The 72,089-nt window shown below is 37.4% G+C and overlaps 1 protein-coding gene across 6 annotated transcripts; it reads left to right on the top strand.

The window, feature by feature from the left end:
* Positions 1-11,838: 11,838 nt before the first annotated feature.
* Positions 11,839-68,655, top strand: LOC131168119 (uncharacterized). Of its 6 annotated transcripts, none has more exons than XM_058127346.1 (20): positions 11,839-12,058; positions 12,473-12,691; positions 19,317-19,425; positions 19,638-20,015; positions 20,098-20,150; positions 24,258-24,507; positions 24,592-24,647; positions 24,820-25,084; positions 25,207-25,370; positions 25,506-25,648; positions 25,723-25,824; positions 26,219-26,357; positions 27,081-27,167; positions 27,246-27,407; positions 33,165-33,524; positions 34,688-34,866; positions 34,942-35,036; positions 36,148-36,482; positions 67,677-67,889; positions 68,184-68,655. In XM_058127346.1, the coding sequence occupies exons 1-20, from the start codon at positions 12,014-12,016 to the stop codon at positions 68,592-68,594; spliced, it is 3,765 nt and encodes a 1,254-aa protein (XP_057983329.1). In that variant the 5' UTR covers positions 11,839-12,013; the 3' UTR covers positions 68,595-68,655. The 6 variants fall into 6 exon arrangements, with proteins under 6 accessions (XP_057983329.1, XP_057983325.1, XP_057983328.1 ...); XM_058127342.1 differs by having other exon boundaries at positions 26,177-26,357; positions 27,081-27,171; positions 27,250-27,407; positions 34,939-35,036; XM_058127345.1 differs by having other exon boundaries at positions 11,877-12,058; positions 34,939-35,036.
* Positions 68,656-72,089: the final 3,434 nt, after the last annotated feature.

Below are 72,089 nucleotides of genomic sequence, written 5' to 3'. Positions count from 1 at the left end.
GAAGTTTCCTCAAAGAAGCCTGTTTCAAGAAAATGACTTCTCGCCAGAATTATCAAAAGCAGATAGACTACTTTACTCATTTGTCAAAAGATGCAGCCACTTTTTTCAAAAGTATTCTCTTGTTGTCCTCATTATTCAAAAGACTTTTGTGTCTGCCCACTATTTAGTGTTAGGATTGTATATTTTATTATCTGTTGGGTCTTTTAAGTTAAGGTGGTGGGTCTTACCCAAATGCAGTCGTCCATGTGCTGTCACATTTCCTTAAAGTCTTTTGTTTTTGCGTCGGCTCATCTGTTTTGTAAGATTTCCGTGTTGATTTAGTAGACAATGGGGCCTAAAGAGCACATGCACTATCTCACCCCGGATTTCAAAGTGTTTGAAGTCTGAGCCTTTAAGTCTATAAATAAGGAGTTCAATTTCATTAGGAACTCACACCAATTCAGGGATTCTTTAGGAAGAATCTAAGACACCTTGAGCTCCACCTGAATATAAATTCTCCCTCTCCTGTCTAATCTTTCGTCCTTAGGAATTTCTATCATGTAAATAAAGTTTATCAAGAAGTTTATCAAGTAAGCTTTTAAAGCTTTTTCAATTATTGTTTGTTTCAATTATTTCATAAGTATGCTCTGCAGTTGTGTCCAAAGGACGATCCTCTGCATCAGAAATCTTCGTTTATGATTTATGATAGTTTTCAAAATTGTTCTAGATCGATATTGGGTTGTCTAAGCCCTGGCTCGGCATAATACCACTTTCCCATCCTGCGGAAATATTAGTCATCCCAAAGATCAGAACAATATTATTTGATTTATGATTTATTGCTTGAATGATTTATCAATTGTTCTATATTGTCTTCTGAATTAAACTATCAGGGGAAAATAATAATAATAATAATAATAATAATAATAATAATAATAATAATAGTAATAATAATAATAACAATAATAATAATAATAATAATAGTAATAATAATAATATAATAATAATAATAATAATAGTAATAATAATAATAATAATAATAATAATAATAATAATAGTAATAATAATACTACTACTAATAATAATAATAATAATAATAATAATAATAATAATAATAATAGACTTTTTTATTTTCTCTTCCTTTTGTATATTATTTTTGTATTTTTATCGTCGAACCCTATCCTCTAAAAAGAGAGACTCGGCCGAATATTGAAACTTGATTTCCTGAAAATCGAAGGACCCGGACTCAATTTTTCCAAAAATGCCTAAAATTTGGTGAAAACGCACCAGGACCCAGCAAAGACATCAAAACTCACTGAAAATACCGGAACTCGATAAAAAACACGGAGACTCCCTGAAAACGAACCAGAATTCGGTACAGACATCAGGACTCGGTAAAAACAAGTTGGGACTCAATTGAAGCTCCGAGACTTATTGAGGACAAAACGGGACTTGGTAGACATACTGGGACTAAATTGAAACTCCAAGATTCTTAGAAGACAACACGGGACTCAGTAGACACACCGGGATTCAATGAAAACAAATTGGGATTCGGCAAAAACGACAAGACTCATTGAAAATGTTAGAATTGGTGTATTCCCAAGAGTGGGGTGAATTGGAATTTTAAAAATTATCTCCTAGGTTAAATGAAATACCCGTATGATACAACCTAGGGTCTTTCTATGCAATTCCAAATGTGCCAATAATATAATATGCAGAAATTTAAATCAAGTGCATCATTCACACCATAACATACATGTGCGATAAATGTAAAGTACAGAAATATAAACAAGGCACACGATAAGTTATTGGGGTTCAGCCAACTATGCCTACGTCCCCACCTCTAACTCGCAAGCCCGAGGATTCCACTAATGGCTCACTTAACGGGTGGAGCGGCACCAATTACAATCAGGTCAATTAGTACAGGGCTGACCTCAACCTTTACAACCAGGTCAATTAGCGGGGCTGACCTCAACCTACACCTAAATAGGATGGTGCACCTAACTTTCCTAACCGGGTCTAGGCTAATCCAGGACTATTTCAAAGGGCTAGTTTCCCTCTTCAGGCCCGTGCTTGGAAATACAACGATATGTTCACAATCAATGAAATTGGTACAGTGATTATGCTTCCATGTAAAGCAAATGTGTACCCAATTACGTGCAATCACATACACCACCAATAAGATATAATAAGTAAGCTTAATGTGGCTTAATGTATATCAACTCTCAAATATATTTGCTATCGATATAGTTGGTGCTTGAAAGTGCAAACCTATATGATCTTTGTATCACAATATGTATGCAATCTAACAGCTCATACAAAGATATCAATCAACTCTGAAATATTTCAATCAGCTAAATATCTCAATCATATAAATCTTAAGCAACGTATAGATTTGGTTTGCAAAAGGAAATTTAATCTTTGTATTCAGCAATAGATAAAGCTTAATGAATATTGGCACAAATATTTTGACTCACAAACAAATATCACTTCAAATAATTTTCAAGATAAAACACAATAGATATTTGTAAATGATTTTGAAAAGATTTTACAAGCAAAATAAAATATGAGCTTTTCAAGATGTTGCAATGAATATACAATCTCAGAAGATCGAACTAGGTCTTCTTAGGCAAAACTTATTAATGAAATCTCTTAAGAATACTCAAGGTTTTGCTCTCAAGAAAATGGAATCAATCAATCAAGGATGGGAGAGCAAACCTATTTAAAACAAACACTCAATCAACTTATAGAGGATTTAAGCAATCAAAGAGTGTAAGTATGAGTGATTGGAGTAAGAAAATGAGTAGTAGAAAATTTTGGCTTGAGAGAGAATTTTTAATTGGGTTTGCTAATCTTCTTTCTAATTTTCCCAAATGAAAGGGTATATATAGACACCCCATGAATTATAACTGTTGGGGACAAGGTTGAGATTATTACAAAAGTTTTAATAACATTTATATATTTTAACCTTGTTAAAAAATAGTTAACCACGAGAAAAATACAGGGCAACCCGAGAGCACCGGTCAACCAGAATACATTCGGTCAACCTAAGTTCATATAACTTGGTCGACCGGGCCAAAAATGAACTGCCTAGGTCAGTCGACCGGAAAGGTATGTCTAAGGTGATTTTTCCAAATTAGCGAGGTTTAGTCGACCAGGACTAGAATGAACTAGATTGGTCGGTCGACTAGACTGTTGGACTCCCACACGTGGGAACTCGGTCGACCAAGTTGGCGTAATACAAATTGTCTAGGTCGACCAGGAGGTCAAACTATTGACTTCAAGGGGGTTCGGTTGATCGGGGTCAAATGAGCTTTAGAAGCTCGGTCGACCGGACTGTGGTCATTGACCCAGACTGCATTCAGTCAACCAAGGGAAAAATGACCTGTATAGGTCGGTCAACCGAAGGTGCACATAATGTGCAATTCAGTCCTGTTTCATTACACAATCACCCTATTTAAGTGTCTAACACATATAAGTGCAATGGTGAGTGTCCTAAGGTCTTTTCTAGGTTCTATTCCAATTATATTTCAATATGAGCTTACCTATTAGACCATACATGTGGGGAGTGTGATTATTACAAGCAAAAGTCCTAATTACTATTATAGACCAATTACATGAATGAATTATATATTCATTACAACACATATATTGGGTATTCAACTTCAATCTCTTCTTTGTGCCATCATTATGATCTACCAATTTAAACTTGCACATGAACTAGATAGCCATTAAATGACTGAGTATTTGTTATAATCAAAACAGGTTATGACCCATAATGTCAACAGAAAACAAATCGGGACTCGGTAAAAACAACGAGACTCATTGAAAATAAACCAGGACTCGGCAAAAACACAGGGACTCGTTTGAAAATAAATTGAGACTCGATTGGGTCTCTCAGAAGGGTCCTCCAATTTCCGGGGCATGAAGTCAACTTTATGTGTCAGGTCTTCTCGGGTAGCCTGGTTAAAATTAGGGTGTCGACAAACGATTTCTAGAAGAACACTCGTCGACGAAGACAAGAAATTCGTCGACGAGGTCTTCTGTTCTCCCACTTTTAAATCTTCCTTTTTCCCTTATTCTTTATTTATCTATTCCACTTATTATCTTCCTAAAAATTTAATCATTATAATTTTTTGGGTCGTTACAAAAATGAACCGCCATAAGCTACAAGCACGTGGTGTATTTTATACTAGTGGATGCTCATGAGTTAGAAAATGTTTATGAAAAGTGAAAAGAAAAATGATCAGCCATGAGTTACAGACGTGTAATGTTTTTTATACTGGTGGATACTCATAAGCTAGATTATGAAAATGAGATATAATATGAGAAATGAACAGCCATGGGTTACAAAAGCGTTGTGCTTTATGCTAGTGGATACCCATGGGCTAGAATGTGATTATGAATATGAGAAATGAAAGAGTACGTACATGATATAAGAAATGAATGAGTATGTATATAATATGAGATATGAAAGTTTATGCATATGATTATGAAAATGATATGAAAGTTTATGATATTATGTTTTATATTTATGATTATGAGCACATATCGGTATATTTTCTCAGTTGTTATAATTATTTAAATGAATGTAATGATATATTAAAACTCATGTGCCACACACTGTCAATAATTTACTCCGTCTTACTGAGAGGTGTCTCATCCAAAATTTAAACATTTCAAGAAACCAAGATAGACCAGCAGAGAGAGCTCCGAGGTAGAGGAGACTATTGTACCTTTGGTTTTAGGGTAAGTGTTAAAGTTGGGGTATGCAGTGTAACCCCCAGAGTACCTATGAATTTTTGGGCATGTACATGTATATGTGTGTGGAGATTATAACACTCTAGTATTGTATCAAATTTTAGATGATATTGTATTTTGGACCCAGACACAGTATGTATTCTGCTGCGTGGATTGTAGATTTGATGGGCTGATTACCCGGTACCCACTACGGGTCGAGTTATGTATGATATATGGTATTAGAGTTATTTACAGATGATTGATTATCATTGTTGTTTATTGAAAAAAAAAATGGTAGAGAAATCAGGTCATCACAGCTACTGAGTTTGAAAATATGCAAACATAATAGGCACAGGCGACTAACCTATTGGGCATAGTCGGCTGACCCCATTCTGACTTTCAAAATGCGCTATTTTTAAAAGAGCACGAGCGACTGATCCCTCGAGTACAGTTGACTGATGCATATGTTTAAATAAATTACAATGCTGATCTTATTTTCATATCTTATTTGATTGGTTTTCAAATTGAGGGAAACTTTTTAAAACCCTAGTGCACTATTTAAACATCATATTCTCGCACATTAGGGTAACAAAAAATTCACAAAAAAGAGAACCGCACACATTTTTGAAAACGCTCTCTAATTATGCTACTGCTGTGTTCTTGCTAAATACTCACAGAAAACAGTTTTGATCTTTCAAAACTCACACTCTTGAATTGGTTCTAGTGAAATACTTTCGACCTGCAACTTTCATATTATTTATTTGAAGTATTTTTTATTCTAATGTGTACTAATCTGCTCATTTGATGAGCTTTCTCTTATATAAGCAATTGTTGATTTGGTTGTTTTATTTTCACGATTCAGGAATTTTGAATCGTTGCTTAGTGAGAGGGTTGTTCTCGTTAGAGAGGCGAACTCCACTTTGAACAAAGAGAGGTTGTAACTTCACTCGATAACAAAGTTGGGAAAAGAAATCCTCACTGTAGGTTACTTGAGGCAAGGACATATGCTGCGGCTGAACCTAATAAAAATACGGTGTTCAGCTTCTTCTTCCATACTCTTTTTAATTTCTGCAAGATAAAACGTGTGTGTTTGACAAAATTTTCATTATAAACTTGCTAAAAATTAAAGCTCGCTGAATATCTAATCTTGTTGAATATCGTATTGTGCTGAAAATCTAATCTTGCTGAGTATTGGATATTGTTGAACGCTAATTAATTGTGATTGAACATATATCAATTGTATGGTTGAGTTGTTAAAATAAAAAATTCAAAGGAACACATACTTCTGAATTAATGAGAGACTATGCTGAGTTAAAAATTATATAAATTAGCTTTCAGATTAAAACTTAACGTGCTAAACTAATACAAGTGATTTTACAAAAATCTATTTTAAAAGAAAATATTATTCATTATAGAAAATCTGATCTTAATGTTTATTATATCATTGAGGCATAAGTCGAATCACTAATTTATTTTTCTTGAATACATTGTTGTATATCTCATTGAATCTTACTGAAAATCATATTTTGAATAAGTGCTTAACTGAATGTATTAATTCTTAATTTCATATTGTAAATTCAGATTTTGTTTTGATCTTTATATTCATTTACATATTCGTGCTCATATCTACAACTCTCCCGATTGGTATAGCAAGTTCATTCAGTGAATAGATATATAGTTTGTGTAAATCATTGAAGTTTAAATAATCAAGGGTTAAAGTAAAAAGAAAATCGGAAAACAAAATTTAAATAACCCAATTCACCCCTCAATAACATTCTAATTTCAACATTTATAGAAATACATAAGGAAAAGAAACAAAAAGATCAAAACAAGAATTTAGAAACAGGAATATGAGAGAACAAGAATTCAAAAATAGTAATCTGTCAGAAAGACGGAATTAGGGGCATAACAGAATAGCAATGAGAGAGGAAGAAGAAGAAGCAAGAAGCAAGAAGCAAGAAGCAAAAGAAGCAGGAACCCATGGGGGAGAGAGAAATAGAGATGGGCAAACTGTAACAATCTCAATAAGAAAAAAAATTCCTTTCAATTCGGAGTAGTTGAGTAATAATACATGTAAAGAATGTGTTTTAAGTGTAAAGAACGTCAATTTATTTATGGTTTTTTAAATTAGACTAAAAAAAAATTATGCTTTGGGGTATTATGCATTAACGTTTTAAGTTGCCATTCAAAAAGATCAGAACTCAAGACTAGAGTTAGTTTGGATATTTTGTTCTTACACAAAATATAATTCATAGTGACAATTCACCAAAAATACTTTTTTTGATTTTTCCTCCTAAATGTTACAAAATTACGACAAAAAACAAAAAATATTATTCAATAGCTCTTCATAAAGAGAGTCAAATCACAAGATGCCCTACCAAACTACCACACGAGATTGGATGGAGTGGAATTGGCAATCAGAAGCACAGCCCATCAATTTTGGTTCTAATCCTGCAGTAATTTTTAAATATTTGAAAGTATAAATTATGTGAACTTTTGCAATAAAAACCAAATGATGTGTGCGGCTCTTCAATGCTCAAAAGCAACTGCAAATTTTTCACTTGACCAATTTACAAGAAGTCTTGATACCTATGTGCATATAATCCTGCGTGTATTTCTGAAATCGAAAAAGAAATGAAAAAAAAAAAAAGAATTGGAATAACTCAGTGAGTATTGAAATATAAATAATTTTCACAACAGGCTGCATTTGAAGTATATATTTACTTTTTGAAATTTTCTTTAATTCATTAATTGAAAAGCACCAGTAAGCTGAAGCAATATATAATTAATAAACAGATCTGATGAAGACATCTTGAAAGTTAAAACTCAACAATGAGATCAAACGCGCAGAGACAAGGACGGAGAGAGAGAGAAGGTGCTCAGAACTTGCGAAGAATGGATAGAGAGAGTATCCTCATATCGCTCTTCGTTGAGAAAGAGCCCTCGGATTGACGAGATTAAACTGCTTCATCATCACACCTTCTTCTTTCTCGGAGAGGGAGAGAGAGATTTGAATAGCAGAAGCGGCTTCGACACATGCTGAAGCTTGGATCTAGGGTTTGCGTGGGTTCGTTTATGTTTTATAGGGATAACGAGTCATTGAAATTACGAAGATGTCCCTCTCCTCGATTCCCAAATTCATTTGTTTTTTTTTTTCCCTCTAAAACCCACAAATGAAATTACGAAGATGTCCCTCTCCTCGATTCCCAAATTCATTTGTGTTTTTTTTCCCCTCTAAAACTAGGTCTGGCAAAACGGGTCATAACCCGTCGGGTCACCCGGACCCATTTATTTAAAACGGGTTTGGGTTTAATGAAGTCGATCCGTTTAATAATTGGGCGGGTCACGGGTTGACCCGTTTATAACCGGGTTCAACCGGGTTTGGGCGGGTCACCCGCCGGGTGACCCGTTAAACCCGTTAATTTGGTTCCTTTATGTCATATATATCACAGATTCACAGTTATCACTCACTGTCACTGTCCACCGACTCCAACCCTAACCAAAAATCCCGTAGCCTTCAGCCTTCTGCGCTTCACTCTCCTCTGGTTCTTCTCAGCCTCTCAGCTCTCACTCTCTCAGCCTCTCTCACTCTCTCTCAACCTCTCATCTCGGTCCTCTCCTCTCGGTTTCTAGGCATCTAGCAGCCAGCCATCGCCGTCACCCACACTGCACGCCATCGTCGTCACCTACGCCACACGCCGTTGCCGTTGCCGTTGCCGTTGCCCACACCGCACGTCGTCACTGTCACCTATGCCGCACGCCGTCACCCACGCCGCACGCTGTCTGCCTGAGTGCCTATACAGCCCGTCCCCCTCCCTCTCACGATCTCGACTCTCCCTCTCGCTCTCAGTTCGGCGTGACAGCATCAACAATCACTCTCCCTCTCTCGGTTCTCTCACTCAATCAGACCCCGATCTGGATCTTTCTTTTCCCACTTCATCTTTTTTTTTTTTTTTTTAAGATTCAATAAATAAAATAAGTATTTTTAAAAATAAAAAATAAATTTTAAAAATTAAAATATATAATTATTTATTAAACAGGTAACCCGTGACCCGCCCGTTTATTAAACGGGCGGGTTAGGGTTGAGATGTGTGTGACCCATTTAATGTTAACCCGTTTATGACCCGCCCGTTTATGACCCGGCCCGTTGACAACTCGCCCAAACCCGACCCGCCCGCCCGTTTTGCCAGGCCTATCTAAAACCCACCAATTTTTGCCTATTCTTATTGTTGGCCCGACCAATAAATTAAACCAACGGCCAATGACATTATTATAAAACTAGCACTCTCCAACTTTTAAATAATAATTATAATAAAACAAATTAAAAATAATTATTTAAAAAATAATAATAAATGTATATTTTTATAAAAATATTATTACTAAGTAGTTATGAATGATTATGAAGTATTTTTGGAATATTTAAAGATAATTGTAAAGGTATTTTTAAAATATTCATAAGCAGTTTTATAGACATCTTCAAACATATTTTAGGATATTAAAAATCAAATCAAGAAATAGAAAATTTGCTTTTTAATAGTGGAGGCATAACATAATTTTTTATATTATATATTATTTATTTATGTAAACATAATTCAAAAATATATACTAGATTTATATTAATCTAATAATTTTTTTAAAATTATGAATATAAATAAATGTCATGCAGTATTTAAATATATTGTATTTTTCTTTGTAACACAAGCAAAACCTTATTGATAACACAATTGAATGTTTACACCAGCAATTCATACTTGCTCCCATTTTTCAATTAATTTTTGCCTTGTAGTGATTTCACCATATGGTTAACTCTGCTAATCCAAAAAGTTTGGTCAATTTAGATCAAATGAAAATGAGTAAGTCGAGTAGATCTAAATTCAAGACCAATTAAGTTCCCATCTTGATTCGAACATGTCAGGGGCAGTGTGAATCATTGAACTTGAATCAACCAATTAGTCTGAGTTTCGGTTTAAAAATTAGAAACATTTTTATCACTTGTGCAATAGATAATATAATTTTATTTAAAAATATTGAGAGAGGAAATTGCATCATACTTTAATAGGCCAATCAAGTTACCAAATTTTAAGTAATTTTCAAAAGCAGGTTATATATTTGAGCTATATTATGCCTCAATTATTGAAATTCTATGGTTATAATTGATTGTTTAAAATATAAAATGTTTAGAGAGTATAGTCTAATAATGTATCGTAGAAATCATAACATATATATATATATATATATATGTATATATTCTTTTTTAAAATTTCAAAGTATATGCACTCTAATTGTTAAAGCTTGAGGCTTTCTTTGACATCTCAAGTTTGAATCCGGAATGATAAAAAAATATGACATCAAAAATGAGCTTACTCCTATTGTGAAAGGTATATACACAACATGGCTATTAGATAAAGACAACTCATGGTAGTGTGTGTAGGTATATGTGCTTAGGTTCATGGTATGCGTATGCATGCATGTAACGTGCAAGCGTAAATATGTGATCCTGATGATGATTGGAAATCTGTTCAAATAAATGCTACTGTAATAAACCTTCTATACTGTGCACTAGACGTTAACGAGTTTAATATGGTAATGGTCTGTAAAATTGCTAAAAAGATATGGAAAAAAATTAGAAGTAACATATGAAGACACTAAGGAAGTAAAAGATAGTAGAATAAATATGTTTACTAGTGAATATGAGACATTTAAAATGACTGCTGATGAGTCTATTCAATCAATGTACACTAAATTTACACATATCATGAATTCATTAAATGCTCTTAGTAAATCTTATCCTACTTATAAGTTGATCAGGAAAATCCTTAGGGGACTACCGTCAGTTTGGGAAGCTAAAACTACTGTTATAGCTGAAGGAAAGAATCTGAAATAGATGTCAGTTGATGAACTAATTGGTTCACTCATCACGTATGAGCTAGCAATAAATTAGAGGAAAAATGAGTAAAATAAAGCAAAGAGAGTTACAACTCTTAAGGCACCGTCTAGCAGCTCTGGTGAAGGAAGTGACTCAGAATAAAAAATGATATGGCCTTACTAATAAAGTTATATAAAATGCAGAAAATGGAACAGCTATAACTGAAGGACTGAGAAAGTTTAGTGAAAATTAAATATAACTTAAATCAATATGAATGTGAGAAAGGAAAATGTACATAATTAATTAAATTTAGCATTAATAGGGTTCATAAGTATATTAATTGTATCAATAAATAAGAAGAAGTCACACACTTTTTAAAAACTTGAAAGTTCAAATATATTCATAATATTAAGATTTTTTGGTCCATTAAAAAAGACCTAGGAGGTTTCATCGACAAAAGAGGTCTATTAGACTTAGGAGATTTTTCCTATTACAATATTTCTATTCTTTTTATTTAATGAAATAATTACCTTATATTATCTTTCAAGAAAGAAAGGAAGTGTGATTGACACTTAGAAAGATATTAATGATGCTTCAAATTTATGTTTTAACATATAAAATGACAATTTTACCCTTTAATTTTTATATTTATTTTTTAATTTTTACTTTACAAATGATAATACAAAAAAGAAGGAAAAATGTATCATGTGACAGATCATTATAAAGTAGAGTGATATTTTGTGAAGTACCAATAATGGTTTCATTTTAAAAAAAGTGTTTCTTATCGGTTCGTGACGATCATGTGCCAATGTGACAAACAAACAGAGAAACATATGAGTCCACTTGTGCTCCGCTTTTTTGCCACTTGACATCACGAATCAATAATTTATTAGAAAAGAAAATATATGCAAGGAATCTTTTTCAACTTAGAATTTAGGATCCATCACAAGATATTGTATTAATATTTGCATCGATCAATATATTAACCCATATCACTAGGACCTATACAATATCATATCTCTCACTTATGAAAGAAAACAACTTATATTACGATTGAGAACATGAATCTCGAGGCTTAGATTTGAATTTGGATAAATATGAATACAATTTAATATTAATTTATATTATATTATATTTAAAGTCATATAAATTTAAATTTGAAATATCTTGCTAATATAAAGTTGTTGGTGATGAGTCGGACATTCCAAAAATCAAAAACTCAAAAAAGCGTAACGCACGTCGTGTTTTGCTTTCATAGGCGCAAGTTTCCCCCGCCTCCCAAATGAGTAATGATCGCTGCTTTTTGAACAGCCCTTAACGGCTCCTTTTTGTTTTTCGTTTCTTCTCCTTTCGTTTTACACCCTCGTAGAACTTCAGAGTTGATCAGACAATCTCCATTCCTCTGCCTCCGGGATACTGTGTTTAGTCGAGATGAAGATCAGTCGCAAACCCAAGAAATCACGAACAGCTTCGAAGGTAAAGGCTTCTCAGGTTCTGGGCCCTCTCCGCATTCGAAACCCTAAAAATTTCATCTTCTTTTTTGAATACGGTTCTTTTTACATATCTTTTTGATCAGTGAATTGCATGAATGACTAGCTGCTCCTCCAAGTCCGTTTGGTTGCTCAGAGAACTGAGGACTAAGAAGAAAGAAAATAAAATTTTGAATGTTTTTTTTTTATATTTATTCTAAGAAGCGAAAAGCTCCTCGTCCAATGAGCCAAAGGGTTGGATTTAAGTTACTCGAGGAGATTGGTTTTATTTTTTTTCTTCGAGTATTTTGACATTCAAATTTTTAGTTTCTTTTTCCTTTTGTTGCAACTTCTCGGCAACCAAAGAGTACGACGCTATTTTTAAGTGATGTTTGATGCGTTCTCTGTTTTGAATTTGTAGCTGGTGTTGGAGGAAATCATTGGGTTGACAACAAAGAACGCCAATGGGTTTGCCTTGAACGTCTTGAATGCAAACTGCGTGTATCTGGCTGGATGTGTAGTGGTAGTTTATAATGTTGACTTGGGCACTCAGTCACACCTCATGGTGTCTCAAAGACTGCCGAAACCTTTGAGCTGTGTTGCCATCTCACAAGACGGACGTTTTGTTGCGGCTGGTGAGGTAGAACTTAATTCAATCATTATAAACATTGGAACGGGATTTTAATTGTTGAGGCATGTTTGTCTAGTTATTTTGAAATAATCTTCTTTATTTTGAGATTGAAAAAGCGCATTGATTTTAGTTCTTAAAAACAAGAAAACTTATTTTGTAGTGCTTATCATATATTACCGTAATAAGTCTGAGACTCTAATTCAAGTTTTTTACGACAGACACCCAATTTGCTCTTAAATGCATGATAAGTTATTTTACAGTGCTTATCAAGGAGTACCCTGATAAGCTGGAGATTTTAATTCAAGTAATTAAGAACAGAAGAGCAGTTAAGCCCCATCAGCCAATTGGCATGGAGAAAGTGCAGTCACAGCTTTGTAAGGGGGCTTTTAAATAAATCTTGATATTAATATGGTAACAACAACAACAACAATTATAATAAATTATTATTGTTGTTATTGTTATTATTTTGTTCTCTCTGACAAATCAATAACCAAAAATCTGCTTTACAGGATTCATGAAAGTGATCTGGATGGCAGGAAGATTAAAGCTGTGTTACTTATTATTATTATTTTTATATCGATGTAAAGACGGACTATTAGGCAACTGAAGTTATACATGTGTTCCAGGAATTCCAAAATTAGGTTTAATTGGATACTGATAGGACACACTTTCTACTCACATAATCAGATTCCTCTGGAGAGTTATTGTTCAAAATTCCAGAAAGGGATTACAGTTGAAATTGATCAAGACAAGTGAGACCAGACTGGTGTAGGGAATCAAATCCATTCTGCATGATTCTTTGAGTGTTATGTTGCATTGTTAGACTAACTTAGACATGTCAGAAGTTTATAATAGATGAGTTTAGTAACTTGTTTTGGCTATGAAAGTATATATTTCCAGTTTAACAGCCTGACCAGGGATGGATCATGATGGGGCTAGAATGAGTTTAGTAATTTTCATGCGGTGCATATGTTATAAACAAAGTAGTGGGGAATTTAAAATCTTAGAGGTTTTAGAGCTTCAGCTGCACTTGCACCCCTCTGTATTTGTCCTTGAGCTTGTGCCCTGCCTCTGATTTAGGTCATTCAAATAATCCAATTAATGGATATGGTTCTTAAGTCCGTATATCTTTCCCATTCTCTGATGCTCCTGTATGTTTTGTTTATGTAGCTAGTTCAAGTGTTCAACTATGTATTTTGTTAGGAATCTGTGAGCAATAAACACACGCTAGAAAAATAAGAGACACCAGAAATTACGTGGTTCGGTCTAGATTGACCTACGTCCACGGAGCACACCACAATCCACTATGAAATCGGGAGAAAATACAAAGTCTCTCTCTGCTGTCCCTGCACTCTTCCTCACGCTTTTTTTACACACATTTTTCACTCGCACACACCTCTCTATTTATAGATGGCTGGAGGATTTACATTAAATGGTGATGGAGGAATTACAATAAATCGGCAATCAACAGATGCGGACACAGCTCAACGCGGTTTGCACCAGCTTGCACGCGGCACCAGCTCACACATGGCACCACATCTCTGGCTCCAGCTACTCAACATATTGTGGTTTAAGTAAATCATACTGCTATCAAAATTTTCCTAAAATGATCAGCTTTTCATGAATACCAATAAGATAAAAAAATTAAGCCTTAATTAGGTACCTTACTAAATAAGCTATCTTGAAGCCTGATGATTGGCAGCCTATGATTCATGGAAAGGGATGTGGGGATATGGATATGGATATGGGAATATTTAGATATTCTTAGATTACTACTTTGCCTAAAAGCTTAAGTGGTTCGGTTGTGGACCAACATTGCATATCAATCCCCTGCATGTGCAGATTGGTTGCAGACGGAGAGAGGAAAAAACTCTGAATAACACCCATTATTGGGAACATGATAATCTTTTAACAGACTTACAGTAAAGGCAGGAATAAGACGAGAACCTGGGACCTCTTGGCCACCATGGCTTTGATAGATTACCACCTGACCTAAAAGTGTAATTTTTAGCTCATGGGCCAACAGAGTATCTAGCCCTAATAGATAAAAATTCTTAAAAACTTGATATAAGTGTTGGTGTTTGTAGCTCATGGGCCAACAGAGTATCTAGCCTTAATAGATAAAAATTCTTAAAAACTTGATATAAGTGTTGGTGTTTGTAGACAGTCTCTGCCCACTCAACCTATATGTGAGGTTGAATGATCCAAAGCTTGCACTTATCAAAGTGTAAGGCTGTTAATAAGGGTAGATTGTAGGTCCGGCAGTGCCTCAGCGAAGAGGATTTTACTGTATTTAACCAAGAATGCTAATTAAAAGTTAATAAGAGTGAATTTAAAATGCATATCACTTGCCACAGAATGGCAAACTCAAGCAGTGCCAATAATGATCCTGCCATTTAGGCTATCTTAGTAATTATGTGGTGTGAGTAGGGGTATTTTTGTCTTCCATGTTTTTTTATTCTTAATATATAAGAGAGTGGACCTGCAGCTGTGTATGCAAGGCTCCAGGAAAATGCCGTCAATTTTTTCTCTCCTCTTTCTCGTATTCTTTGTCTCTTCCTCTTCTTGTCTTTCTCTATCTCTAACTTTATAACAGTCATTTAGAAGACTAATAGTTTGTTCAAAGATATGGTATGTAATCTTTTTGAGTGGATCCAATCTCTGTCTTCCAAAGCATTATAAACTATAGGTGTATTTCACTATGGAAATGATGCATAATACTGCATATGAAGCATTTCTTGCCTGCTTTTTAACTCAATCAGGATTATCCCAAAGTCCTTGAAACAATTCCAGAGAAAGCGCGGACTGATATATCTGAAGGAAATATATCCAGGTTAGATTTGGATAGTCTCTTCAACATTAATCAGGGCAGCATATCAACTGCAACCCCATTTTTGACTCATACTTGATTAAGTGCCTTATCGTACACGGTGACTTTGGGCGACTTTGCTATATAATGGTCAAACATGTGGGTCATACCTCTCAAGAGTTTCTTAAAAGACTCAAATTTAAATGCATTTGAGGCCTGTGATGATAACCAGCTCCATGGTCTAGTTAGTTCAGAAATCACAGCTCCCTGGGTATTTTCTTGTGGCCCCTGGGTTGAATTTTATACTTCCTTGGCCTCAAACTCTGCATGAAGTACAAATACCATGTTGCAATCCAATTGTACTGCTGCGAGGCTGCCGAACTGAATAATTTGCTTAGGAATGGATTCCATCTCAATTTCATCCAGACCTGTTCAAATCCATCTAAACCATCCAAATCAGGTTTTATAGTCTGGGGAAATCCATATTGTCTCTTGTGACTTATATTTCCTTTGAAAAGTATCTGCCTTTCAGTTCTATAATGAAATACTCCATTCCATGATATTATTTCCTCAGCTGAATCTTACTTCCAATGGAATGTCAATGATCTTCTATTGTTAGATTCTTTATTGTTATGGAGAACTTCCCTTGGTGTTTGTGTCTTACTTGGTGTTCCTCTAATCCCCCCTTGTCAGGGTCTGCTGTTGTTTCACTTTTACTACTGTTTGAGGGGAAATAGTTACATCTGCTGCCTTTATGTCAAGGGATTCTTTCCTAGCTTTCAGAGCCACCTCTGTATATGTACTCTTGTTGCGTTTGCGTTTGGGATGTCAGGGTTGTAACTGTGTATGGGTTCAATTACTTGATCCCCTTACCTTTCTTTCCTCTTGGCGACAACCCACTGACCTTCATTGGGTCGAGGGGTTTTCACCAATTGGAGCTTTCGTTTCTCTTTCATTTGAAAAATAGATTCCATTGCTGGTGCTCTCGAACCTAGTCTCCTCTTTTTAAATGTTTGGACAACAGTACCTGACTCAATTGTCATGTTTTAAATTCATCTTCCTTATCAATCTTTGGGAGCTCATGCCTTTTTGGCCTTCTTCTTTCCAATTGGGCTTGCATTGCCTACATTTATTGCTCAGTTAGGTGGTACTTCCCTTGTGTTCTTTCTTGCTCCATTGTGACAAGTGAAGGATTTGATAGCAAATCAAAATTCATTATGAACGTATTGATTGCCATCAACATTTCTCCTACTTCTTGTTCAACATCCTCAAAATTATTCTGTGTAATTCAGGAAAATTATCTACATCTAATTGCATGATAGGTTCTTCCTTTTTGAAACTTGAATAGTTTCTTATCAATGTTATCTTGAATCACATTCCAGAATACAGCACTTTGTTTTTGGGATGTATCAAAAGGATTATGCCATTTACAGTGGTCTCCTAGATATCTCCTCAAGACTAGGGACTTTATTGTTTTCCACTAATTTGATTTGCTGGGGTTGCAGAAGCAAGTCAAATATTTGGTCAGACATTTTTATGTCAAAAGTATAGGTTCTGATCGAGGAAGTGGGCTTATTGAATTGTTTAATTTGCGTGTCCTTTTTAAGCAGCACTTGCATGTAAAGGCCGAATTAGCCACATCAAATCTTATTACTGGGGTTTTGATAATAACTTCTAGAGGTTGAATTCCTTCTTTGGTTCTCTTCCTTCAAGATGCTCTGGTATATACTGGATCTGTCAGAGAGTTTGGAGACTTAAAGTCATGCCGCCAAACTTCTTCCTCAGTTTGAAACTTAATCTATATTGGTCTGACTTTCATATTCAACCTCTAGGAGGTCCACTATGCAACTGGATATAGCTTTCTTAATCTTTTGATAATTTACTCGGTAGTCTCATTTGCAAGTTGCTTGAGCCTAGCTGAACTAGTCATTGACACACCTGTGCCAGTCCTAGCAAAACTTAGTTTGAAATTTATCCTCCATCTTCACCTAGGCATGAATTGAATTTAGGGCTAAGTTCGTATTGCAACTAATGCCTGTCCTGTCAAGGAAGTGGGGAAAAAACCGCAGTTCTAAAACTCGTCGTTTGATGCTATTTTCACTGTGTTGTGAAGTGGCTTATATATTCCATAACAGTGTTGTTATCTTCCCCGAAGAATGGGGAGAACTAAGGTATTTGAAGTCCCTTTGACACACTTACATTCTATCTATTCAAGGCCTAAGGGATATGGGTAAGGAGCAGAGTTGTTTGTCTGGTGATGATGGTGTTTAACAGTGAGCTTTTAGTGGAGGGAGTAATGGAGGGGAATTCTTAGGCAGAGCAGGAGGTGCATTCAGGTGGAGGCCAGAGCAGGGGAGTCATGGAAATGGCTCGCGTCAAGAGTTGACGAGCATTTCTGGGGAAACTGCGAAAGTAAGGTTAAAAATGTAAAAAGGATATGGATATGAAGGTATATAAGTGTTGATCAGTGAGGAAAGGGGGAAAGTTAAGAAAAGTTTGCTTGTTGACAATTGCATGTCACTCAAATATGCAGAGATGAAAATCTTTAAAAATATATGAAGCTGAAGAGTTATATATTGAGGAATCTCATAATTGCTTTTAGTCTGACTTAGATGGAGGAAATCAGCTTCACAAGGAAAAGCAAAAATGGAGGATATTTCAGAAAGGACAGGAAATATGATAGTGAGCTTGCTTGTGATAGTGGCCTTTTGTTGGATGAGATGCATGAAAAAATGGATTATGTTTCTGATTCTTTGCACTCTTGGGTATTCTCATCTCAAAGGTTTGGAGGATGTAGCTATCTCTGAGGAGGAGGGATTGGTGTGGACTCGACTGTGATTAATCAATGTAGGGTTGGGTTAGTACCTACTCCCGTGGATGAGGTTAGTGCGCAGGATTATGGTGCCCAAAATAATTCGGATAATATGGGATTGTGCATAAGCTCATTACTTGTGCTTATGCACAAGTTTGCTATTCGGATAATATGTTTTGTTCAGATTATGTACAGGATTATGCACAGGATTATGTGCTTATGCATATTCGGATAATACGTTTTGTTCAGGAGAAACTTGTGCATAAGCTCATTACTACCACTTATGTGAAGTCCAATATACAGCTTGCTAATTTGTTTACCAAAGCTTTGGGGGGTGCTCGTGTTAAATTTACTTGTAACAAGCTAGGAGCATATGATATCTATTCTACAGCTTGAGGGGGAGTGTTAATGGTTATTTTAGTCTTTTAGTATTATTATTAAGTGTGTGTTAGTATGTTAATTAGTGAGAAGTAAGGGTATTATGGTCATTAGAATGTATTTGATTTGTAATAATAAATAAAGGGACAGGCCTATCGTCGAGTTAGACCATTCATATAATCAAAATCTCAACAAAGTTATTGACCTGTCATTGATGTATTTTATGTACAATATTTTAGTAAAACTTACAATATTATGTTTATTAACAGTTTCTGAAGTTTCATGAAAAATTTCCAGCTGATTTCCATAATTTTTTAAAATCAATATTAAAATCTCCATTGAATCTTTTGAAGCCTTGGAATTTTAGTTGAAATTGGAATTTAAAATGTTGTTGAAGTTGTATTTTCTTACGAGTTTGCATTGTATTTATGGAAGTAGCATTTACTTGTCCCATTGAAAGTTTTGTTTTGTGTCTTTGCATTGTATAAAAAGTTTGAGAGATGATATTGCATTTTTAAAAAGATTTGAAAGATTGATATCTGACTAACTTACATTTTCTTTTGATCTCATGTTTATTGATACTGACCAACTTTTACTTTCTTCTCTTTGTATCTGCTGTTAATATGGTGTTGCAGTCTGGGCATCAACCTGCAGTGTTAGTCTGGGACTGCACAGCTTTGGCTTTTATATCTGAACTTAAAGGTCATCAATATGGGGTTGAATGCATTGCTTTCTCCTCTAATGGTAAGTTAAAATCCTTCAGATGTTCTATAGTTTATTGCCATACTATTTTTTAACTTCTCTCTGCTTCTTGTTCAGATAATTTAAAATTGAAATATTTTACTCTGTATTTATTTGTTTCTTTGTTTACTTCTTTATTATTATTATTATTATTATTATTATTATTATTATTATTATTATTATTATTATTATATTTTACTCTGAATTTATTATAGGGAAGCATATGGTGTCTGTTGGATTTCCTCATGATGGATACATGTGTCTGTGGGATTGGCGCAGTGGGGTGTTGGTTACAAAGCATAAAACAAGTTCATTTTGCTCATCCGTTTTATCTGTTAGCTTCTCATCAGACGGAAATTCCATTGTGACTGCTGGCAAGAAGCACTTGAAGCTCTGGGCAGTTTCATCTTGTACAAAACCTCGCTCAAATAATGGGGCAGGGCCATTGTTATTGTATGGAAAGCCTCTTAAACTTGGTCCTTGTAAAGGAAACACATTCATTTCTGTTTCAACCCCCTTCCAGTCTGATGGTAAACTTTTTGGTTCTGGGCATGCCGGTCAATTTTTCCCAATGTATGCACTCACTGATGGAGGTAGTATTTGCTTTACATTAGTTGTAAGATTTCAATGCTGTTGACTTCAAGTGATCAATCTTTTGTATTGTTTTTTTTTCAGGTGTTTTATGCCTTTTACAGTCTGGGATGTTAGTCAGATGGGTGGATTTAAAGGTTTGTGCAACTGTTCATCTTTTATTGTGTTTGACAGTTCTTGCAAGCCAATTCTCATCTTAGCTGACTAGGTTATGTGGCTACAAAGTCATAAAAGTAGCAGTTATTGTAGTACTTAAAGGAAAAAATGTTTGGTAAATTAGTGCTGATGTTAAAAGAATTAAATTATTATTTAACCGCAACCATTTTTTTTTTTGGCTGAATTGGCTAGAGCAGAGTGCTAATATTGACTACACCATGCACCTTAGTTAGAGGTATTGCATAATTTGACACTTTGGTCTGCACCATTTGCAATAAGAAAGGTCAATAGATTTTTCTAATGTATCTTTCTTGGATTCATTAGTGGTAGCCATACTTAGTTACATGATACCAGAATATTTTGCCTCAAAAATACATTTTTGTTATTTCTTTGCATCATTGGCCCTGCTTTTAGAATGTTGTTTCAAATTGAGCTCCGGAACTCACGTGACTAATGAATTTTGAGTGACTCAAGCATTCAGGTGTAACATTTTATGTGCACTAAATCAGTTATGAGGGCTTAGACCATCGTATTATGGCTGTACAGGAGCACCGTTTGTTAGGACCTATAATATCCTTATATACGAGTACATCCATGGTCCTCTTTTTTTTTTTTGTCTTTTGTGTGTATTTTTTATGTAATGGGGGTGTTTAAGGTTCAATTATTGTTACTGTTAAATCTTGATAAACATTGTTTTGGTCCAGACCTTACACTTAAGCTTTTTAGTATAGTGGTTGCTAACATGGACATGGTAGTATAGCCATAGTTACGAGGAGGTGCTGGGTTCTAGTCTTGTTGCATGCATTTATTGTGTGGTGGTTAAAAATTATATTATCCCCTGTAATGGGTGTTACGTATCGTTTGTTTATATCTCCATGTGCAATCGGGTTGCATGTGCGGGAGAGTGTTGAAGCTTGATACATATTGTTGGCCTACAACCCCTAACATCTTAAGCTTTTAGGTATGTGATAACTTAACAGTTACTCATGCGAAAAGGAAATGCACATGCATATATATATATATATATATATATATATATTATGTATGTATGTATGTATATGTATAGATACATATTAGGAGTTCTGTGGTTTTGGTTGTGGTTAGCAGTTTAGGCTTTTTGAAGGCATGTATTATGGCTTAAAATTTTTTAATGGTTGGGTCAGATTAATTTTGTTACATTTATGAGCAAAAATGTTTTTCAATCCATTCTGCAAGAGAGACATAATCAAGTTTGGATAGTTTTATGCGGAATTTGGATTCAGAAAAATATATTGTTCATATTTAATATGGGTGTAGGTTTTGGTTGATTGATTTTGAAAAGTAAACCTTAAATCATGGAAGTAGGAATCCCCTAAATGCTCCAGAACTTCTATGTAGAAATTCTAACCTAGAACATTGATAGAACCTAAATTCTGTGTCATGAGATACTCTAGGTCCCACTATGGTAAAACTTTGAAATGTTGTACCAGAAAATCAAGTTCTAATCTTTTACCTGTAATCTAAATTATCATGCACAGAAAAGAAAGATATAGATTATGTTATCTCATTTGAGTGAAGCACAGTACAGTGGTCACTAACCATCTGTCTCTGCATCCTGAGTGCTACCGGCTGTGGCTTAGGATTTAGGCTTTCATACAATGTTACATTTCATCATGGAGTGGAGAAGGAGGCAGAATGGGATATGGAAATTTCGATGTTGATGTCAATTTGGATTTCAATTTTTAAAAATCATGGAAATTGGCATCAAAGCATGTAATTCTGTTATGAGAAACTATTAAAAGACATAATAATTCAATATTTAGAATTAATATAAATCAAATACATCAATGGCAGGTGTGTGGTGTATAAGATGCAATAACTATAATATAGTAATTGTATGAAACATATTCAATTAGCATAAATGAAATTCATAAATCAATGTGTGTTTATTGTACATGGATAACTTAGATATAAATGGTCAAGTAAAATGTTGTAGTTATATCTAAGTTCAACTTTTTATATAATTTCCAGAGTCTGAAAACTATTCATTCATATCCTCTTGTACTATTTAGTTTCAATTAAAAAGAAGATAAATTAAGAGAGAAATTTCAATCTGGGTTTTGAATCTCAAACTTTAGTTTCATGAAATTTTCATTTTGTTTGTTAAAATTTTGACAAATTTCACTGAAGTTTCAAGATTTTGATAAATTTGAGGCGATTCATGGAATTTCGATGGAGATTTTGTAAAAAAAAATTACTTCAATTTCAAGATTGCTGGAAGCAGAAATTTTGATGGAAATTTCACCAAATTTATGGAAATTTAAGAACATAGCTATGGGACTAGCAGGAGTGCCTGCATCTTGCTGTGAACTAGAATCTCCTACTCCAAGACTCACATTTCTATATCACTCCATGCTTTATCCCCCATTCTTCTATTGTGCATCCTCTGTGAATGTGGTGCCTATACTGAGGAATGAGTCATCTGTGTCAAGGAGTCCAGATGTCCATGTGTGTCGCCACTCCCCGTGCCCCCCAAACAAAAAAAGAGAGGAGGAAAAGAAAATAAACTAGAGATGTTGGAGTGACAGGAATCACACTTTATCCACTGTTCTTCTCTTGAAGAAACTCATGGGCCCACCTTGAATTGAGATCTACCTCTGAAAGTAATTACCATACAAGAACAAGAGGAATTACATATTTTTCATACGGCGGCAATCTTCTATTCCCTCTCTGCTGGGCTTCCTGCACACACCAAGCCTATTTCCTGGGCTTTTGCATGCACACAGTCTCCAAGCCTCTCAACCTCCTAAGGCCAGGTTGCTCTTGATTCTTGTATATAAGGTTTAATTAATTTTTCGAAAAATATTCAGACCCTGTATATGCGGGAGCTTTGTGCACCGGGCTGCCCTTTTTTTCAATTATGTAATTATTGTCAGATCAGTATATTTTTTGGTGAATATTAGGTGAATCAGTTTGTAGCAATGTCTAACTCTAGAACAGGTTCTGCAAATGCTTGCAGAGACCTGTTGGAAACTCAGGTTTGGGTCCTTTTTCTGTAAGATTATTGTTGTTATACATGCTCATGATACTTTGTCATGATGCTGTTGAATTTCCAACTACAATTGACCTGAACTTGAAATTTTGTCAGCCAAAGTGTTTTTGGTCAATTTTTTGTTTATAAAATGTAGTTTTAGAAGTTAGTTCTTTTGCTGCCAAAATTTTTAAGTGCTAACATGTACTAGGTCTACTGCAGACATCCTAGTTACACAGCTTGTATGAAGTTGCCAATTGCGATTTGTAAAAAGTGCTCCACTTTTTGTGCTATTGTTATGAGCCTGGTTAAATAAACATAAAAAACTATGGGAGCCCGTGGTTAGGGCAATGGATCCAAAGTAACCAAAAGACTTTTTTGTCCTTCCGGAAAGCATATATGGTAGAACTTTTTAAGCCTTGTATTTGTTTAATTTTATTTATCTATAGTTCTAATTTCAAAACATGGAAGCAGTTAAATTATAGTACCATTCACAGCTATGAATTAGTTAGGGGCTGTTTTTGAATTTCAGGTTTTCTTTCTTATGTTTTTTATTGAAGACCGTGGTTAGTTGAGGTGTTTTGTTCAAATCAACTGCTGGGATAAATTGTTCTTAGGAGTTTACGAATCTTTAAATATGGTTTCATTCAGTGCTCTTGAAATAAATGAATATTTGTCGAAGAATCTGCAGCTTCTACTTTTCCATGATCACATAAGTTTGCGGAAAAGGATTCATGTAGCTGACCCCACCTTGTGGGACTTAAAGCTTGGTTTTGTTGTTGTTGTTGTAATCTGCTGCTTCTTCTTTGGTTTGGAGAGTGTGACAGTCCTTTTATCCTCCATGTGTTCCTGCCTGAAAACCTGATGTGCAATTGCATGGATTTCTTTCTTCCTTCTCCATTGCCTATTTTCTTGTTCTTCTTTCTTCTCCATGCTAAAAGCCACAATCTTATTCCTACAGCTGCCTGCTAGTAAACTATTTTAACCTAATTCATTGCAATGCATAATTTTGAAAAATCTTGCATCAATATTCCACTTTTTAAAAATTGTTCTTACAATTTTTAGGACCTGATTTCAGGTTACAAAGGCTTTTGCGCTATCTACTTCCAACAAGCTAATTGCCTGTGCATGCAGTAGTGGAGTTGTAAAACTGTTTTCCATTGAGTCGCTCAAATATTCTGGAACTTTAGAATACTTTGAGCCCAAACATGGACATAAGGCAAGCAATGTGGTGGTCTCCCATGTAAAAAAAACTGAAAAGGATTTTCAATTTACACCTCCGCTTCCTGATGCAATTGCTTGTCAATTCTCAAGCTTAGATAAGCTCAGTAAGTATTTAGTTCTGGAGACATGTCATTAAGGGCATTTTACCTTTACGTGCATCTCAAAATGACATATGTTTCTTTTTGCAGTCGTTATTTATGCAGATCACAGTCTCTTTATATGGGATATTCATGATGTAAACAAGGTGATTGCTTTGCAAAAAGAAACTGGAATTTATTTTTGGTTCATAATTTTTCATTTGTTTGACATAATTTCATTGACATATATTTTGTGGATTTATTTTTCCCAACTAGCTTTTATTTGAGCTCGGTGATTGGATTACAATTTAACACAGCATTACCTTGTCAATTTTTCAGCCTACCAGGTGTTGTGCTTTGGTTTCGCACAGTGCATGCATTTGGGATATTAAGAATCTCTCTTGTGATTATGCCCATGATCCATCTCTTGCATGTGTTGCTAGAGGCTGTTCTGGAGGAATTTCTTTTGCGACATGCTCATCAGACGGTACCATTAGGTTATGGGATCTTGCTTTGCAACCTGATATATTGGAGGTTGTCAGTTCAAAGCATACCAAGAACCATCATCCTTTGTACGCTGAAACAGTGGGCACTACGCATTTCGGTAACTGCCATATTTGCAATGCCGCACATGCCAAAATTACTTTCACACATACTTATTGTTTTTCAAAATTTATCAGATACTTTTCTTTTCTTGTTGATTGCCCCTTCCGGTTTTCTCTGCAGTGAGTGCTGGAATTTTTGAACGTGATTCTGTGGAATCAAGTGTTAGCACAGAAGGTTTTCGGTCTATGGCAGTCAGTTCAGATGGAAAGTACCTGGCTGCTGGTGATTGCAAGGGAAGCCTTCATATTTTTAACTTGCACACCTCTGAATTTGTATGCCTCCAGGTAAACATAAGAAAATACATGTAATTGTGAATATTTGTTAAAATAAAAGAATATATGCACCAAAATTTTATGTTTCTCGGAAGCTTTGTAATTTTGTGCTTCTTATTCTTGCATAAACATTGTTTATTCTGGCAGGGTGCTCACGATGCAGAGATTCTGTCATTGAGCTTCAGCCTGCCCAGCAATAAGGATTTTTTTCCTGGAAAATACAAAGAAAACCCTTACTTCCTTGCTTCAGGGGGACGAGATCGAAGCATCCATATATATGATGGCGAGAGGTTTGACCTCATAACTTTTTAGGTTTTATTGGCTTCTTGTCTGTATATTTTAATTACTTATATTTTTTCATCAGGAACTTTGATCTTATTGAAACTATTGATGATCATTCAGCTGCTGTGACTTCTGTGAAACTTGCCTGTGATGGCAGTAAGATTCTCAGTTGCAGTGCTGATAGGTAAGTTTTTACAAGTTTCTCTCATGCAACATGATGCTTTAAAAAATAAAGAAAAAAATTGTTCTTGGTAGTGTTTGGAGCAGAGGATGAAAAAATATTTATTCTAATATTGTATTTGAATGAACCTATGTTATTTTGCATCACATTAAAACATTCTGTTTGTTGCAGTTACACACTCATTTGCGAGCGTTCCATAGACATCTTGGATTCTAATTTTTATTCGTTTGTTTAATGATAATATCACTTTTCTTGTGTGTGTGTGTTTATTTATTTATTTTTATGTTTATAATGCCCATTTCATGGAGTTTCTTCAATTGCAATCAAAATTAAATGTGACAATTCCATTTTTCAGGTGTCATACATTTGATTGCCTAATGAATTGTTTGCCCTCTAGGTCTCTGGTGTTCCGTGATTTGGCTGTAATGGATGGTGGTTGCAAGCTTTTGCGTCGCCATCATCAATTGGCATCTCATGGAACTGTCTATGACATGGCTGTAGATCCAAGTATGGAGGTTGCTATCACGGTTGGGCAGGTAAATTCTCTTAATAGTTCTTGCATTTAAAAAAAAAGGCTATGCTTAACTTCTGAGAATTTGCTATTTTTGCTGGGATGTTGTTAAAGACATCCTGAGTGGTAGGATTAGGCTGCAAACAAGCCAAGCTGAGCTCGGCTAGAGATTAAAAATATTGGCTCGAGATCAGCTCATTTGCAGGCTCTGGTTCAGGCCCAGGCTCGGGCTTGGGCTGAAATTTTATAAATGACCTAATAATAACAATTTCATCTACTTATTTTTTTTGGGTTGGGATTTATGCCTTTCTCCTTGGGTAATTGGGTTAGTATTGGAATCTTGGGATTGGGCCAACTTAACGAGCTCCTTAACGAGCCTAATAAATGAGCCCACTCAAGCCAGTTATCGAGCCGCTCACAAGCTGAAATGAACTGAGCCCGGTTGTGCTCAGGCTTGGCTCGTTACATAAAAATTGGTCTTAGGACTCACTCATTTAGATAATAAACAAGCCTGAATGAGCCCTTACTGAGCCAAGCTCCTGAGCCGCTCGTAAGCGGCTTGGTTCGTTTGCAGCCCTAGGTAGGATTAACTCTGGGTTCAATTCTGTCCCTGGCCCAAAAGAAAAATGTCCATGTCTTTGCCATATAAATCATTTTTCAGTTGTTTAACTGTGTTGTAATATGAATTGCACATTTCTCAAGTTCCCAGCAATAAAAATAGCAAATTCATGATTCAGTTTGTTTGCAGGATAAAAAGATTAACACATTCAACATTACTGGTGGGAAGCTTCTTAAATCATTCAAGCAAAATGGAAATTGTGGAGACCCAATGAAGGTGAGTAATGTTAGTGGGTCAGAGCAAAGCGGCATCTTTATTGTTGTAGTCTAATGCTGAGAACAAAAATTTTTATAGGTAGCCATGGACCCAAGCTGCAGTTACTTGGTTTGCTCTTACTCTAACAAGTCTATATGCATGTATGACTTTATCAGTGGGGAGATGGTTGCACAAGCAGTTGGTCATGGTGAAGTTGTAACTGGTGTCATCTTCTTACCTGATTGCAGGCACATAATTTCTGTGAGTCACCACTTCTCTTGTTTTTCTGCGTGATGATGTGTTACATGATATCTTCCGTAGTTTAGTTAAGCAAAGTTGAGTACTATACTGTTGATTGCAAAACGTCACTGAATATGTTCTCTTGATTAAATTCGCTTTTAAAAAAAATTATGCAGCTTTGTACAAATTGAACCTACACTTCCTTGTCTCCCAAGTTCTTTGAATTCTTCACCTCATGTTTGAGAGAAAAAAAACTAACTGTTATTTTTTAAAGCCACCCTATGTCTTTTCATATGCACCATGCTTCCCTAGCTAGTGCTTCATAAAGCAAACATCACAATTTTCTTGTAGTTGCTTTTGTAACATATCCCTGAAAATAAAAGGGATGAAACAATCTTATTTGACATATATATATATGAGCTTAAGGGCATCAAGAGTTTCTAGTAATTGTCACAATATTTTGATATGATATTTTCTTGATTCATTAAGCTGTTCTATTGTTTGGTGAAGGGATTTGATAGATTGGATACTAATGGATGGTTCTACTTTCTACTAGGTTCTTTGTACTCCTAGGTTGGCCTTGTCAAATATTTTGTGAATGGCCGAATGAATTGGCCTTGAGTTCTGCATATTATATATAGACTTTACAAGAATGCTATACATGGAAAGTAAATAAGATCTAGCATGATTCTAGCCCCATACAAGTAAACTATAATCTGTCAAACCCTATACATGTGAACTAAATATATGCTAACTGTACAAAATAATGAATTGAAATATGAGGAAATAAATGTGGGCTGAAGTAAGGAAACTGTTTGTTGTTCCATTGACAGCCCCCCTCAAATTGATGCGGGTTGATCAACAAGCATCAATTTGCTACTTAGGAAGCAATGTCGATGACGAGTGAGAGGCTTGGTGAAGATATCTGCAGTTTGTAATTTAGTGGAAATGTGTGAAAGAGTGATAACACGAGCTTCAAATGTTTCATGAATAGAGTGACAATTGACTTCAATATGCTTTGTGCGCTCATGATAGACAGGATTTGCCGTGATTTGGATAGCACTCATATTATCGGCATGTAGAGGCGTGGGATCGGTCTCAAAAAAATCTAGCTCAACAAGCAAGCCTCGAAGCCAAATAATTTCAAAACAAGCAAGAGACATTGCCCGGTATTAAGATTCCGTTGATGACTTAGAAACTTTGTTTTACTTCTTACTCTTCCAAGAGATCAATGAATCACCTAAGAACACCCATCAACCAGTGATGGAGCGACGTGTATCTGCACAACCAGTCCAATCAGTATCGCTATAAGCAGCAAGGCGAGTAGAATTGCTGGCAGGGAAGAATAAACCACGGACAGAAGTGCCTTGAACATAGTGTATGATCCCATGGACAGCAGCCAAATGAAGATGACGAGGAGTCTAAAGAAACTGGCTGAATTTCGATACAACAAAAGAAATGTCTAGTCTAGTAATGGTGAGATAAACAAGACTACCCACCAACTTCTGGTATAAACTGGGATTAGCAAGTAAATCACCCTCCTCTTTGCGAAGCTTGACATTTAATTCCATGGGAGTATCACCAGATGTACCCTTCTAAAGGTCAGCTGTGGTCACCAAGTCACTAGCACACTTATGTTGATTGAGTGAAATACCTGAGGGACTACGATTCACCTCAAGACCAAGAAAATATGTGAGAGACCCAAGATCTTTCATATTATAGGACTCTAAGAGATGAGTCTTGAGTTGAGCAAGTAAAGCAGAATCGGAACCAATAATCACAATATCATCAACATAAACCAAAAGAACAACAATACCCATGTCTAATTTTTGAAGAAACAATGAAGTGTCATACTTGCTTTGCTTGAATGAAAATTGTAATAAAGTGGTGTGGAATTTATCAAACCAGGCCCTCGGAGCTTGTTTGAGACCATAAAGAGAACAATGAAGCTTACACACATGTGAAGTCAGAGAGGGAAACAAGCCCAAGGGTGGCTTCAAATAAATACACTCTTTAAGATCTGCATGAAGAAAAACATTCTTGACATCCATTTGATGTAGTGGCCACTCATTGGAAGCAGCAATAGCCAGAATCGTACGAACAATGGTCATCTTAGTCACAGGAGCAAAGGTCTCTTCATAATTGACACCATATTCCTAATTATTCCCAAGTGCAACAAGGCGAGCTTTGTAACGATCCAGACTTCCATCAGATCGGACCTTGACTGAGTAAACCCATTTACAATCCTGAGGAACAATGGTGGGGGGACAAGGCTCAATGTCCCAGGTGTGATTGACCTCAAGAGCGGCAATTTCATCCTACATAGCTTGTCGCCAACAATCATGCTTGGTAGTGTGTGAGTAGGAAGTGGGAATATCTAAATTCGACAATGCAACAATAAGAGCTAAAACAGAGTTACCAGAATTTGAAGAGGGAAACCCATACCTGTCCGGGGGTTCAGACACTCGAGAAGAGCGACGTTCCAAAGGCTCTGGAGGTGCTACAATTGACTAAATTTGGAGCGTGGTAGGATCAAATATCAGATGAGCTACTGGAAGAGACTGTGGGCGGGGGCGCTGCATATACACAATACTTGGTTTAAAACGAGAACTGACTGGATGAGGATCCAAGAATTGCTCCTCAAAGGAGGGGAGAATCACTGTAGGAGAGGAGGGTACAGAGGACATAAGAAAGAAATGTTGATTTTCAAAGAAAATAACATTCCTAGAAATGCGTGTATGATGTAATGTAGGATCATAGCAAACAAATCCCTTTTGACACACATTGTATCCAAAGAATGTACATTGAACAAATTGAGCGGATAATTTATGTCGCTCATGAAGAGGTAAATGAGCAAAATATACACAACCAAAGGTACGAAGGTTATCGTAACTAGGTTGCTTAGCGAATAAACAGAAATAGGGAGACTCCATGAGTTAGACTTGAGATGGTAAATGATTAATTAAGTTAGTAGCAGTTTTCAGAGCCTCAACCCAGAACAAGGATGGAACAGAGGATTCTAGGAAGAGAGTACGGACCACATCTAGGAGATAACGATTTTTCCGTTCGGCTACTCCATTCTGTTGGGGAGTAGCAGGATATGAATGTTGATGAATAATGCCTTTAGAAGCCAAAAATGCCTGAAACTCAGTAAGCACATATTCACCCCCAAAATTTGTGCATAATGTCTTAATAGAAGCAGAAAATTGATTGTCAACATACGCTAAAAACTTAGTGAAAGTACGAAAAATCTCAGATTTAGAGCGAAGAAAGTAGATCCAAGTAAATCTGCTATGATCATCAACGAAAGTCACATAGTGTTTAAATTTTTCATGTGAACTAACCGGGGAAGGTCCCCAAACATCACTATGGATATGCTCAAAACACAAACTCTACTAGCATGCAAAGGGAAGGGAATAGTTTTTCTGTTACCAAGTTTGCAAGAGGCACTCAAGAGATAAAGGAGAACGTTCTTTATTACCAAGTAAACCAAAGTTGAATACATGAGATATGATCTGAGTATTGGGATGGCCTAAACGACGATGCCACACTATACTAAGATCTGAAACATTATTACAAGCAAAAGACTTAATAGAAGAAACTGGAGAACGTGCTGGAACATGCAAAAGTAGTGGAAACAAGCGCCCCACTTTAGGTCCCTTTGCGATCGGCTCCCCCGTTTCCTAGTCTTGCACAATACAACCATTACCAGAAAAATTAGTAGCACAATTGTTATCAATTAATTGACCAACAAAAATAAGAGTTGTGAAAAGCTGAGGAGCAAGAAAAACATTAGTGAACTTTGAATAGGCATCTTCGACAGCAGCTATTGGCAGTCTAAATAGCAGATTGACCAGTGTAGGGCCGAACATGACACAAGGTAGTGGGATTATTTGTCATGTGATTTGAGGCGCCCGAGTTCACATACCAGAGATTAGTAGAATTGTTACCTTGGAGCCCTATTGCGGATAATGCCAAAATTTGCATCTATTGCACCATTTCGAGTGTGCACTAATTCGCTGAGGGAGGTGTAGGAATAGAGAAGTCACCTGAAGAATAGGCAGGGGCCGCAAAAGTCACTGTGGGTGGTACACTAACAGAAGTCTGGAATGCCTGGGCCTGACGATTCTGTGGGCGAATACGACATTCTTTGATAATGTGACCCTTCTTTTTGCAATAAGATCTGAATTTCTTGAAACAATTAGCAGCGATATGTCCAAATTCTTTGTAGCAAAAACATTGCAAAGTGCTAGAATGCGCAGGTGGTCCTCATCGTTGAGCAGAATAAGCCACAGGGACAGACTTGGAACTACCATGAGATTGTGCAAAAGTAACTTGAGTACTAAGCCGTTGTTCTTCACGAAGTAACTCACCAAAACAAACATCTAGAGAAGGAACATGAGAGCGATTTAGCAGAGACGAGCGAACATATTCATACTTGGGGTGGAGTTTCATAAGAAACTGGTCACGATGACTAGTCATATGAAGACATTGAATAATGGGAAGAGAAGCCATAGGAACATCCGCAGTAACCATATCAGAATATTCATCAAAGAGTCAGAAACCCCGAATAATATTCTTTGATGGAACGATTGTCATGTTGAAACATGGCAATCGCATGCTCTAACTGAAAACGATGAGCACTGTTATCTTGATGATATACTACTTTTAAATAAGTCCACATGGATTGAGCGGTGCGATAAGGTCTAAAGTTGGGGACAATATGTGGCTCAATTGAGCCAAGAAGCCAAGACATAATTCGAGCATCAAGCACAGCCCATGAAGGACAAGCTGTGGACTCCTTGGATTTATCAAGATTGGGTGCACAATCCGTGCCATCAATATGATCCCAAAGATCCTTTCCCTTTAGGAAAAGTTCAAACTAAAAAGCCCACGTAGAATAATTGTCATGTTGAAACATGGCAATCGCATGCTCTAACTGAAAACAACGAGCACTTTTATCTTGATGATATATTGTTTTTAAATAAGTCCACATGGATTGAGCGATGCGATAAGGTCGCAAGTTGGGGACAATATGTGGCTCAATTGAGCCAAGAAGCCAAGACATAATTCGAGCATCAAGCACAGCCCATGAAGGACAAGCTGTGGACTCCTTGGATTTATCAGGATTGGGTGCACAATCCGTGCCATCAATATGACCCCAAAGATCCTTTCCCTTTAGGAAAAGTTCAAACTGAAAAGCCCACGTAGAATAATTGTTGCCCATAAACTTGGCACACACAGGTTCTCTGTACTCTTAGGTTGGCCTTGTCAAATATTTTGTGAATGGCCGAATGAATTGGCCTTGAGTTCTGTATATTATATAGACTTTACAAGAATGCTATACATGGAAAGTAAATAAGATCTAGCATGATTCTAGTCCTATACAAGTAAACTATAATCTGTCAAGCCCTATACATGTAAACTAAATATATGTAAACTAAATATATGCTAACTGAACAAAATAATGAATTGAAATGTGAGGAAATAAATGTGGGCTGAAGTTGACACTTAATTTTTCATTCCATTTCTTCCCTTGAAGTTCCCAAAGAAGTCTCTATTGGATGCAAATTCTCTCAGGGTTTTAACATGGATAGGATCAACATTTTTTGGACCATTTGTATGATATTATCATTCACAGGCAATAAGGGTATATTATAGATTACTTATTGATAATCTGGAAAAACAGATCTAACTGTGAGGCTGTATCTGTATAAGTGATCCTTTCTTTTATTTTTTTTCCTTTCATCATTTCATTAAATTTATTGATGTATTCAGGTTGGTGCCGATGGATGTATCTTTGTTTGGAAAGTTCCTGCTTCTTTATCTTTAAGGATGCTGCAGAAAATGAAGGAATATTCTGGTCCACTGTCTCCAACTTGCATGGCCAAGCCAATAGCATTAAGTCAATTAATTTTTCAAGAAGAGGGTGAAAATGATCAGTGCAGATTTAACTCCAGTAGTATATCCATGATCAAATCCTCCAGCTGGTTTGATCAAAGAGTGCTTTATCAAGGAAGAGGTTCTCAAGAGACTCCAGCATTTAAGTTTAGCATCTCAAGGCTTCCAAGATGGGCACAAGCCAAATTAACAAGGCCTGAGGCTGTCTCCATCAATTTTGAGCTTGCTTCAACTGAGGTATGTTATGCGATAAGTACATCAACATGTAATAAAACAAATTTTTTTTGCCAGGACTTTGATTGATTCCTAAGAAAGAGTCAATTACTCTTCTATTTCAAACTCAAAAGTCTCATACACAATAAGATCCCATTCAATGTTCTTAATATTGGAATCCTACATGGATTTGTTTGGAAGCTTTTTTAACTGAATCGTAAAATTGGACTATAGGATCATAAGGTTCTACCAATTAGAAAAATAGCATTTAAAACCTGCAAAAAGGTGTCAATCTAGCATTTTAAGGATTTGAAACTATTGTCAAAGTCTAAAACAGGATAGAAGTAAGGAAAATGAAGCTATTCTTCATGATATTTTTAATTCCACACCTAAAGTTTTGGACCAAAAATAAAATTAAATGATGAAAAAGAATCCATATGACTAATACACATAGACGGAGTTATGGCTTTACTTTTTTTTTTTTTGGTTATTTGTTATTATAGAAGTTATATTGAATCAACAATGAGTAGAGAAGAAAGAACAATTGATGTTCAAGAGATTGTGTGAGAGGAAGAAGGATTGTGATGAAAAGAACCAAATGAAAAAATGGGAAACAAAGCTTTGGTCCATGAGAGATGAAATGTAAGGAAATAAATCTATGAAATAGATGATTTAGTGGGAGTCAGATCATTTTGTGATTTCTGGATGGTATAATCCTAAGATCCTGGGATCTGAATTGGATTTTTAAAAAGCATTGATTTAACTTTAATTATTTCCTTGTAATTGTTCATTCTTTCACATAAGTCCGTTAAGTTGTTGTGAAACCTCTTGAAATATTCATCATATCCTGTTTCTTTTATATTTTTGAACTTAAGGGTGCTTTGCTGTAAAGATGCACGCATTGGTGAATATGTTTGTGGACAAGATGAATCGTTCCTGAAAATGACCATAAGAATAATTCAGTTTTTTTTAAGCTGTTGACTCTGCTTAAACTTCTTAACCTCTTCAATCTCCAAACGGATTGTGCTACAAAAATGAATTGATTATTTTATCCATGTTCGTTCGTTGTAGTTTTTATGAGGTTTTTTGAGTCTAATCTTGTGGAAATATTTCCACATTATCTAACATATATTTCTTTGATTCTGGTGATCATTCTGCTTCTTGATACTTGCTACAATTAATACCAGACAGAAGAACTCAAAATTTCTTCTTCAGTTGGTAGCGGTGGGGGTTGTGCTTTTGTTTCTCCTGAAGCTAAGACTCCACCCACATATAATCTGGAAAGAACTGCGCCACGTCTTGGTAGTTCATCCAGAAGGTCAATTGGTAACAGCACGTGTTCTCCACTTTCTCGTGGAAGAATCAGGTAACATATAATAATTTGTCAATGATTTTCTATTTTAAATTTCAAGCTCATAGTATCTTATTTGTGCATCAGCAGCTTCCCCATGGACAATCGTTGGCTTGCCATCTACACTGTTTGTCTGGATCTACCAAATTCCCCAGATGTATGTGATTTGCCTGCCTCAAATTTGTGTAAGGCCAACTTCTTTGACATGATATATTGGTTAAGTTTCTCTTGTAATGCTGTCTTTAAAATTAAAAATGATGATGGGTATGAAATTTTAAATCCTTTTCTTCTAACTTGCGCTGTTAATTGTTGGATGAGCTTTGGTTTTGGATGACTTTGGTTTGTCACTGCATATTTCATGCCATACTGACGTTCACTTCAAAAGGGAGTTTTTTTAGAAGGGGGTGGGGGGGGTGTGGAGATGCAAATTTGATTTGCTGACATTTTTATTTTAATCTTTTAATATTGCTAAATTAAATGGTATCCAGATATTAGTTCATCTATGGAGCAAATACGCTTCATGCTGGAAGATCAGAGTGATAGGAATGTATACTCTGAAACATTAAGAATGGCTGGAGTGCTCTTTTGAACTGTCAAACATTGGGGATATTGGCTGAAATTGTTCTAATTGCATAATGCCCATTCAGTATGTAAACCTTTTTAACTTATAAAATTATTTAACCAACTTGGTCCAAGAAGTCTCATTGCCAGGAAAAATCAAATCAGGTATTAGCTCTCTCATCCTTTTGCACAGGGGCGAATGGGCTGTTGGAAAGCAGAGTAGGGGGAATGGCTTCTCTTTATCCCCAGGGAAATCTTTTGAATATTTAGTTAAGCATTTGGAATTGCAGTGGAATGTCTCTGGGAGTGAATGAACTTCTTTCTACATCTGTATTGTACCCTATCAAATAAAATAACTTAATATAGTAAGAACTTTTAAAAAATATATTCTGGAAAAAAATTAAGAACTTACGTGTCCTAGTAATTGGTTAAGACGAAGTGTTTGCCTGCTTTACTTGGTGATATTGGACTGGTTGATGATTAATTTGTAACCTTTATACTTATCAAATTATATATGCCTAATCCCCCTTTTAAATCTCTGATTAAAGTTCATCCATCTGAAGACTTGATCTTCCCATGTTGCAAGCATGGTAATATCGGAACTTCAGTTTTCAATCCTAAATATTTTTGAGGAATCAAGAACTGAATTGCAATTTGTGCATCTTTTAGAAGCCAAGAATATTAAATATTGGGTGTGTGTTTTGTATTTCTTATGGACTGATTTGTCTTGTGCAGTGCAAGATCCAGCAACGAACAAAGCAAGTAATGGTAGGGGCAAAGAGATATCACTAAGAGACCATAACAACATTGTAGATGTTGGGCGAGAAACCAGTCTGTGTGAACATGCTAGATTGCATTATTCTGACCCTGTGTACGAGGACAAGAATAAACTTGGCATTTACAGTGGAAATGCATGTCATCAAGTTGTTAGTAGTGAACTGCTGGAACAGTTGCAATCTGACACAACTGAAAGTGGAGTGCAAGCAGCTATGGATGTCAGGTCCTACTACACAAAATCTCAAGATGATGATTTGTTGAACCAGCACATTGGTATGTCTACAGTACTGAAGGTTAGTAGTATCTTGTATAGAAGAATACTTTTTGATATTCATTCATCCATTCTTTCTTTTTCATGGTTTAATTGGATTCTTGAAGCTTGAAGCCTTGTATTACCAATTGGTGATGGGAAAACATGAATCCAACTGTGCAACTCCACTATATTCAGGAATCAAGATCATACTTTAGTCATTAGTCATAAATATAACCACAATTCAGACTATGACATTTAAGAAAACTGATTCTGAATTTTAGCCCCTGGTTCACTAAGTGGAAAATAAAATTTCATAATTGCTAATGCAAATTTTTATATCTTAGTCCTATCTGATGAGGATGAAAGTTCAGATCATTTTACTGACATGTTCAATTATTTAGTTGATTAGCTGAAGCCATATTTATTGACTTTTAGTTGGATGAACTGACGTTATAATGCATTTGGACTTCCCCTTGACTGGATTGTTTTCTCACCGGTCCATGAAAATGCTGACAGAATAATGAACATAGATGGCGTAATCTTTGTTACAAATATCCTCCAACACTGACAACTTTCATCGTAAACTGAAATGAGATGAGTTGATTTCTGTAACTTGAATAAAAAAATTTTGATCTCTCCTCAAATGCTCTAGAAAATGAAGTCTATATCACAGAAAGAGGAGGAGGAAGAGCTAGCTGAATTAGAGTGACAAATCAACAAACTTGGTGGATCATGGACATTTGCAGCTCATTATCGTATGAAGGAATAAAAGGACTAGATCTGACTCTGCTTTGTTAACTGCAGTTGGAGCCAATAAAAATGGCAGATTTCTGGAGATTGCAAGGTAGAAACTTGGGGAGATCTTACAAAATCAAAGTTCTAGCGACACTGGTGCCAATGCTTTGGAAGATCATATGTAACTCGCTTCCCGTAACTCATCAAGTTGCTTTCACAATTTTGCTAACTTGGAAGCGCCATCCTATTTGGATCTTTAATAGGGGGCTAAACCTAACAACTCTATCTCATGCTCCAAAACCTTGTTGTGGAGGCAAGTTGTCTAGTAGCTTATCTAACATGACCACTTGATGCTCCTTTAACACATTGGATGGCTGATCTTGTCCTACATCTTCATCCACCACCAATGAGGCAAGATATATTTGTTCACCCCTTCTCAATTCCTTTTTGAGCTGTTCAATCTCATTATCTCCTTTCTTTGCGACAACTTGAAGTTCTTGAACCATGAAATGGTTGATCATCCATTAAGCAAAGGGAACCATTGACGGCATTGGAACTGCTCTAGTATTTTGTAAGAATTCCATTCCAAGTGAAGTACACATTTCCTTCCCTATGAAGCTTCACAATCACTTGCCTCGGTATACCGAATGTAGGTTGGGTCGTGGAGTTAACTGCTTTCATGCATCCTAAGTCCTTATCCAGCTTTCGGTTGAGTCTCTGTGCTTTCACTTGAGAAAGAAAGTTGTGGGTAGCCTTGGTATCTACCATAGTAGTCAAAAGCACACTTGAGGCGTGCTTAGGCATGAGGTGCAGAGGGGTGACGAGGCCAGTGCCTCTTCACTGGTGAGGCAAAGTGACCTTTAAAAGGTGCAGAGGGGCGCACTGAGGTGCATTGATACGCCAGATGTTGTGAGTGACACCTTGAAAGTTTTGAAGCTCTTATCCTATTAATAAAGAAATAGCCAGAATGTGACCTGGCCCTCGTTCGACTCAAACCAATAGGATTCATTTGCAACTCTTCGAGCCGGCACAAAACCAGCCGGAACCCTTCTTCTTCGACCCTTCAAAGCAGCACGACTTTAGCACGACTCAATAGCATGGTTGCATAAACACGCACTCAATAGGGTTGGTAAAGGGCTAACAAAGAAAACAAGAAAACCAATAAATGAAAGGTACATTAATGAGTAGGACTACGAAAGAAAATAAAGATATTGAATGACATATAAATGCAAATCTGTTATTACTTTAGCTCAAACACAAGCAAATCAACACTTAGTGACAAGATATAAGCATTGATGGTCATCGTAAGCTTTGTGCAATAGCATAATTGCATGGTAGCATCAATAAGTAGGCCTATCACAGAAAAAGGATTATATGCAATGACATATTTATGTAACTTTGCTATCACTTTGGCTTAAACACAAGCAAATCAACACCCAGTGATAAAATATAGGCATCAATGACCATCGTAAGCCAAATGTAATAGCATAATTACATAAACATGCAGCCCATGGGTGTAGTTGGGCTAAGAAAATAAACAAAAAGAATGATTTTTCTTTGTGAATGTGGAAAATGGACATATCAAGAAGCATCCATCCAAGTTGGCATGGGGCACATAAAAGCATCCAACCAAATTTGCATGGGGCTACCATACATCAAAACGACTTGGCATGGTGCTACCATGCATATAAAATGAGCCCTTTGCGATTTTGTCTTCGAGCCTACGAACTAGCATGACACCGGCCGGAGGTATATTCCTTCGCGAGTTTGTGAAGGTATCATCATCTTTCTCTTCATCATCAGAATTTTTTTCTCCAACATTTTTTTCCTCTTCTGTCTTCTCTGCACTATCCACTTGGATCTTATCCTCATCTACAAGTTCCAACATTGTAGTCCCACCCCTAGCACTGCTAGATGAAGTTCTTCCTCTAGAAGATGATGACATATTTGCACTTATTCTTGATCTAGTGTGATGCGGGGGTATTTACTCTAGGAGCTCTAGCAACAGAACCCCAAGTCAAAAGATCATCTTCAAACACAAGTTCATCATCCTCGTTGGAATTGCCATCCATCCTACCAATCAACTACTCATTACTATCATCAATGTCCTTTAGAAGGATGGGATCAATGGTGTCACGCTTGTTGTATTGACGCCTCAAAGTTCGATTATATTTCACAAATACCAAATCATTCAAGCATTGCTGGGATAGCCTATTTCTCCTTTTCCTATGAAGCTGCAAAAAGTTTAAAGTAATATTGTAAATAATGATTCTAAAAAGCAGTATACTAGTAGTTTATGTTCTTTAATCCATGATATACTAATGACTTACATGTTGGAATATGTTCCAATTTCTTTTGCAGCCGGTAGCACTACACGTGAGGCTAAGGATATTCACAGCAAACTTTTGCAAGTTTGGAGCCGATGGTCCAAATGATATCCACCATTGTGCTGTTATAAAATAAATTTTAAATGAATACCTACTCGCTAAATAGAAAAAATAATTTTAGATAGAAAGAGGTAGTAAAAATGCCACTTTACCTGATGCTTTTATCTTCATTTGTCTCACTGCCAAATCAATTCCAAAGAGGCCACTAGCGTTAGCGTGATTTTCCAACTCATGTAAAACTTTGTCTTGCATTTCAAGGGTTGGCACTAACCTTGCAATACATTTGTACAAACCCGCCATGATTTCTTCATCTTGCGAAATGTGGGGGCTTGAATAGAAAATTTCCGGATTATAGTAGCGTGTAACCGCATGCAAAGGTTGATGGAGTTGGCATCCCCACCTCATATCAATAATTTCAAATGTCTCCTTGAATTTATCCTCTCTCTGACCGAAAGCCTTTGCTATCTCTTCCTCAACCCTATCCATTTTTGCATAAATGTATCCCATTGCAGATTTCTTTTTCTCCATCAACCAAATGGAGTACATGGACAAGTGGGCTTGTCAACTTAAGAGCATAAACAATGGTACTCCAAAAGGTAGGCATCAAAACAATACTAGCTGCGCTTTTGCTAGTTGCCTCCTTTGCCCATTTAGTAGTATTCCAATCTTCAGAAGCAAACATCTTCCTCAACTTGTTCTTTTGAAGGTGGATTGAACGAAGAGTGATGAAGTTAGTTTCAAATCTTGTAACTGCAGGCCTTTGTAACTCCTTTCCTCCAGTGAACTGTCTCATCAAGTTCACCACTCCAACACGGTTAAAAATAGAGCCATTCAAAAATATTGCCCTTTTGAAAGTTATATGAATTGAAGGCATCTTCCCAATATCCTCCAATATTAAGTCGAGGCAATGTGTCACGGTCCGCCTCTTTTCACACCGTTGTGAAGGGCCGTGCGGCGCTAGTTAAAGCACTCTTGCTTAACTAGCCAGCCTATCGTTTACCAACATTCATCCACGAAGCACTTTCATTAACATTCATTCAGATAGTAGTGGAAATAATAATCAATTCATGAAAGCCGTGGCAACCAAGCAGTAAACATTGAAGCAAACGTAATTCATTAACAAATCCTCGGTTGACATGTTATACTTAGCGAGGGAGGCAAGTAGGCTAAGCACATTGACAATTGCTAGTGAGTTTTACAATGATTGATGAACACTCACCCTCCCCTAAAGAGGTTTTTATGTAATTATCATCCTGGCACTAGGAAACATCAAAGTGACCGAGGAGTCATATTGCCATATTTGGCTTACAAAGACTCTACTAGCAGAAAATAACCCTACACTAGTATTTACATGATGGAAACCCATCCTAAGCACACGAGATAAGCGGTCACAGGCAAGCATAATGCCCTGAACTAGCTTAGCTCGTGACATTCTCCCCCACTTATGCGGTCGACGTCCTCGTAGACTTTTGGCGGTAGGTACACTTCAACTTTGTCCACGAATGGCTTCAAATCTTCCGCAGAAATCCAACTGATTTCTTTGTCATCAAGACACTTCCACTTCACTAGGAACTTCTGCCGCTTCTTCCTTGAGGATATGAACTTTCTGTCTGCAAGGATCTCTTCAACATCATGTCTGTCAGGTTGCACTGTCTTCAACTTTGCGCTGTTTGACTGACTTCTGCTCAGGTTGTTGGTGTTGGCGTTGAATGGCTTGAGGCAGCTGACATGAAACTGCGGTCTTCTCTCCTGATCTGCCCACTTCTTCATCTGCTTAGAAGCTTTTTCCAGATAGGCTTGGGCAAAGTCTACATTCTGTCTCCCTTCACTGGTGAAGATGTACGCCCTAGGACTCTTTCATCTGTACGGCTCGCCCACTGTGTGGGGTAACAGCGGCAGCTGGCCTGTAACAAGCTCAAAAGGGCTCTTGTTGGTTGTTGAGCGCCTTTGGGCGTTGCCACAGAACGAAGCCACATCAAGTAGTTGCACGCCATTCTTTTGGTTGTCGTTGACAAAATTGCATAAGTACTCATCTAGCAGCTCTCTGAATCTCTTCATCTGTTCGTCTGTCTGTCGATGATAACTCGAAGAGATGTCAAGGTGTGACCTGAATATCCTGAAAAACTCTGTTAAGAAGTTGTCAGTGAACATTAAATCTTGGTCACAAATAATAACTTGGGGAACACCCCAATATCTCACAATAGTCACAAGGAACAATTGTGTCGTCCCCTCTGCCGAACAGTACTTTGGTGCGGCCATGAAAGTACCATACTTCTTCCGCTCCCCTTTGTCTTGTTGGCAAGTGAGACAAGTTTTGGTATAATCAACCACATCATCCCGCGTGTGCGGTTAATAATACCTCCCCAGTAGTCCTGTCATTGGAGTCATTCTCCGCGAATACCCCTTAACGAACTTCCTGCAAAGTTTAGTAAGGCCAAGAAAGGAACGCAACTCCTTCACTGTCGTGGGGATCTTCCGTTCTTGAATCATCCTTACCTTCTCCATACCCCTCCGGATACGACCTTGTTCAACGACTTGACCAAGGAATTTGTTGCTCCGCCGAGCGAAAGAGAAATTCTCCTCCTTTACATTTAGATTGTTTCCCCTTAGCCTGTCGAACACCTTCCGTAGATGCTCTTCATGTTTCCTCTGAAACAACACCGATACTCCCAACGGCGTTTTGGAAGGGCGAACACATCCCGCTTCCAATTCATCAAGCTGTTTCCCCAACTCTACTATCTCTCGAGGTGCAATCCGACATGGCCCTTTAGCAGGTGGTTTCACTCCTGATAACAACTGGATCTCTTGCTCCACAGTCCGTCGTGAAGGCAAATTTTTAGGCAGCTTATCCGGTAACACCTCCTTATACTCATCCAACACCACTTGGATGGTCATAGGCTCCAGCTCTTGGCCTACTTCTTTGTCTACCACCATCGTGGCTAGACGTGTCTGCTCACCCTTACCCAATCCTTCATTGAGTTGTATGGCTGAAAGGGACTTCCCGTTGTCGCCTTTCGTGGCAACGACTTGCACCATGCACGAGTGATCTCCCATCAAACACTGGGAACCAGCCGAAGGCATCAACACTGCCCTCGTCCCCATTAGGAACTCCATTCCTAGAATGACTGGATAGTCATCCAATGACACCGCTGTGAAATTCGTATGACCTTCCCACTATCCAAGCTTTATAGCCACTTGCTTGGCTACTCCCAGAGTAGGCTGGGCTACAGAGTTAACTGCTTTCATGCGTCTTGTATCCTTCTCTAAGGATAAGTTGAGTCTCCCTGCTTCCAACTGCGAAACAAAATTATGAGTAGCCCCCGTATCCACCATAGCGCGAGTACTCTTCCTATTTATCCTCAAGTCCACGAACATTAACCCTTTTGCTCGTGTAACTTTCGGTGTTTTTGCCTGCTTTTCCAATGCGTTCACCAACCGCACTGAACCCACCCTTGGGGCATCATCCTCTTCCCCATCGTCTTCCACTGCCTGTTCTGCAATGGAAGCCTGTAAAGCATTAAGTGATGCTTTATGAGGGCACTCAAAAACTCTATGAGGACCTCGACACAAGAAAGACTCAAGTTTACCCTTTCCCTTGGGTGTGTTGAACCCTTGAGACGACGAAGCTTCCTGTGAGGTTGATGATTTAGAGTTGGCTCCCCTACTCTTGGGTTTGCCATTCATGAAAGACTTTCCACTATTTCCCTCTCCGCCAAACTGTTTGGACGAAGCGGTATCATCACCAGCGTAGTTAGTCAAGCGTTCTGCAGCCGCTTGTGCAGTTGACAAGTCTTGAACCCTTTGCCTATGAAGTTCAGTTCTTGCCCATGGTTTCATCCCCTCTAGAAAATAGAACAACTTGTCCTTCTCCGAAATATCCCGAATATCCAACATTAAAGCAGAAAATTGTTTCACATATTCGTATGCTTGAAATCTCTCAGTTTTTTCCTTGCATTATACTCAATGTTCTTAGGAAAGAATTGGGCCTTGAGCTCTCTCCTCAAGTCTGCCCAACTATCAATTACACAACTTCCATTTTCAATTTCTCTGTACTTGGTACGCCACCACAGTTTGGCATCACCAACCAAGTACATGGTCGCAGTATCCACCTTTGTCTGTTCAGAAGCCATCCTCACAATGCGAAAGTACTGCTCCACATCAAACAAGAAGTTCTCTAACTCCTTGGCATCTCGGGCACCCCTATACGTACTGGGTTCTGGCACCTTGGTCTTGCTAACTCCTGGAGTGTTGGAGTTCCCCATAGTAAGAACCATCACATTCATCTTTGCATCCAGATCTGCCATCTGGGCCTGCAAAGTTTCAACTGTGTGGCGAAAGTCCTCTGACATGTCGCCTATCAAACCTGCTTGATGTTTTTGTGATCCCATCACTTCATCAACAAGTTCTCTCATCTGGGCCACCTCCGCGGCCATAGTGTTGGTTGTCTCTTCAACCTGTGCTTCGAGCACGCTAATCCTCTCAGCAGTGTTTGGTGCCATGGTCACTTACCAAAGCTTCCCAAATCCAACAACAAAGGCAATCGAATTCACGTAGCAACTCAACCTTGGGCTCACCAAGTGTCACCGACTTGGCTCTGATACCAAATGTCACGGTCCGCCTCTTTTCACACCGTTGTGAAGGGCCGTGCGGCGCTAGCTAAAGCACTCTTGCTTAACTAGCCAGCCTATTGTTTACCAACATTCATCCACGAAGCACTTTCATTAACATTCATTCAGATAGTAGCGGAAATAATAATCAATTCATGAAAGCCGTGGCAACCAAGCAGTAAACATTGAAGCAAACGTAATTCATTAACAAATCCTCGGTTGACATGTTGTACTTAGCGAGGGAGGCAAGTAGGCTAAGCACATTGACAATTGCTAGTGAGTTTTACAATGATTGATGAACACTCACCCTCCCCTAAAGAGGTTTTTATGTAATTATCATCCTGGTACTAGGAAACATCAAAGTGACCGAGGAGTCATACTGCCATATTTGACTTACAAAGACTCTACTAGCAGAAAATAACCCTACACTAGTATTTACATGATGGAAACTCATCCTAAGCGCACGAGATAAGCGTCATAGGCAAGCATAATGCCCTGAACAAGCTTAGCTCGTGACACAATGGGCAGCACACGGTGTCCAATATAAATGTGGCCTCTTTGCTTCCAACAATCTCCCTATTTAGAAATCAAGGAGTAAAGCCTTTAAAATATTGAAATAAACAATGTGTACACTCTAGAATGTAGTTTTACAAATAAGTTCTTACCTGTTGCAACATAGTTTGAAGTATTATCAGTTACTACTCGAATCACATTTGATTCTCCAATTTCCTCCACCATCTCATCAAATAATTTAACATTTAATCTGCATTCTTAACAATATTTGAAGCATCAATAGACTTGATGAACACTGATCCCCTTGGAGAGTTCACTAAGAAGTTTATTATGTCCTTATTAGCAATCGAATCTCTCTAACCATCAGACATAATTGAGCATCCATATTTTGCCCATTCCTCATGGATCTTCATCAACTCTTTCATTCGACTAACTTGTTGCTTTAAGAAAGGACTCTCACATCATGATAGCTAAGCGGCTTTATTCTAGGACATATTACCCAATCGATTCAAGTTCCATTGCAAAGCTGTCCAAACGTACAACATTAAATGGTATTTTAGCATCATACATCCACCTAGAAAAATTTGCCATTGCCTTTTGTCTTAATTCTTTCTTGCACGCATCATTTATTGATATTTGCTTCATCTTCCCTTCTTTCCTAGCTTGAACCGCTTTCTTTGGATGAGGAGTAAAAAACAAGTCTATAGGCCCCTTCTGTTTTGGTGTCTTCAGGGTGGATTGGTATGAACTTTGACTTCAACTTCCACTTTCACCATTAAGCACTCTCTTGCCACAAGTGTCAATTTCCTGAACTTCATCCTCTTCATCTTCACCATAACGATCTATGTCATCAAAGTCAGGCAATAACTCATTTTCCTCCTTCTCTACATCTTTTTTCAATGTATGCTCCCTAATCTCCTCACGTATATGAGCAGGGCACTTAGTGTCAAAGTATTGTGTGAATGGCCGAAAAATTGTCTGGCCTGGAGTTCTATATATTATATATAGACTTTACAAGAATGCTATACATGGAAAGCAAATAAGTTCCCGCATGATTCTAGCCCTATACATGTAAACTATAATCTGTAAAATAATGTATGCTAACTGTACAAAATAATGAATGGAGAAATAAGGAAATAATTGTGGGCTGAAATAAGGAAAGAAGTCTGAACATCAAAGCTTTTGCTGTTTGTTGACAGCCCCCCTCAAATTGATGCGGGTTGATCAACAAGCATCATTTTTCTACTTAGGAAGCAATGTCGATGATGAGTGAGAGCCTTGGTGAAGATATCAACAATTTGTAATTCAATGGAAATATATGGAAGAGTGATAACATGAGCTTCAAATGCTTCACGGATAGAGTGACAATCGACTTCAATATGCTTAATGCGCTCTTGATAGACAGGATTGGCCGTGATCTGAATAGCATTCGTATTATCGACATGTATAGGTGTAGGATTGGTCTCAGAAAAATCTAGTTTAGCAAGGAAACCTCGAAGCCAAATAATTTTAGAACAAGCAAGAGACATTGCCCGGTATTCAGATTCTGTAGATGACTTAGAAACTCTGTTTTGCTTCTTACTCTTCCAAGAGATCAATGCATCACCTAAGAACACACACCAACCAGTGATGGAGAGACATGTATATGCACAACCAGCCCAATCAGCATCGCTATAAGCAGCAAGGCGAGTAGAATTGCTGGAAAGGAAGAATAAACCACGGGCAGAAGTGCCCTGCACATAGCGTATGATCTTAAAGACAGCAACCAAATGAAGATGACAAGGAGTCTGAAGAAACTGGCTGACTTGCTGTACAACAAAAGAAATGTCCGGTCTAGTAATGGTGAGATAAACAAGGCTACCCACCAACTTCGGGCATAAACTGGGATCAACATGTAAGTCACCTTCCTCTTTGCCAAGCTTGACATTTAATTCCATGGGAGTATCAATAGAAGTTGTCTCCTGAAGGCCAGTTGTAGCCACCAAGTCACTAGCATACTTATGTTGATTGAGTGAAATACCGGAGGGACTACGATGCAACTCAAGACCAAGAAAATATATGAGAGACCCAAGATCTTTCATGTGAAAGGACTCTTAAGAGATGAGTCTTGAGCTGACCAAGTAAAGCAGAATCGGTTGCAGTGATCACAATATCATCAACATAAACCAAAAGAACAACAATACCCATGTCTGATTTCCGAAGAAACAATGAAAATTGTAATAAAGTGGTGCGGAATTTATCAAACCAGGCCCTTGGAGCTTGTTTGAGACCATAAAGAGAACGACGAAGCTTACACACATGTGAAGTTGGAGATGGAAACAAACCCGAGGGTGGCTTCATATAAATACACTCTTTAAGATCCCCGTGAAGAAAAGCATTCTGGACATCCATCTGATGTAGTGGCCAATCACTAGAAGTAGCAAGATCTAGGATCGTATGAACAGTAGTCATCTTAGCCACAGGGGCAAAGGTCTCTTCATAATTGACACCATATTCTTGATTATTCCCAATTGCAACAAGGTGAGCTTTGTAACGATCCAAACTTCCATCAGATTAGACCTTGACTGAGTAAAACTCATTTGCAACCCAGAGGAACAATGGTGGGAGGACAAGGCTCAATGTCTTAGGTGTGATTGGCCTCTAGAGCGGCAATTTCTTCTTGCATAGCTTGTCGCCAACAATCATGCTTGGCAGCGTGTGAGTAGGATGTGGGAATATCAAAATTGGACAGTGCAACAGTTAGAGCTGAAATAGAGTTACCAGAGCTATTAGAGGGAAACCAACACCTATCCGAGGGTACAGATACTCGAGGAGAGCGACGCACAAAAAGCTCTAGAGGTGGTGCAACTGACTGAATCTAAAGCGTGGTAGGATCAGATATCGAGTGAGCCACTAGAAGAGACTGTGGGTGGGAGCATCTCGTATACACAATACCTAGTTTAAAGCGAGAAATGACTTGATGAAGATCCAATACCTTCTGCTCAAAGGAGGGGAGAACCATAGTATAAGAAGAGGGCACAGAGGACACAGGAAAGAAATGTTGATTTTCAAAGAAAATAATATTCCTAGAAATGCGTGTACGATGTAATGTAGAATCATAGCAAACAAATCCCTTTTGACACACATTGTGTCCCAAGATTGTAGATCGAACAAATTGAGCGGATAATTTATGTCGCTCATGAGGATGTAAATGAACAAAACATACACAATCAAAGGTAGGGAGGTTATCGTAACTACGTTGCTAGCAAATAAGTGGAAATAGGGAAGATTCCATGAGTCGGACTTGAGAAGGTAAATGATTAATCTAGTAGCAGTTTTCAGAGCCTCAACCCAGAACAAGGATGGAACAAGGATTCTAGCAAGAGAGTACGGACCACATCTAGGAGATGACGATTTTTTTGTTCGGCGACTCCATTTTGTTGGGGAGTAGTAGGATATGAATGTTGATGAATAATGCCTTTAAAAGCCAAAAATGCCTGAAACTCAGTAGACACATATTCACCACCAAAATCTGTGTGTAATGTCTTAATAGAAGCAGAAGATTGATTGTCAACATATGCTTAAAACTCAGTGAAAGTACGAAAACCCTCAGATTTAAATTGAAGAAAGTATACCCAAGTAAATCTGCTATGATCATCAATGAGTCACATAGTATTTAAAATTTTCATGTGAACTAACTAGAGAAGGTCCCCAAACATCACCATGGATAAGCTCAAAACACTGAGAAGCTCTGCTAGCATGTAAAGGGAAGGGAAGAGTTTTGTTTTTACCAAGTTTGCAAGAGGCACACTCAAGAGATAAAGAAGAACGTTCTTTATTACCACGTAAACCAGAGTTCAATACATGAGATAAGATCTGAGTATTGGGATGGCCTAAATGACGATGCCACACCATACTAAGATCTGAAACATTATTACAAGCAAAAGACTTCATATAAGAAACTGAAGAAAGTGCTGGAACAGGAAAAAGTAGTGGGAACAAGCGCCCCACTTTAGGTCCCTTCGCGATCGGCTCCCTTGTTACCTGGTCCTTTACAACACAACCATCACCAGAAAAATTAACAACACAATTGTTATCAACTAATTGACCAACAGATATAAGATTTGTGGAAAGCTGAGGAGCAAGAAACACATTAGTGAACTTAGAAGAGGCATCTCCGACAGTAGCGCTATTGGCAAAGAACTGCCATTGGCAATCTAAATAGAAGATTGACCAGTGTAGGGCTGAACATGACACAGAGCAGTGGGATTATTCGTCATGTGATTAGAGGCACCCAAGTACACGTACCAGAGTTAGTAGAATTGTTGCCTTGGAACCCCATTGCTGATAATGCCAAAATTAAAATCTGTTGCACCATTTCAGTTGTGCAGTATGTAGGCAGTGCAAGAACAGAGGAGTCACCTGAAGAAGAGCTAGGGGCCGCAGAAGTCACTATGGGGGGTACAATGACAGAAGTCTGAAATGCCTGGGCCTGACGATTCTGAGGGCGGATACGACACTCTTTGATAATGTGACCCTTCTAGCAATAAGAGTAGTATTTCTTGGAACAATTTGCAGCAATATGCCCAAAATCCTTGCATCAAAAACACTGCAAGGTGCTAGAATGCGCAGGCGGTCCTTGTCGTTGAGCAGCATAAGCCACAGGGACAGACCTTGAACTACCATGAGATTGCTCTAGTGTAACTTGAGTACTAAGCCGTTGTTCTTCACGAAGTAACTCACCAAAACAAACATCAAGGGAAGGAACAGGAGAGCGATTCAGCAGAGAAGAGTGAACAGATTCATACTCAGGGCGGAGTTTCATAAGAAACTGATCGTGACGACTAGTCTCGTGAAGACGTTGAATAATGGAAAGAGAGGCAATAGGAACATCCGTGGTAACCAGATCAGAATATTCATTCCAAAGGGTCAGAAACGCCGAATTATAGTCTTGGATGGAAAGATTGTCATGTTGAAACATGGCAATCACATGCTTTAACTGAAAACGATGGACACCGTTATCTTGATGATATACTTTCTTTAAGTAAGTCCACATGGATTGAGCAGTGCGATGAGGCTGCAAGTTGGGGACAATATGTGGCTCAACCGACCCAAGAAGCCAAGATATAATCTGAACATCAAGCACAACTCATGAAGGAGAAGACGCTGAATCCTTGGATTCATCAGGATTGGGTGCATAATCCGTGCCATCAATATGGCCCCAAAGATCTTTTCCCTTAAGGAAAAGTTCAAATTTAAAAGCCCATGTAGAATAATTGTTGTCCGTAAACTTGGCACACACAGCTGCAGAGTCCATGCTAAATAAAGGGGAAAAGAAAAAGGCTAAGAAAGAAACAAAATAACCAAAAAATAGACTGTGCCGAAAGGCAAACAATATCGGAAAATCGAGAAGCCCAAAAAATAAATCAACATAGGTGCAAATAAAACCAAGATCAACCTGCCTGCACTAAAAAAATAAATCGCGAACTAAGAAAAGTGCAGAGGGACGTCGCACAACACCTCCAATACCATCAGATTATTGTTCCGAGAATCACAAGGACAAAGAGTCACCGGAAACCATGGTTTTAAATAACGGCCGTTACGTAGCGTAACGGTCGATACGTAACGTAAATCAAAGGCTCCGAAATTGATACGGACCGATAATGCGGTTCGGAAAAAATTCACAGCCGTAACGGTCGTTATGTCTTCGTAACGGCCGTTACCCCAACCTTACACTTCGTAATGGTCCGTTACAGACCGTTACATGCCGACAGCTTGTAGAAATCTGAATCGCCTTTCTACTGCAGCGCTGCTTTCCTCCTTTCCCAACCACCCATCTGCCATTCAATCTAACTAAATCTTACATTCAAAGAGCAAACTGGAAAGTAAAAAGCTTACCTTGAAATTTTGTTGGCCGAAGCAATAAAGAAGGCTTCACTTCTTTGAAGCCTGAGAGTGAGCAGATCTTCTCATCTTCGCAGCCTTCATCTAGCCTTATTAATCCTAACTAAGTTCTTCGAAGCCTGATAGAGGCCGATAGCCCTTCGGCAGATTCCTCCGCTAGTTGTCGCACTCGCCACCACCAGCCAGCCCTTTGCCAGTCGTTGCACGTAGCTTGGAGTCATCGATAGCCCTTCGGCAGCTTCCTCCGCTAGTCGTCGCACTCGCTGCCACCAGCCAGCCCTCCGCCAGTCGTTGCACGGAGCTTTGAGGCTTCGAGGCTCCTCCGAGTCCCTTCCCCTCTCTTGGTCTCACTCAGACTCTTTGCTTCTCTCAACGTATGAGATAAGCTTTAAAATTTCAGTCAACACTCAACACCCACATCTTAAACTTCTTATTATGTTTTTTTTTTTAAAATTATAATTTGTTGTAAATTATGTTTGTTAAATTGAATTAAAAAAAACAGTTATTTAATAGAATAAAAAATTAGAAAACAATAATAATTATGTAAAATAAAATTTTCTTAATTTATAAATATTTTAATTGTCTTATATTTTTTGAAAGGTAATTATGAAAATCTAGTTCCATCGCATATTTCCTGTTTATAAATATTTTTTAAGTTTTAAAACATCATTTTGACCTTAAATTTAAAAATAGGTAAAATAAATCTTTACATGATTTATTTTTTGTTTTTAGTTATCAAATAAAGTAAAAAAATTTTTAACCTAAGTTAATACATTAATAATTTAGATTTTTACTAATTACTACTGGAATTTGTAGAAAAAATTTATTTTAATCCATATACTGAGAAAATGCTTAAAAAGTTAGATAGTCAATTTGTACTGTATGGATCTCTATTAGTGATGCTGTGATGTATATGAAAGTAGAGTAAAAGTCTTTTCCACCTTTAAAATTACAATGTTAATTTCTTATAGTTATAAATGAAAATAAAATCAAGTTATAAAAAATAATGAAAATATCTTTTAAAGATAAAGGAATATATTTTTTTGTAATAAAATATCTAATATTTTATAATCTTGTTTATTTAAATATAAAAATAAATTAAACGTTACTTATTATTTTTAATCAAATATTATATTTTATTTTTACGTAATGAGTATTTAAAATTAGAAGGACTATTTAGTACTTATTATTTAATATTTACTAAATTACTAATTATATTATTCCTGTCATTTTTTTAGAAAGGCTGTAAGTTTGTATTTTCTCTATGTTTTGTGTAGAGATCATCAAATTAAGTCTATCAATATGTCACCTGATAGAGGAACTGAGAACTTACCTAGTGAGGATATTGGATGACATTTTGGTACTGTGGTGGATGGTAATAGACATGTTATTATGTGTAAGTTATGTGGGAAGATAATTAAAGGGGGTATTACACACTTGAAACAACACTCGACACATAAAAAGGGTCAAGTAGTTGGATGCTCAAATGTGACCACACAAGTAAGAGAACAAATGTTGAAACATCTCAACCGTATGCTGAGAAGAAAAGAGATAAACAAAAAAGGCAAGAAGAAGCAGAAGCTCAAATTAGAGGAGATTTTGAGAATTTGAACGATGAAAAAGACTTGGAAGAAGAAAGTATGAGATTTGCTCGACAAGAAACCATATGATCACAGCAACAATGGGAAGAAAGACAAAGGTTTCGAGTAAGAACAACTAGAGGGGGACCAGGGGGTAATATTTATGAAGAGGGGGGTAGCTCTGGCAGTGGTGCTACTAGTGGTTTCAATAGAGCAGGAGTTCAATCTTATAGTGGTCGAGAAGCTGGAGGTAGTGGATGACAATGGATAAATCCTGATGCCCCTGAAGCTAGACTAAAGGCAATGGATCCTATTTTAGAAAGAAGCAAGAGTGCCAAACAAGCAAAAATTAACACTAAGTTACTGAAAGGTTTAAGAAGTAAATTAGGAAAAGCAGTTGGAAAATTCCTAATTTATAATCGGATTCCAGCGAATGTAGCCGATTCTCCATTTATGTGGCCTATGCTTGATATTGCTGCAGAGGTTGGAAAGGGGGTGAAGGGTCCATCACCCTATGAGATATTTGAAATTTATTTGGAGCAAGAATATCAAGAAATGAAAAATTATATAACTTCTTTTGCTGGAATTTGGAAGGAGAGAGGTGTAACCCTTATGTGTGATGGTTGGTCAGGACCAACTAGAAAACACATTATAAACTTTTTAGTTTATTGCGATAGAGGCACCGTGTTTCATAAATCAGTTGATGCCTCTGATGTGCCAAGTAGAACAGCTGAATATTATTTCAGGTAGTTTTCTATTTTTAATTGTATATGCAAATAGTATTATGGACTTGCATATTTTTAATTAAATAGTAGTAATTATTGAATCTATAATTTCATTTTAGATTATTGGACGAGGTGATTGAAGAAATTGGAGAGGAGAATGTTGTCCAAGTAGTGACTGATAATGAAACTACAATGAAGGCAGGAGGAAAATTATTAATGCAGAAGAGGCCCAATCTCTATTGGACAGCATGTGTAGCTCATTGCATAGACCTTATTTTTGAAAATATTGGTAAGAAAAATAATGTGAAGAAGGTCTTAGAAGATGCAAGAATAATAACCTCATTTATTTGCAACCACACATGGACAGTGAATTTCATGAAGAAATTCACAAATAATAGAGAGTTATTTTGCCCTGCCATCACTCGATTTGCCACAAACTTCATTGCTTTGGAGACTATTGTCAGGCATAAACAAGCATTAAGGGAAATGTTTATATCTGATGTTTGGAAAAACTCAAGGTTTGGGATGGTAAAATCAGGCCCGGCATACGATTCGAAGAAAATTATCTTAGGCAAAGAGTTTTGACACAAGACCTCTGATATAATTAAAGTGCAAGAACCTTTAGTGAAAGTTCTTAAATTGGTTGATGGTGATGAAAAACCAACCATGAGCCTTATATACGAGGGAATTGATAGGGCGAAGTTGGCTATTCAAAAAGATTGTCAGTTTTACAAAGATTATTGGAAAATTATTGACAACTGGTGGAGTTTTCAGTTGCACCAAGATTTGCACGCTGTTGGTAAGTGTAAATCAAATACAATTTCTTATTGTTTTAACTTTTAAATTATGCATAGTTGCATTACAAAACTATTGATTAATATGTTTCTAAATTTAATCATAGGATATTTTTTGAACCCACAATTTCTTTATGGCGCCCCACCCTCTTCTGAAGTTGCTAGAGAAGTCATGGATGAGGTTAAAAAAGTGATAACCAAGTTGGTACCCAATATAGATACTCAAATTCGGGCTATTAATCAAGTAAGTATTGGTTCCATTAAATTGAATAATGAATTGTTCTAGTATTCTATAATACTTTCAAGAATAATTATTAATACATCTAATTAATTAATTATATTTCACAATCATCCTTTTTTAGTTGTTGCTATATCGAGATAGGCAAGAGACTTTTGGAACCCCGTTGACTCAAAGGGCAGTGAAACAAACAAATCCTGGTAAATATAGGCTATATAGCTAAATAATGGATGAATGACTCTATTTTCTCTCTTTATGTTCAAATTTGACTTTTGAAATATACGGACGCTATACTGACATAAAACTCTTTTTAATTATTCATGCAGCTGAATGGTGGATTCATTATGGCTTGCGTGCTCCTGAGCTCCAAAGAATAACAATCAGAGTTCTTAGTCAAACCACATCAGCTTCGAACTGTGAGCGTAATTGGAGCACCTTTATCCTAATCCATACGAAAACAAGAAATAGATTAAAGTACATGAGACTACAAAAACTTGTTTTAGTACATTACAACATGAGGTTAAAGTTAAGACGTACAATGAGAAGAAGCCAACGAGAAATGGAAGAGGGTTTCAATCCTATCAATTTGGACTACATTTTCGAAGAAGATGATCCTTTAAGTCAATGGTTAGAGGAGAGAGAGACACCACTACTCGACGGTCAGGACAATTCAAATTGGTTAAATGAAGAAGTTGGTGGTACTACGGAAGGAGGTGATCAACCACCAATAAACGCGCATGATGATTCAAGTTCAAGCCCTGAACGTATACAAAGTGATGACAATCTTGGTTTGAGCCCACTAAGTGATGATGATGGTAATAGTGGTGCTAGAGCTGGGGTTGGGGGGGGGGGTGGTAGTTGTGGTGATGGAGGCGGTGGTGTAGAATATAATTATGGATATGACACAGGGACATCATTTGTAAGGGATATACATCCTTCTGATCCTTATGGACTACATGACATACCTGAAAATTATGATTTGGGTATTCCTCCAGGGAACCAATCTTCACAACCCAGGAGAAGGAGTGCTTGTGGTGACCTTAGTGATTCTGCTGAAGATTCATATGGTGTGGTTCGTAGTTTTGGCGACTTTGGTTTAGATGGTTCATCATCACAATCATATGGATCTTATCCAGCATATCCACATTATGCATCTCGTGACTCACATTTTTATCCTAGTGGATCAGGAATCTCAGGATCTAGTGAGTCTTCTTCTACACACTACCCAGAGCTAGCCCCAGCCCCAACTTATGGACATTATTCAGGATATGATCAAAGAGGAGATTATGCACCCCCTATATCAGTTGGATTTTCACCACCAGTACATTTTCAAGAGCAACAACGAAATGACGCAAACTTGGGTTTATTCAGCTATGTATTTCCACAAGGATGGGGAGATAATTTCCAATCCCAATCTCAAGATACAGATGCAAATTATGAAGACCCTCCACGTCATTCTTTTTGGTGGTGACAATGATATGTGTTATGTTATAAATTTGTAATATTGTATTCATGTATTTTCAACTATTTATTGATATTTGATATTAATCATTTTTTAAATTCATGTATGTGTAATGTGTAAATTGAGTATTGAGTCTATTGATTCATTTTCAGTAACTTCATGACTTTAATTAATTCATTCTTACATTTCTACATCTTTTTACTCATTAAAGTAATGTAAACTATAGAAAAATATGTTTTTTTTTTTTGTAAACAGCGCACTAAAATTAATATAAAAATCATAATGCCTATTAAAAAGCATTTGTAGGTTGAATGAAAGCCTTCAAAATTCATTAAAAATCATGTATTAATGGATTTCATGCTTATTTTTCGATTTTGGCATGGTTGTGCATGCGTGAAAAAAATTCACGACTGTTACGCCCGCTTCCCGTTACGTAACACCCGTGTCTCCTGCGACCGTTACGCGATGTTACCCACGATCGAGATTTCGAACCATGCCGGAAACAACAATAGAAGTCTGTTCCGACAGCCACTCAATCACAGAGTTGTTGAGAAATCAATATTAAGGCTGCGCCGACAGCCACTGAGCCTTACAAATACCGAACACCAGAGAACTGAAAGAAATTCCAGAAGAGAATAGTCCCACGACAGCCACAAAAATACTGAAAAATAATTGTTGGGTGCAGCATTGGTTAATACAGATCTGACTGAAAGGCACGAGAGATATCTTCGAAATCGAGAAGACAAAAAAATTCAAGGGAAAAGAAAAAATTAGCAATTGGCTCTGATACCATGTCAAAGTATTGTGTGAATGGCCGAAAATTGTTTGGCCTTGAGTTCTGTATATTATATAGACTTTACAAGAATGCTATACAAGGAAAGCAAATAAGTTCTCGCATGATTCTAGCTTTATACATGTAAACTATAATCTGTCAAATAATGTATGATAACTGTACAAAATAATGAATGAAGAAATAAGGAAATAATTGTGGGATGAAATAAGGAAAGAAGTGTAAATGGCAAAGCTTTTGCTGTTTGTTGACACTTAGAGAATTATTTTTCATTTCAAAATTTTCTAACAATATGTTCTTTTGCTCAAAATATTCCTCCCCTTGTGACTTTGCCACAAAAATTGCAAGTCTAATTATTTATGTTTTTTTTTATCATCCAAATGTGCATACTTCCATGCAGGATCTTTCTTTGCAGAGGTAGAATTTCCACTTCTAGAATCCATTTAAGATTTAAGACCTGGTATCCTAAATGCAAAAGCAATGAATAATATATTTCAGAAAAATGTATAGTTTGTATACTGCATTTCCAAACAAATTACAAAATAGTAGCTAAATTCAGTAAAAAAATGTTATATCTTAGTTATAAAGTGGCATTAAACTACATAATTAATTACATATAATATTATAAGAAGAAGCAACAGGCAGTAGAGAAATTGATGACGAACTGAAAAAGAAGAAGAGGCAGAAGAAGAATTGAAGAAGAAAAAGTAGAAGAAGCTCCTGCTAGTTTGAAAACTTGAAGACTTTGAAGGCTCGAAGACGAGCTCGCGAAGGGCTCCTGTTGGTTCGAAGGCTTGAAGACAAACTCACGAAGCTCCTGCTGGTTCAAAGGCTCGAAGACGAATGAAAGGGCCGTGCGGCTAGCAAAAGCACTCTTGCTTAACTAGCCAGCCTATCGTTTACCATCATTCATCCACAAAATACTTTCATTAGCATTCAATTAAATAGAGCGGAAATAGTAAGCAATTATGAAAGCAGTGGCAAGCAAGCAGTAAACATTGAAGCAACACAATTCATTAACAACACCTTCGTTGACATTGTGTGTTTAGTGAGGGAGGCAAGTAGGCTAAACACGTTGACAATAGCTAGTGAGTTTTACAAGACTGATGAACACTCACCCTCTCTTAAAGAGGTTTTTATGTAAATATCATCCTGACACTAGAAAACATCAAAGTGATCGTGGAGTCATATTGCCTTATTAGGCATACAAAGAAATTACTAGCAGAAAATAACCCTACACTAGTATTTACATGATGGAAACCCATCCCCAGCGCATGAGACAAGTTGTCACAGGCAAGCATAATATCCTGAACAAGCTTAGCTCATGACACTCCCCCACTTATGCGGTCGATGTCCTCGTAGACTTTGACGCTAGGTACACTTCAACTTTGTCCACGAACGGTTGCATATCTTCCTTGAGGATATGAACTCTCTATCTGGAAGGATCTCTTCAACTTCACGTCTGTCAGGTTGCACTGTATTCACCTTTGATTTGTTTGACTAACCTCTGCTTGGATCGTGAGTGTCGGCGTTGTACGGCTTGAGGTAGTTGACGTGAAACATAGGATGCACTTTCATTCAAGTTGGAGGGTCGATTCTGTAAGAGACCTTCTCGACTTTGGCCAAGATGAGGACTGGTCCTTCATATTTGCTAAGTAGTCTCCTATCTCGTCCTCGTAGTGACCTGATCTATTCAGGATTGAGCTTAACAAGCACCAAGTCACCTACGTTGAAGTGTTGCGGTCTTCTCCCCTGATTTGCCCACTTCTTCATTAGCTTAGAAGCTTTCTCTAGGTAGGCTTGGGCAATGTCAGCATTCTGTCTCCATTCTCTGGTGAAGATGTATGCCCCGGGACTCTTTCCTCTGTATGACTCATCCACTGTGTGAGGTAATAGTGGTTGCTGACCTATAACAAGCTCAAATGGGCTCTTGTTGGTTGTTAAACTCTTTTGGCCATTGAAATTGAATTGAGCCACATCAAGTAGTTACACCTAATTCTTCTGGTTGGCGTTGACGAAGTGGCGCAAGTACTCTCCAGTAGCCCATTGAATCTCTCCTTCTGTCCATCTGTCTGTGGGTGATAACTCAAAGAGATTTCAAGCTGTGAACCAAGGATTCTAAAAATTTCTGTCTAGAAGTTTCCGGTGAATCTTGAGTCTTGGTCACTAACAATATCTTGGGGAACACCCCAATATTTCACAACATTCGTGAAAAACAACTATGCCGTCTCCTTTGCCGAACAGTACTTTGGTGCGGCTATGAACGTACCACACTTCGAAAACCTGTCTATAATAACAAGTATAGACCCTGCATCTCCCACTCTATGCAGGTTGGTGATGAAGTCTAGTGAGACACTTTCCCACGGTTTGGACAGTACTCATAGGGGCTCCAACAGCCCTGCAATCTTCCTCTGTTTTACCTTGTCTTGTTGGCAAGTGAGACAAGTTCGGGTATAATCAACCACATCATAATGCATGTGTGGCCAATAGTACCCTTGCTTTAGTAAGGCCAAAGTGCGCTGTCAGCCTAGATGTCCGGCCCACATGGTATGATGACATTCTCTCAATAGTGTCTTCCTCAGATCACTAGCTTGTGGCACAAAGAGCCGGCTACCATGGGTCATCAGCAATCCACCTTCCATCCAAAATTGACGTGCTTTCCCCTCTTCGGTAAGCTTCATTAGGTTCTGCGCAACTGGTTCTTTGGCTAAGTTCTCCTTGATGCGCTCCCGCATCGTCGTGGTAACAACACTCACAGTCAAATGTGCTACCATCTGCAAGGCCGTCAGCTCGGCCTTCCTACTTAGTGCATCTGCGACTTGGTTCAGGCGCCCCGCCTTGTGCTCAAAGGAGAAATCAAACTTTGCCAAGAATTCCTACCATCGGCCCTGCTTGGATGTCAACTTCGGCTGTGTGAAGAAATGGCTCACTCCCAAGTTATCTGTTTTCACCACAAACCTTGAACTAAGTAAGTAATGCCTCCACACACAGAGACAATGTGTCACCACTAGCATCTCCTTCTCTTGAGCTGTGTACTTTGGCTTTGCTTCACTAAGCTTATGGCTTTCGTACGCAATAGGACGTCCCTCTTGTAATAAGACTCCTCCAAAGGCGAAGTCTGATGCATCTATCTGTACTTCGAAGGGTTTCATGACATCTGGAAGAGCAAATACCGGATCTCTCATCATGGTATCCTTCAAGTCATCAAAGGCTTCCTAGCACTTCTCTATCCAGTTCTACCCATGACCCTTTTTCAGTAGTTCTGTCATAGGAGCCATTCTTCGCGAATACCCCTTTACGAACTTCCTGTAGAAGTTGGCAAGGCCAAGAAAGGGACGCAACTCCCTCATTGTCGTTGGGATCTTCCATTCTTGAATCGCCCTTACCTTCTCCATATCCATCTTGACATGACTTTGCTTAATCACATGACCAAGGAATTTGATGCTCTACTGAGCGAAAGAGCACTTCTCTTTCTTCACATGCAAACTGTTCCCCCTCAGCTTGACGAACACCTTCCATAGATGCTTTTCATGTTCCTCCAGAGTGGAACTGTAGACAATGATATCATCTGGGTACACCGTGACAAACTTGTCGAGGTACTCACAAAATACCTGGTTCATCAAGGTACAAAATGTTGTAGGCGCATTCGTCAACCCAAATGACATCACCAAGAATTCATATGCCCTGTATCGCGTCACATAAGTAGTCTTCGACTCATCCCCATCAGCAATCCTCACCTGATAGTAGCCTGACCTCAAGTCAAGTTTAGGGAAGTACTTGGCATGACTCAACTGATCGAACAAATCAGCAATCAACGGAATGAGATACTTGTTGCGCATTGTCACCTTGTTGAGCGCACGGTAGTCTACACACACCCGCATGCTCTCATCATGTTTCTTCTGAAACAGCACCGGTGCTCTGAACGGTGCTTTGGAAGGGCGAACATATCCCGCTTCCAATAATTCATCAAGTTGCTTCCTCAACTCTACTAGATCTGGAGGCGCCATCCGATATGGCTCTTTAGCAGGTGGTTTCACTCATGGAAACAACTCGATTTCATGCTCCACACCCCGTAGTGGATGCAATTTGTGAGGCAGCTTATTTGGCATCACCTCATTATACTTATCCAACACCGCTTGGATGGTTGTAGGCACCAGCTCTTGGCCTACTTCTTCATCTACCACTACCATAGCTAGATATGTCTGCTCTCCCTTTCTCAATCCCTTCTTGAGTTGCATGGTTGAAAGGAACTTCTTATTGTCTCCTTTCGTTGCAACGACTTGGTGATCTCCCATCAGACACAGGGAACCAGCCGAAGGCATCAGAACTGCCTTCGTCCCCCTTAGGAACTCCATTCCCAAAATGATAGGAAAGTCATCCAATGACACCGCTGTGAAATTCACATGACCTTCCCACTACCCCAAGCTTCACAGTAACTTGCTTGGCTACTCCCAAAGTAGGCTAGGCTACAGAGTTAACAACTTTCATGCGTCCTGTATCCTTTTCTAAGGATAAGTTGAGTCTCCATGCTTCCGGTTGTGAAATAAAATTATGAGTAGCCCTAGTACCACCATAGCGCAGGAACTCTTCCCATTGATCCTTATGTCCACAAACATTAGCCCTTTTGCTCGTGTAACTTTTGGTGCTTTTGCCTGCTTTTCCAATGCGTTCACTTGCCGCATTGCACCCATCCTCGAGTATCCTCCTCTTCCCCATTGCTTTCCACTACTTGTTCGGCAATGCAAGCCTGTAAAGCATTAAGTGTTGCTTTGTGAGGGCACTCATAAACTCTATAAGGACCTCGACACAAGTAACACGCAATTTTACCCTTTCCATTGGGTGTGTTAAACCCTCGAAACGACGAGGCTTCCTTTGAGGTTTATGCTTTATAGTTGGCTCCCCCACTCTTGGGTTTGCCTTTCTTAAAAAACTTTCCACTGTTTCCCTCTCCGCCAAACCCTTTGGACGAAGCGGTATTATCACCAGCGTAGTTAGTCAAGCGTTCCGCAGCAGCTTGTGCGGTCGACAAGTCTTGAACCCTTTGCCTATGAAGTTCAGTTCTTGCCCATGATTTCATTCCCTCAAGAAAATAGAATAGCTTGTCCTTCTCCGACATGTGCTTGATATCCAACATCAAAGCGAAAAATTGTTTCACGTATTTCCTGATTGTCCCATTATGCTTGAGGTCTCTCAATTTTTTTCCTAGCATTGTACTTAACGTTCTCAGGAAAGAATTGGGCCTTGAGTTCTCTCTTCAAGTCTGCCCAACTCTCCACTACACAACTTCCATTTTCAATTTCATTATACTTGGTACGCCACCACAGTTTAGTGTCACCAACCAAGTACATGGTCGCAGTATACACTTTCAACTATTCTAAGGCCATCCTCACAGCACGAAAATACTGCTCCATATCAAATAAGAAGTTATCTAACTCCTTCGCATCACGGGCACCCCCATACGTCCTAGGTTCTGATACCTTGGTCTTGCTAACTCCCAGAGTGTTGGAGTTCCCCATAGCAAGAACCATTAGATTTATCTTTGCATCCAGATCAGCCATTTGAGCCTGCAAAGTTTCCATAGTGTGGTGAAAGTCCTCTAACATTTCACTTATCAAACTTGTTTGATGCTGTTGTGATCCCATCACTTCATTAACAAGTCCCCTCAGTTGGGCCATCTCGTTGGCCACATTGTTGGTGGTTTCCTTAGTTTGTGCTTCCAGCACGCTGATTCTCTCAGCATTGTTTGGTGCCATGGTCACTTACCAAAGCTTTCCAAATCCCACAACGAAGGTAACTGAATTCATGTAGCAAATAACCTTTGCTCTGATACCAGGTGTCACGGGCTGACTATTTTCACACCTTTGTGAAACAGTCGTGCAACGCTTGCTAAAGCACTCTTGCTTAACTAGCCAACTTATCATTTACCAACATTCATCCACGAAACACTTTCATTAACATTCAATCAAATAGTTGCGGAAACAGCAAGCAATTATGAAAGCAGTGACAAGAAAGTAGTAAACATTAAAGCAACACAATTCATTAACAACACATTCGTTGTGTGTTTAGCGAGGGAGGCAAGCAGGCTAAACACGTTGACAATTGCTAGTGAGTTATATAAGACCGATAAACACTCACCCTCCCTTAAAGAGGTTTTTATGTAAATATCATCCTGGCACTAGGAACATCAAAGAGACCAAGGAGTCATACTGCCTTAGCTTGTGTCACTCACCCTCCCTTGAGCAAGCTTAGCTCGTGACACTCAGGTGCGCTTTTGACTACTATGCAAATGGTAGCAATTTGATCTGATTCTTGATGTTGGCTGGGACAATTTCTTGTTTGTATGAAATTATCATTCTTGCTTGCAAAATAAAAGATCCACAATTAAAATATCACACCACATATCAAAATATTTCTTTGAAAACTCGAAATATTATGGCTGGAGTAGTTTATCGTGAGTCTAGAAAATACAAGAGGAGTTCAAGAACTCTTTCACACACGTGGCTGGTGCATGGGGCACATGGGCTACCGGTAGGGCTCCTCTAACAATGAAATTTCAAGCGAGTGTAGATCATGGGTCGGGATTGTAATGGTGGTGGCCGTGTGAAGACAAAAAGGTCAAGAAACTAGGGTTTTTGGAAGGCCAATGGTTGGAGAAGATTTGGCTTGCGTGTGGGGGCTCTCTGGTGGTCAGACGACGACAACATACTAAGGAAAGGGGTTTCATGGGGTTTTGATTTTGATGGTGTGGGAGGTGTTTCGAGAATATTCTAGGAATGGGGCGTTCAAAATCAAAGGGAGGTGAGTGGAATTTTTTGAAAAGTTCAAAACCATTTCTCCTCTTGTTTTTTTGGTCTGAAATTTGGGTAGAGAAGAATCAGAGAGACAACGAGGGAAGATAATAGAAGAGGAGAGGAGGGGAAAATTGGGGATTGAAGTGGAAGAATAGAGCTCGGTATTAGGCTCTAATACCAAATGATCCAAGGGCAGCATCAAGGAAAATTCTGGTTCACTTCAAATCCAAATTGAATAACAAAAGAAGAAGGGTGAAAATTAGAATTTTGAGAGAGATTTGAGAAAATTATAGGAGAGAAGAAGAGATGGAGAAGAATAACAGAATTATAGAAGAAGAGGGGAGATACTGCTGGGTGGTAAGGGATTAGGAACAGAGGATCAAAATCAAAGAAAGGGCAGAAGGAAGAATAAGAGAAGAGGAAGAAGGGAGAAAAAGAGAACAGAGGGGAACATTGGGGATTGAAGTGGAAGAACAAAAATCAATATTGGGCTCCGATACCAAATGACGTAGGGGCAACATCAAGGATCTGTAGCCATGGGGAAAGATAGAAGAAATTGAAGAGAAGGAAAAGGAAGAGAGGAGAGAGGGCACACAAGGAGTATGTTTGTAACGTAATTTGGAAAGAATAAGATTGCTTGAGGGCTTTAAAGCAGGAGCTACTAGCTTTCCATGACTTACATCTCTTATTTGATGCTGTAACTATATTTAATCTGTGATATTGTTGAGTTGCAAATCCTAATTATAGGTGTGTCTTGGTAGCGTATGAAGCCATTTCAAGATTGAAAGTGAATTTGGGAAGAGTAACATTGTTTTCATTGTAAATGATATAATGATTAGATATTGGCTCGGATTTTGGGGTGTGGATTTTCTGCCTACAACTTACTTGGGACTTCCTTTGAGGTCCAAGTTCAAGGATAAGTAATTCAGGACCCAATTGTAAACAAATTTAACAGAAGGCTTGCAGGTTGGAATGGTCATTTCTTTTCCAAAGGAGGAAAGTTAACCTAATTAATTGGTACTCTACCCGACTTGCCAATTTACTTTATATCCCTATTCTTTATTCCAATTTTAGTTTCCAGGAAGATTGAAAACATATAAATACGATTTTTGTGGTACTATCTACTACGAAGACATTACTTCCATTTCATACAGATATAGGGGCCAATTTTAGTTGCTAGGAAGATTGAAAGCATATAAAGAAGATTTTTGTGGTACTATCTAGTATGAACACATTACTTCCATTTTTTTTACAGATATAGGGGGGTTTGGATGGTATGGATTTGGAGATTATAAAGAAAGCTCTTCTAGGAAAGTGACTGTGGAGATTCTGTCATGAAAAGAAAAATTTTGGATGAGAATGGTGGATACTAGGGGAAGCCATAATGAGTGGGGATTATCAAGAATAGAAATCCTTATGTTGTTGGGCTTGGGGAATCTATTAGTAAGGAGGTTAGGAGGTGTTTATGAAGTTTCAATTAGGCAATGGCAACTCTGTCCTTTTTTTTGAGCGTGATGTTTTGCATGGGGATAAGGCTCCGAAGCTTCAATGATTGATAAAAATAGCTTGGTTAGTGCTTGTGCTATAATGATTGAAAACCACCCTAATTGGAACTTGATTTTTAGGAGAATTTCAAGGATCATTCTTCTCTAAGAAAATTGTTTAGAATTTTAAAAGCCCACCAAAAGTTTGTTTGTTTGTTGTTGTTGTTGTTGTGTTTATTTTTTTTTATTTATTTTTTCTTGGCTTTGGAGGCAATTTATCATATTTTCACCTAGAATACCTTGAAGAAGATGGAGCTATATGGGGTTTATAGGCCTTTCATTGCAAAAAGGAGGAAGAAAATCGCAAACCACTTGTTGTTGCATGGAAAATGGGTCATGGATATTTGGTGCTAGATATATGTCATATTTAGTGTTAACACGTTCTAAAGGCTCACCTCTACCCGGGTGAATCTTCAAACTACCTCGACACAAATGACAAATTTGAAATGAGAAATTGGAATTGGGGAACGAGATGCGGGTCAAAACAAAACAACGGAGTTGCCACTAACCTACTTTGTCCTAGGTGAGGTTAGAACATTTACTTAATTACTACCAATTAATTTGATCAACTAGCTATCCCTAGCATCTAAAAAAATCAATAATCTAAAGTCTATTAACCAAAGTCCAACTTTGGGAGTACATTTATGCAAGGGGAAGGTACTAGCACCCTCTACATACTCATTTTACGAATAGTACACACTAAGCTTCATATGATCACCTTGCCATTCGTATTGTTCCACCTTGCATTCCCATGGTATTTCAATTTAGAATGCAAGACTTCCCTCACTTAAAGAAAATAGATATGGATTGCTAGTGTGTCCCCATATGACATATATTGTTGGATTCATTGAAGTCTTTTGGCGTTAAATAAGATGTTCAATGGAAGAATGTACCAAGATTAGCAATAAAGCATGCTCCCAAAGTTACCAAATCAAGGGATATTAAAAGAAGAATGTCACTAAGGAAACAAATCTCATGTAAGATTCACAAAATCTGTAAAAGGCAACCCAATATCAACTAATCTTACTTACCTAATCTTAAAAAAAATATTTCCTATGTTAAAGAAGCAAATTTGGCATTTTATGCATAATGAAACATTTTGATTTTATGTACATGAAAATTTTCTCTTTTTTCTCTTTCTTGCCTTAAAAAGACTTTCCTTTTTTTTCATTTCAACTAATCTTATTTACCTAAACTTTAAAAAAATTTCCTAAGTTTAAGAAGTAAATTTGACATTTTATGTATGAGGTAACATTTTAACTTTATGTACATGGAAACTTTTTTTTTTTGGTTTTTTTTGCATTAAAAAGACTTTCCGTTGTTTATTTAAACAAATCTTACTTATCTAATCTTAAAACAGCCTTTTTTTTTTTTTTTTGGACTTTTTATGCCAACTCTAAGTCAAATCGATGCCTTGAAAAATCCTAGAACCTAAATAAACTAACGAGAGACAAATAAATTTTTTGGTATTTTATGTAATAATTTTTTTGCATTATTTTTTGAATTTTTAATCAATTAATAACTACTAAAATAAAATAAAATTCAAATAAATAAGTTAAATCTTAAAAATAATAAAAAAGCTATAATATATCCTAAAGGCAATTGCAAATAATTTCATTGAGACAACACAATTTAAAACTCATTTAAAATAACAAATTTGTAACTAAAAGAACCTAAATTAAAGAAAATAGAAAATAATTTATGACAATCGAACATGTTATTAAATTGAAGTTTTAAGCATTATCGAATTTAAATCTCAACATTAAGCTAGAATCATGGTGTTTCATATCATCATCTTCAAGTGTATGTTTCAAATGTTTCCACCAAATATTCATGAAGACATGTAAGATACATGATATTAGAGGGAGTTTAGAAGCATACCTTACTCTACAAGCTTTCTTTCTAGCCTTGAATCCTTCAATGGTGTTGGCCATAAGATCCTTAGCTTGGAAAAATTCTTCGTCAAGCCTCCAATGTGTGGTTCCTCCTCCTTCTCGTGCCTCTTTCTCTTGGGTCGACGTGTGTGTTCTTGCAACTTCAAAAGTGAGTGAATGTCCCCCCTTGAATGTATGCCTCTTTCAGTTGAACCTGTCTCCTTGATTAAACATGTCTAGCTCAAGCAATTGAAGATGCATATGTTCTTTTGGTCTCTTCCTTGAGATTGAATGTGTGTCTTCTATTGAATGTCTATTCCCTTTGATGGACGTGTCTTCTTTTGTGGTTCAACATGTATTCCCCTTTTGTGCTCAATGTATGCCTCCTCCTCCTTTGGGCAAGAGTTATAGCTTCCTTGAAGCAAGGGAGCTTGCCCTGACTTCAAAATTTCAAAAATGTCCTTTTAGAACACTTTTAGAACAAGGAAACTCGTTCCTTGTCCTAAAAGGGTTTTTGGCAATAAGAAATAACTTCTCGAAGGATGGAGTTTATCCTTATCTAGGATAACCCCTAAATTAGCCCAATTAAGTCTCAATTTAATCTTAAAAAGTGTAATCAAACACCCAAATCTAGAGCATGAGGAGAGCGACTTCAATTATCCTATCCTTTCCTGTTTTCCAATTAATTTCGATCTTGAAAAAATTAGGTGTCTAAATTCAGCATTAACCAGGTAAGTGCTCAAGATGTTGACAACAAGCTTAAAGCTTGGAGAGGCTCAAATTGCAGAAAAATTACCTGGGATATGATTCCGTTTTCTGTTTTTGTTTGGTTTGGAGAGAAATGTTGAGTTTTTTTTTTTTATTGAACAGAAAAATCTGTGGAGTACATTAATCTTATTGGATCATCACTGTGCTTTTTTGGCTCAAAGGAGACTATTGCAATTCTTTATTTATTTTCTGTTGATTTCACCAAGTGCTTGTCTATCTTATTGTAATTAACACTCCTGCTGTACTTGGTACTCATCCCCAGAGTCCTATATCTTCTTAATTAAAATACATTATTTTCCTTATTATATTTTCCTCTGAATTTCTTTTGAGGAATCTGGATTTCCTGCTATTGCATATCTACAAAGGTTGTAATGTGAGAAACAGGGTTTTTTTCCTTTTTGTTTATATGTTGGTTTGTTTGTTTGATACTGTGAGCTGGAGGTACAATGGGAGCATCCCAAGATCATATGTAATATATTCCTCAAAGAGGTTGGTTTATTGTGTACTTGACCTTGTATGATGTTCATCATATATTCCCTGTAGATAAAGGAAAGAAAATCATCAGCGAGGAGAACCTACTCAGCCCAACTTGTTCTGCAGCAAGATTGTGTCGGGGGCTGCAAGAGACTCTTTGGGACACCTCGAAATTTTGGTGAAGTCTTGAACTGTGAGGAAGAAATTGCCCTCCCAGTCACATCAGAAGCTCAATCAATTCAGTTGCAGGAAGAACAGCAAATGACAGATGCTCATAAACAGGTATATTTATAGATGGAATACGAAGCCAGGCTTCATTATCTTTTACTCAGATATGCTAAAGAAAAATTTAGGGATCTTTCTCTTGTATCTCTCTTTCTTTTCAATAAACCTCATCTTTTGCAGAGAAAAAAAGTCAGTCAAACTGAAATGTGTATTAATTTCTGGTTAAAATTAAACACGCTTTTTTTTTAATATTTATTTTTATTTATTTTTTCACTTTTTTGTGCCCGGGCTGCCCCTCTGTTTTTTTCCTACCATATTACTAAAATGTTTCTGCTATTAATGTCATACCAGGGCCAAAATAACTCCACTGTAGAAGCAACAAACGTCAGGGATGTGAATGGATGTCGACCTGCAGGAAATGAAATGCAGGAAAGGATCATTGCATGCAAGAAAGTATTACTCAGCTTGGATGCTGCGGCTGAGAATACGCTCCACTTGTTTTCTACATTAGGAACACTGCTTTCTGAGGAGCAAGTTTTGGGAGGGCCTGCATCTCAGTTATATGATGAGGCAGCTGAACTGCTTCCTTCAATAGCTGAGAAAGTTAATGAGGTTGCCAAAGTGATTCAATCCAACAACAAAGGTTCCGGTAGGAAAGCCATGGAAGAAGTTCCAAGTTTTGAACCTTTGTTAGGAATATTTGCCGAGTCTCTTTCCCAAAGGGTTGTTGACATACTCAAGAAGAATTTCAACACTCTCTAACAAGCAATGTACAGCATTCCAAAGGAATAATGTTGATTATAAAATTTACCTCCATTCCATATGCTTCCTGTGTTCATTATTATTTTTGAAGTTATTGTTATTTGTAAGAGAGGGGTCTGAGTGTAAATTGACCGGTTATCTCTAGGGCACCTAGCGTGGCAATCTTCTGCCTATGGTGTCTACTTCTACATGTTTGATATCACGGGTCCAAGACATTAGAGTTAGTTGCTCATCCCAGAAACCCTTGGGCGAAGTCCAGGGCAAAGATTAATTGAACTTAAGGCCTTTGGAGGGGTGCTTACCTTTGAGCTAACTTGGCTCAATTTGAAATGCATTCAAAGCCCAACTTCCTCAACAGAAGATTTCTGAACCATTTGGAGCCAGGGCACTGTTCATTTCCACCATCTAGTGGCAAAAGTTATGCTCATTAGTTGTGTATCTAGTGTGGCTTCTAATCACTATTGAGAGTATGGACACATCCTCACTTCTGTTTCATAACTCCCAGACATGGGTAAATGGTTTTGACAGAAGACACAAAAGCTAATGGTCTGACAGAAGGCAGAAGAGCAAAGCAAACTGAATTGTTTTTCCAGCATCATGCTCTGTAGATTGATTTGGCTTGCTTCTTGCTGGCTCCTCATAGGGTGAGGATCTCTGTCACCCATCAGGCGTTTCCAAGCCTAGGAAGACAAATATTAATAATGTGTTTGAACAGGGCACTGTTCATTTCCACCATCTACTGGCAAATGTTATGCTCATTAGTTGTGTACCTAGTGTCGCTTCTAATCGCTATTGTCCCTACTCAAATACATTGTCGCCATCAATCCAAAGCATGGGAGCAGTATGTCCTCTTATCTGTTAAGTATTTACATGCATGTTTTAAAAATAATAGTATTTCAACAATAATAAATATAAGATTTTGATTTAATTATCAGATTCTTTAGGGGTGATTTTGATATTTTATAGCCAAAGGATCTTGAATCTTATGACATGTAGAATTGGATGATCAAGTATGTTACTTATCATCATTGAAACATTACATGCCAAATGATTGATCTTGATTCTTGCTCATCAAATTATCAAAATATAAATATGGTAATTCATTTCAAGGATAACTTCTAAATTAGCCAATCCACTCGGTTCCCAAAAAAAAAAAATTAGAACTAGATCCTACTTGAGCTCAAGGTCTTTGATTTGGCTGTGAACAAAGCTCTCTATTATGCTGAGTTAGAGGTCCAAAAAGTAGCCTAATGGAATAAATTAATTTTTGACATTTTGTTTGCCTTTCTGTCTCAAAAGTAATTAATTTATTAAAAGAAAAAAATCTTCCAATCTCAAAACATTTTTGTTTAGCCAAAAACAATAGAAGAGATGTTTTTATTTTTTATTTTTAGTATTTAGACTAACTAGTGCATTCACTTGATGGTGCCGAAAAGAAAAAGTAAATAAACTAGTTGTTGGGAGCATGAATTTCAGACTTTAAATTTAAATTTGAGTAGGTTTGGACAACTTTTAATACAATTTTATAATACATCTTATTCAAATTCAAGATCTTTCCAAATTTAGGGTAAAATTATTTCAAGTTTCAAATTTCTAAGTTTGCGAATTACAAATAAAAGCTTTTAATTTTCAAGCTACTGACAAAGAGAGCTTGAAAATGCAATGATATAACTAACTTCATTAAAATTAAAAGACCTAACCCAAGTTTAGTGTTTTAAGCTCATAAATTAGAAAAGAAAAAAAAAGACAAAAAAGACATGAAAACTTAAGGTGTGGTCCCAAAGAGGGGGGGGGGGGGGTGAATTGGGTTTTTAAAATTTCTTTGAATTCTTTTCAAAAATCTTTAACCTCTTTTAATTCTTTCAATGAATTCTTGACTTCTTGTTGATTTATCCAATACACAACAAATACTTAAAACAATATTCAATCTACAACCATATACCAACAAAGTAACCAATACAACACAAGTAAATAAAACTTAAACAATCAACCAAGCATTCAACAATCAAAGTGTTCAATCCACAAAATTTAATATTCAGCTTTCAGCTTTTGTTAAAAACCCTGTGTATATGAAAGTTTATGCAAGCCCTGTAGAGAATGAAATTGATTCTTCAATACAAACCACAACTCAAATTCTCAACAACTCAGAATTTAAATAATCTTTTAGTTAATATGTCTTTGGGTGTTAACCAATCAACGTACTCCCTTTGAGGTTTCTGCAAAGTATTGATCAACCAACGTACTCCCTTTTGATTTTCGCAATCCCAAATCAAAATTAAACTTTGGTTTATATAATCTCCAATCCACGTAGTTTTTATGATTAAGGGATTTAAAAATATCCACACAGTTTATATGTTTGCTGAAAATAAAGAGAGTAAGAGAAAGAGAGTGAGACTGGAATTTTTACGAGATTCGGCTGATCCCCAACCTACGTCATCGCCTTTGGCAAACTACCAAAGGATTCACTAAACCAGTTCCTTTTTGGGCGGGACAAAACTATTACACACTCCTTCAGTAGGCTAGAGCCCACCTCTCCAAACCAGGATTTCATGAAAATGTATTTATTATTTTACAACATTTAATTTCAGATAAATATGTATATTGTAGAATTATGTTTGAAATAATGCCGTTGATTAGAAATATGGATTTCATGCATAATATCAGAAATAAGATTATTATCTCTTTTGTGTGGTATGAGTAATATTTACTGGTTTAGTTTATCCTCTTACCTGACTTCTGGAAAGCCCATAAAATGACTAGTCCTACACCCGCAGGGTTCCCCGTTCAACACCCTGAAAACAACATTGTCCTGAACAAAACTTCAGTATTTCTTCGAGTACTACATTTTCTACAACTGTAGGAAAGTCAAATACTAAATAAAAAGCCTTACCTTGAATTTGGGATGGAGTCCAAGTTAACCCCACCAACGATCTACTCCAACAGACTTGGAGAGAACTTTCCTAGGAGTAGCGTGGCGGCTTCGGATCATCGATCCGGTGAAGAATGGACCCAAAATCTTAGAGAGAAGGGAGAGGGGACGAACATGAGAGAGAGAGAGAGAGAGAGAGAGAGAGAGAGAGAGAGAGAGAGAGAGAGAGAGAGAGAGTGATTCTTTGCGTGATTTCTGCAGAGAAAATTGAGTTTAGGCTATTTGTACACCTGCACTCGTCGACGAGCCACGCCACTTCATCGACGAGGCCACGAAGGGAGTTCGTCGATGAATGCTTACTCTTTATCGATGAAATTCTGAACTAAAAATAGCCTCTTGGTAACTTCTCATCGACGAGACAAGTGTCCCCATCAACGATCCCCTCAAGCGTGTCATTGACGAACGTGCTGTGTTCGTCGACGAGATCCTATTTGAATTCCAAATTACAATTTACCTTTCTCTCTCCTTTCCCTTATTATTTAATTATATAATTCACCGGGTCTCTACATTCTCCCCTCCTTATAAAAATTTCATTCTCGAAATTTACTATCCATATGATTCACTAT

The sequence above is a fragment of the Malania oleifera genome, chromosome 11, assembly GCF_029873635.1.
Source record: "Malania oleifera isolate guangnan ecotype guangnan chromosome 11, ASM2987363v1, whole genome shotgun sequence".
Taxonomy (NCBI): domain Eukaryota; kingdom Viridiplantae; phylum Streptophyta; class Magnoliopsida; order Santalales; family Ximeniaceae; genus Malania; species Malania oleifera.
The sequence above is the reverse complement of the archived record's forward strand: the minus strand, read 5'-3'. Positions and strand labels throughout refer to the sequence as shown.

Bases quoted from the DNA above. Each gene is read 5' to 3' on its own strand.
- LOC131168119 (XM_058127342.1), top strand. From the start codon at position 12,014: ATGAAGATCAGTCGCAAACCCAAGAAATCACGAACAGCTTCGAAG. The intron at 12,692-19,316 runs GTAGAACTTAAT...ATGGTGTTGCAG, and splicing joins GTTTTGTTGCGGCTGGTGAG to TCTGGGCATCAACCTGCAGT. The intron at 20,151-24,257 runs GTTTGTGCAACT...ACCTGATTTCAG, and splicing joins TCAGATGGGTGGATTTAAAG to GTTACAAAGGCTTTTGCGCT.